Source organism: Myotis myotis, unplaced genomic scaffold (genome assembly GCF_014108235.1).
Source record: "Myotis myotis isolate mMyoMyo1 unplaced genomic scaffold, mMyoMyo1.p scaffold_m19_p_4, whole genome shotgun sequence".
NCBI lineage: Eukaryota > Metazoa > Chordata > Mammalia > Chiroptera > Vespertilionidae > Myotis > Myotis myotis.
Genome location: NW_023416346.1, coordinates 58498302 through 58569712, shown reverse-complemented (window position 1 = coordinate 58569712; position 71411 = coordinate 58498302). Strand labels below are relative to the sequence as shown.

Sequence of the window (71411 nt, the reverse complement as noted above, 5' to 3'; positions counted from 1 at the left end):
CCCCAAATTCCACATAATAAAATTGAACAAAATTAATACTTTTACAGAGTAATGGAAATATGTGTTCATTATCTTTTTTGATCTGTTCCCAAATATTTTCTTTTTTAAAAAGTATACTTGATTTCAGAGAGGAAGGGAGAAGGAGAGAGACATAGAAACATCAGTGATGAGAGAGAATCTTTGATCGGCTGTCTCCTACACACTCCACACTGGGGATCGAGCCCACAACCTGGGCATGTGCCCTGACTGGGAATCAAACCATGACCTTCTGGTTCATAAGTCAACACTCAACCACTGAGCCATGTCAGCTGGGCATATTTTCTTTTGTCAGTGTTTTATCAAAGTTCCATTCTTCCTGAGTACAAGCATGCAAACAATATATAAAAGTATATTTATAAACTGAAATTTTCCTGCATCTCTCACTAGAGCTGCTTTTACCTCCTGACCCAAAGGAGTCTGTGTTGGCATCTGATAGGGAGATTAGGGCATTCAGAGCCCTGGAAGCATAAAGACAAAATGGGAAAACTTTAAGACAATTCCAGAGTGAGCAGCTGATCAGGAGACAAGAAAAGGTGTTTTTCTGAGGTGCACATACTCCTCTATTGTCAGTACCCTGCTATGAGTATTGTTCATAATAATGGGTAATGTAAGTGCTGTTAGAATGAAAGGAGAGGAAATATAAAGTGCATTTTCTTAAAGCAGGTCCGTACATACCACTTCCCTTCCCTCTAGGTCACCTGTCCCAGGGGCAACACCTGAGCTTCTGCTGGAGCCCAGTTCTCCTCTTTAGGGATCACCAGACGGATGTCTCTTGGAACAAGGACAGGATTTCATCTCCTCTGTCATCTTTGTCATCCAGAGGGTTGTGGAGGGCCATCCCCGTGGGACCACAATAGCAGGGAGTGTGATCTGATCGGTTCTCCTGCCCGGGAAGTCCATCTTCCAGAAGGCAGACTGCTCTGTGTCCTCTAGAAAGGGCGGGGGATGGAACCCCATTCCCATCCTGTCACTTATCTAGAGAGTGACATAGGCTCTATCAGCCCAAGCTTGGTCATGTGTGAAGTGGGACTCAGGCTAACTTGGCACAGAGCTGCCCCGAGGGGTAAATGAGCACACCTGTCTGAGTATATGGCATGTGGGAGGATATCAATGGCCTGTAGTGTTGGGGGGACACAGCGCTGGGGGCTGGCTGAGCCTCAGGCCCGTGGTGGACATTGTGAAAAGTTGTTTTTTTGTTGTTTCTCATAATTTCAATTTTTGGAGACACACGATGTTCTCCTTTCTGGAATGTCTCAGAAGCTCCTAAGAGCTGCTCCACATCCTGCCTCTGAGCAGACCCTAATCCAGTTCCCAGCCTTGTCTCTGACTCAGCTGAGGTCACACTGATACTATTATAATAATCTGGTAATTATTTCACAGGAAAGGAAGACTAGATAATATAGGCCTGCCATTTATACAGCTTTGCCAAAAAGCTGCATTTAACACTCTCCAAGACTGGTCCCCACTGATCACTGGGGAAAGGAACTGGACAAAGGCAGTTTGGATGCATGCCCAGTAAGGTCTTGTAACCGGACAACCAATGGGTCCAGGCTGCCTGTCACTACTTGAGCCAATTAAGCAGAGACAGGGTTGAATCATATATGAGCGTTTATTCCAGTACTGCCTGCAGCATGGGAGAGCAGCAGGTCATCCACAAAAATCTGCTCTGGCCCCACCATAAGCCGGCTGCTTATATTGGGTAGAAGGACAAAGATTACATGGGGAAGTAGGCAAAAAGGGCAATGGGCAGTTTACAGGTCTGGAGATTTACAAAGGCCTGCGGGTATGCAAGGGTCTGGGGATCTTCAAAGGTCTAGCGACATGCAAAGGTTGGGGGTCTTCAAAGGGCTAGTGGCTCTGGTTTCTGGCTCTGGTTGTTAATCTTTCCAGGAGAATAGGCAGCTCCTTGATGGGGAGGATGGGCTGCATTTCCAGGTGAGTCCCAGGTCCCACAGGCAACTGCCAGCCAGGTTAGAATGTGCCTTCTTTAATCAGAATAAAACAATCACACTTAAAAGAGCATGGTTACTATTTCTTGCAATTATAGCTGCTTCCCAATATTCTATTTCTGCCTCTATCAGTCTTAGTGACATGGGAAGGTGCTTACCAGTCTTTCAGTCACACCTGGGCATGGCCTGAAGGGTGTGGCCACTGCAAGCTAGGGAAACAGGATTATTTTACCTTCTGAACAAAGACCGTGCTCTCCTGGTTGTTACCCTCTTGTCTCTCCTGTGCCTGCACCCCAGTGACTCCTGTTGCAGGTGATGTTCTCCCTCGAGAGATGGGAAAGTTCAATTCTCTAGTAACAACACCAGGGAGACAAGGGGTGGTGCTGGCCCAACTGTTGCTCTTGACTCCTCAGTCTTAACATAGTTATGGGACATTTTCAGACCTGCCCACAGTCACCAGGGCAGGGGTGCTCAGATTGTAAGAAATAGTGATAGCTTCAGCACAGTCAACTTTTACTAAAAAAGCTAACAACATATTGCCAGTCGGTTACTGAACTTTCCCAGGGCAAACAGAGTGTAGGGAGGAGGGGAAAGGGTATAAAAACAGAACTATATACATGACCAACAACACATTTTCCAGGAAGATCTGCCCACCACAACTAGACAAAGGGGGATGGTGACAACTAAAAAAGGCCTCAACCCATTTTGTTTTCTGGCGCATTCATGATTATTTTTAATGTCAAAACAAAACAAAAAATTACGCACCCAAGATTGTCAATTGTTCTGAGCCTGGTTTTAAATATCCTATCTAATAAAAGAGAAACATGGTAATTAGCTGTACGACCGCTACCCTTCCCATTGGCTAATCAGGCCAATATGCAAATTAACTGCCAGCCAAGATGGCAGTTAACCACCAAAAAAGATGGCAGTTAATTTGCATAGGTAGCTGCAATGCTGGGAGGTGAAAGGGGAAGGACTGAAGAATTGTGATCGGCAACCCAGGCGGCAGGCAAGAGCTGGGGGGTGGGCAAAGGCCGCCTTCAGCCGGTGATCGCCATCGGAAAGCCGGTTGGGGTTGCTGGCTGGCCTGCGTGGAGCGATTGCCATGGTGATTGGAGGGCAGGATCGGAGGGCGGGAGGGCCAGGGTGCAGACCAGGCGGCAGCCCTGGACTCCCGGGGCTGGTGGCTGGCCTGCGGCACCAAGATCGCTATGGTGATTGGAGGGCGGGAGGGCCTGGGAGCAGGCCAGGCAGCAACCCTGGTCCCCCCAGGGGCGGGGTTGCCAGCTGGCCTGCCCCAGAGATCGCCATGGCGATCAGAGGGCGGGTGGGCCTGCCCCTGCTATCAGAGGGCGGGAGGGCCAGCTCCAGGTCAGGCCGCAACCCGGACCCCACGGGGGCCAGGGTTGCCAGCTGGCCTGCGCCCAACCATCGCCATGACGATCGGAGGGCGGGAGGGCCTGTGCCTCGCGATAGGAGGACGGGAGGGCCAGGACACAGGTCAGGCCGCAACCCCGGACCCCAGGGGGGCCAGGGTTGCCGGCTGGCCTGCACCCAGCGATTGCCATGGCGATCGGAGGGCGGGAGGGCCGGGTGCAGGCCAGGCCGCAACACCGGACTCCCGGGGCTGGCCGCTGGCCTGCAGCCCCAAGATTGCCATGGTGATCGGAGGGTGGGAGGGCCTGCGCCCCGCGATTGGAGGGCGGGAGGTCTGGGGCGCAGGCCGGGCGGCAACCCCGACCCCCCAGAAGCCGCCTGCCCGCGCCCCTGTGCGGCAGCAGAAGCCGACAGCCCGAGCCCGTGTGCAGCCTCTGAAGCTGCCTGCCCACAGCATGTGCAGCCACAGAAGCCACCAGCCCGTGCCTGTGTGCAGCCGCAGTAGCTGCCTGCCTGCCGCATCCCACTATGATCCACTGAGTTATGAGGCCAGAGAACAAGGAGAACTTCCACCCCTGAGTCAAAGTGGGGAGCGGAGGACACGGCCTCCCTTCCTAAAGTCGCCAAAGGACAGGACCTAACCTAAGCCACATCCTCTGAGACAGCCGGGCAGGCACCACTGACCCTCTCTGCAGGCCGGGCCCCCCTCCCCCTTCCCCTGTCCCTGCAGGGCTCCCATAGCTCCCCACTGGCTGAGTCAGGCACAACAGGTTTGCAGCCACGGGGGCGATTTAGCAGCTAATGAAAAATGCGAGAACGAACAAATGAAGCAGCTACTGCAGTGGGGAAAAGACGTTCATCAAATTCGTTGTCTCTGAAAAACTGAGGCAGCCAGCACAGGCCCCTGCACAGGATGAGGCTTCTGCTTCTAAAGAAACGTCCTGGGGTTAGAGGTGAGGGGGTGCTGCCTTTCCCATCTCAGAGCTCTAGGAGGAGTCTGTGCTCCCCCTCCTGGTATTCTTAACACCCAGAGACCCCGCCCCAGTCCAGGCAGGAATGTTCCACGCTGACCGCCTCCAGAAAGCAGAGAACAAAGGGGCACTTCTTGACTTCAAGCCTCTAAACCAGTGGTTCTCAATCTTGGCTGCACATTAGAATCACCTGGGAATCTTTTCAAAATCCTGATTTCTGGGCCTCATCCTCTGGAACTTCTGTTTCTTTGTTATGGGGTAGAGCCACAACATTAGTAACAAAGAAACAGAATTTCCGGAGGATGAGGCCCAGAAATCAGGATTTTGAAAAGATTCCCAGGTGATTCTAATGTGCAGCCAAGGTTGAGAACCACTGCTCTAAACAGACTTGACCACTGCGGGCAAAGACCTGCAGCTGAGAGGGGGCAGGTTCTGGGTGTCGAGGTCCAGAGTGTGGAAGACCTCCTGGGGGAGCAGTGGATCTGGAAGCCTGTGTGCTGGGTCAGAGACACGCCCGCCTCCCACCCTCCCCTGCCCTGCACATAGACGTGCCTGGACTGGGGTGAGGAGGAGAAGGAGAACTAGAGGGAAGGAACACTGCGTGTTTGTTGGCGGCCATGTGAAAAGGACTGTGACGCTCCCCTCCCACTGAGTCACTCCCTAAGGCAGCAGGAGACGGAGGGTCTGAGAGCAGCCACACAGCTTTGTGGCCGTGACCAAGGCACCAGGATGGTGTCCATGCAACGGGGCTGAGGAGGTGTCAGAGGACCTCACCCCAGAAAACCCAATAGCTCTTTGTGTGTGAGAGAGAAGGTGGCAGGGAGGGAGGGAGAGAGCAAATTGGACTCAAGAGGCCTCCAGGCCCAGATGAGGAGAATATACCAGGGATCAGCATGGACTTGAGCTCTGAGGTGAGGGTCAGGGGCAGCTGGGTGGGGGCCAGCCCAGACAGAAGACTGAGGTCCAGATGTTCTTGACCCTGCTCCGTTCTTTGGCACCTCTGCCTGAGATATAAACTGTCTGACATGGAAGGACAACTCCAGAGAAGGGGGTGGGGAACCTAAGTTAAATAATATTTTGTTTTTGTTTTTTCACTTGGCAGAATGGGGGCTGAAGTTGAAGTTAGGTTTGGTTACTAAACAATAAAGAAAGCAACATTTCTTGCACACCTGACTGTGAGTTTGCTGCTGCCTATAAACTGAGAAAAAGTTGTAAAATGAGGTACTAATCTCTAGGGTTTAGGTCAGACCGAGGAGTAGTGCCACTCAGCCAGAAGCTGGCTCATGGCTGGCCAGCGCAGTGGTGGTGGCAGGAGCTTCTCCCACCTCCGTGGCAGCACTAAGAATGTCCAACTAACAGTTTAGGCCCGACCCTTGGGGGCCTAAGCCTTTAGTCGGACATCCCCCGAGGGCTCCCTGGCTGCCAGAAGGATGTCTGACTGCAAGCTTAAGCCTGATCCCCCGGGGAGTGGGCCTAAGTCAACAGGTGGATATCCCCCAAGGGGTCCTGGACTGCAAATGGGTGCAGGCTGGGCTGAGGGACGCACCCCCCCCCAGTGCACAAATTTTGTGCACCGGGCCTCTAGTTTGGCAATAAAAAGGAATGAAGGCCCAGCCCGCATAGCTCATCTTGACCTATGTGGTTGAGCGTTGACCTATGAACCAGGAGGTTATGGTTCGATTCCCAGTCAGGGCACATGCCCAGGTTGCAGGCTTGATTCTCAGTGTGGGGCGTGCAGGAGGCAGCCAATCAGTGATTCTCTCTCATCATTGATATTTCTCTCTCTCCTCCCTTCCTCTCTGAAATCAATAAAAATATTTTTTAAGAAAAGGAATGATGTACTACTACATGCTACAACATGGCAGAACCTTGAAAATATACTGGTGAAAGAAGCCAAATGTGCCAAAGACCACATATTGTATCATTTCATATATATGAAATGTCCAGACAGAGGACATCAGTATCGCTGTACTCAAGGAATGACCCCTTTTCACTCAGACTTTCAGAAAACATGGTTGTTGGGTTTGGGCCACAGCCCCTCCCTCTGCTCTAGTGTTCAAGCTGCAGTTCAGGCTTCTGGCACGAGGTGGCACCCATCAATCTCCACTAACAAATTTCTCTACAAAGAAGCTTTTCAAAGAGCAAAAATATATAATACACTTTCTTAAAATCCATCCTATGAACCTATGTACAGAATATTCTAATTATGTCTGAAAAAACAGATAATGTAAAAGATGACTATAAAACATGCTCTGGGGCTGCATATGATGAACCACAGTAGAGTGCCTTGGCAGTGAGCAGCGGGCAGGAGAAACGCAGAGAAGGGCAGGTGGAAGGTAACTGAGAGATGATAGCACATTGGAGGGTTCTAGGCAGCTGTGTCCAGTGTCATGAACAGGGCATGGCAGACAGGTGGTGCGAGAGCACTGGCAACTGGTACAGGGGTTGGGAAATGGAGGGTGAATGCCCTACTCTCTGGTAAGAACCATATTTACAATCCACACTGTACATCCACTTACACTAAGAAGGAAAAAGATACACCAATTTACCTGATGTGGATTGAGATCAAAAGCAGATAGGACTTCTTTAATATACATGTGGAGTTTCCAAACAGAATTGGTGCCATAGTAAAAAAAAAAAAAAATCATGATATTTGTTTACTTTTTTAACAAAATGTACTCCTTTTTAGTAAAAAAAAAGAATGGCCCTAGTCAGTTTGTCTCAGTGGATAGAGTGTTGGCCTGCGGACTGAAGGGTCCCAGGTTTGATTCCGATCAAGGGCACATGCCCGGGTTGTGGGCTCGATTCCCGGTAGGGGGCGTGCAGGAAGCAGCCAATCAATAATTCCTTCTCATCACTGATATTTCTATCTCTCTCTCCCTCTTCCTTCCTCTCTGAAATCAATTAAAATATATATTTACATGGAGATAGATGTAATGCCACCTGGTGGCCAGCTCTTATGATTGCAGCTCTGAGAGTCTCAGACCAGGGAGCTGGGCAAGGAGGAGGGAGGGATGGAGAATGGCAGCTAACTTAATGGGTACAGCCAGCCAACATTTTCTGGATTTTTACTAAACTGGAGCAATCCTTCTGTATCCATCACTTTTCTACGACAGAAAAGCTTATTTTCTGGGATATCTAAACAAGATTGGAAGTCCAGCTTCGTTCTAAACTGAGGATAAAGCTGTAACTATCAGCGTGCATTTAAGGTGGCAGAGCTAGAGGGGACATAGAAACACACATACACAGAGTCAATTCAATATTTTTATCTATAGCTATACACTATATAATGAACTTTCAATCAGTGATGGACTGCATTTACAGTAGTGGTCTCATAAGATTACAATTGAGCTGAAAAATTTGTATCACCTGGTGACTTGTAACGTCACATCTCAGCACATTACTAACATGTTTGTGGTGATACTGGTGTAAACAAACCTACTGCAGTGCCAGTCCTACAAAAGCATGGGACATACAATTACAGTAGTAGGCTATACCACCAAGGCTTGTGTAAGTGCACTCCATGATGTTCACACAATGATGAAATCGCCTAATGACACCTTTCTCAGCACATATGTCTGGCTTTAAGAGGCACATGACTGTATACAAAATTTAAAATGACAAGGGTGATATAGTCTTTAAAATAAAGGAGAGTTTCAAGTCTCTTAAGTGAAAATTTTGCGGAACTGCACTCAAATACATTTGAAAACATAGACAAAATGGATAAAATTTTAGAAAAATACAATTTACCCTGATTAACCTCAATAGAGACCAAAAGTCTAAATATGCCAGTTACACAGAAGAAACAGTGAAATAGGTTACATAAATCTCCGTGAAAAAGCACCAGACTCAAATCTTTCCAGGGTCTCCAGAATTCTAGCAAACCTTTAAAGGTAACGTAATCCCAATGCTATTTACATTACTCCAAAGGCATAGAAAATATGTAAAATGATGAAGCAAGTATACAACTGATTTTATTTTTTTCATGTATGAAAAAATTTATTACTTCCTCCTCTCTATTTCTTCTTTTACAAAATCAATATCCCTAAGAAAGGTCAAAATTATAGAGTCAATAGCAATTATGAGAACTTTTTAAAAAATATATTTTATTGATTTTTTACAGAGAGGAAGTGAGAAGGATAGAGAGTTAGAAACATTGATCAGCTGCCTCCTGCACACCCCCCACTGGGGATGTGCCCGCAACCAAGGTACGTGCCCTTGACCAGAATCAAACCTGGGACCCTTCACTCCATAGGCTGATGCTCTATCCACTGAGCCAAATCAGTTAGGGCTACGATTATGAGAACTTTGATGTAACCTATCATCTTTGTCTATATTCTATAATTTTATTCTGAATATAATGGAAAAGATAGACTCTACAAACTTTCTTAGCAGCTTCCCCCAGTGCTTAATCACTCCTCCAAGATGGTTTTCTGTATGCTTACTCATTGAAAGAGTTGTGTTTCTATGTGTTGGTTGCATTTGATAACAGCTTTGATTAAAAATATTTGAGGCAAATCTGGTTTTAGGAATCAATGACACTTGTCAGACAGTAAAGATTTTAGGCTTTGCAGGCAAAAGGTCTCTGTTGCAACTACTAATATGCCATTATAGCACAAAAGCAGCCATAGACAATGTATAAGTGAATGGGTGTGGCTGTGTTCCAACAAAACTTAATTTACCAAAGAAGATGGTAAGTCTGCAAACCATAATTGGCTGACCTATGGCCTAGAAGCTGATAGAACTTATACTTTTAGGTCTCAGTGACACTAGTAGCACATTGTGGCACTTGATAATACTTTAATAGCACATATGATCATAGATTGTGGTGTTTTCTGGCACATCTGGAACCAGCCCATGGAGAAGGCTTCTTGGGACACAGTGGCACTTATGATTCTACCAGGGGTGGGCAAACTTTTTGACTCGAGGGCCACAATGGGTTCTTAAACTGGACCGGAGGGCCGGAACAAAAGTATGGATGGAGTGTTTGTGTGAACTAATATAAATTCAAAGTAAACATCATTACATAAAAGGGTACGGTCTTTTTTTTTTTTTTAGTTTTATTCATTTCAAACGGGCCAGATTCGGCCCGCGGGCGTAGTTTGCCCACGGCTGTCTAGACCATGACAGCACTTGAGGTTTTATACTTAGTGATCCTTGGCTGTGAGTGCTGGTGGCATTTACATTTCTAGAAGGTGGTTGTTTAATGGCACTAAGGGTCATTTGCTCATCCTAAAATCATGGCCCCAAGCCCACATTAAACACTCAAAGAATGAATGAATAAATGGCCTCTTCTTGGGTCTGCAATGTGTGCTAAATGTTATATCGCTAATATTTACATATTTCTACACTCCATGTTTTGTATTCAACAAAAACTGTCTACTTAATTTGGAAAAAGTGACACTCTTTGGCGAATAGGTGGTTTGGGTTTTCATTAATTCATACTTGCAGTACTGTGTCACAAATTTAATTAAGAATCTACTGTGTATAGAGTACAGAACTTCTAACTAATCACTTCAAATATTGTATCAAGGCATCTGGATTCACTAGCTTTATAACTATCTCTTACTGAAGTTTGGTATATCTTCTAAAATACTATAGAGAAATTTCAAAGAAATGGAATGCTATTATATACATATCCTACTGGTCTTATTTTTAAATAAATATAGGACTGTATTTCTCTTCTGCACTACTGAGAATATGCCAAACTGGGTTTAGAAAACTCTAATTTTACAACTATAAAATAATGAGAACTAAGGTCTGCCTGTTGACTTAAGAACATGATTAGAAATAAATCATTACTTTAAAAACACGGAGGAGAACCAAGATGGCGGAATAGGTTAACGCCGGAGTTTGTTGCTTCGAGCAACCACTTCAAAAGTGAAACTAAAAGACAGAACGGACATCACCCAGAACCACAGGAACACTGGCTGAGTGGAAGTCCTACAACTAGGAGGAAAGAGAAACGCATACCGACACTCAGAGGAGGCGCAGTGCTGAAGTAAAATACTGAGGTGCGGAGTGCATGCAGAGCGGGCTGGTGGCTGAGGGCACGGTTGTTGTTTTCAATCAGGAGGGAGTCGCAGACTCTGAGCTCCAGATCCAGGAGAGTCTTTAGGGACCCTGACTCAAACGGGAGAAGTGGGACTGTCTGGCTTCGGTCGGAGCGAGTGCAGCTTTCTCTCCGAGGTTTGCGGCGGTTGCTGGGACTCAGAGAGGCAGAGCCCCTGGGGACAGGACTGAGAGCAGCCATAACTGCTCTCTCCGGCCCACCCTGTTGATCCCGTGCGACCCACCCGCCCCGCCCAAGCCCTGCACAGAGGCATTTGCCGGATAGCCTCAGGCAAACGCCAGATTAGCACCTCCCTAGAGGACAGAAGTTCTCTCGCTGCAGACACAGCTGATTCTCACAGCCACTTGGCCTGGAGGTCAAATCCCCCCTAGTATTAGCTACAACAATCAAGGCTTAACTACAAGACTGCGCACAAAGACCATTAGGGGGTGCACCAAGAAAGCATAACAAAATGCGGAGACAAAGAAACAGGACAAAATTGTCAATGGAAGATATAGAGTTCAGAACCACACTTTTAAGGTCTCTCAAGAACTGTCTAGAAGCCGCCGATAAACTTAATGAGATCCTCGAGAAATCTAATGAGACCCTCGATGTTGTGATAAAGAACCAACTAGAAATTAAGCATACACTGACTGAAATAAAGAATAATTTACAGACTCCCAACAGCAGACCAGAGGAGCGCAAGAATCAAGTCAAAGATTTGAAATGCGAAGAAGCAAAAAACACCCAACCGGAAAAGCAAAATGAAAAAAGAATCCGAAAATATGAAGATAGTGTAAGGAGCCTCTGGGACAGCTTCAAGCGTACCAACATCAGAATTATAGGGGTGCCAGAAGATGAGAGAGAGCAAGATATTGAAAACCTATTTGAAGAAATAATGACAGAAAACTTACCCCACCTGGTGAAAGAAATAGACTTACAGGTCCAAGAAGCACAGAGAACCCCAAACAAAAGGAATCCAAAGAGGACCACACCAAGACACATCATCATTAAAATGCCAAGAGCAAAAGACAAAGAGAGAATCTTAAAAACAGCAAGAGAAAGACAGTCAGTTACCTACAAGGGAATACCCATACGACTGTCAGCTGATTTCTCAACAGAAACTTTGCAGGCCAGAAGGGAGTGGCAAGAAATATTCAAAGTGATGAATACCAAGAACCTACAACCAAGATTACTTTATCCAGCAAAGCTATCATTCAGAATTGAAGGCCAGATAAAGAGCTTCACAGATAAGGAAAAGCTAAAGGAGTTCATCACCACCAAACCAGGATTATATGAAATGCTGAAAGGTATCCTTTAAGAAGAGGAAGAGGAAGAAAAAGGTAAAGATACAAATTATGAACAACAAATATGCATCAATCAACAAGTGAATCTAAGAATCAAGTGAATAAATAATCTGATGAACAGAATGAACTGGTGATTATAATAGAATCAGGGACATAGAAAGGGAATGGACTGACTATTCTTGGGGGAGAAAGGGGTGTGGGAGATGCGGGAAGAGACTGGACAAAAATCGTGCACCTATGGATGAGGACAGTGGATGGGGAGTGAGGGCGGAGGGTGGGGCGAGAACTGGGAGGAGGGGAGTTATGGGGGGGAAAAAGAGGAACAAATGTAATAATCTGAACAATAAAGATTTAATTAAAAAAATAAAAACACAACAATTTTTTCATTTATGTTCAATAAATTTGTTTGTTTTTTAAAATAAAATAACTTAGCCAAGGTGGCAACATTTCTGTAGAAAGAATTTGCAAGCAGTTCTGAAAAACCTTATTAACTACCAAGCTTTTGGCACCATCATGTAGCCATTTAGATTTATCCACTAAAAACTCAAGTTCTGCATAGTCCCGCAACTCCATAAAAATCACAACCAATATTTGAAAATAAATGGAAAACACTTCAAAACAGTGTTTCAATCAAACCTGTTCTTTGTCTGACAAAGGACAAAAAATTATTATAACCAAATTATTATCTGACTTATAAAATTAGCTTGCCTATTTGAATCCAATTATTGTCAGTCCCTGTAGAACTTACTGTGTCCTTATAATTTTCTGTCTTTCCCCATTGCCAACACCCTCATCCAGGCAGTTATGTTTGATTCTTAGCCAATCTGTCTCAGAGTCTCTTAAATCAAATTTCCTACATATGCTCTCGATTACCCACAATTCATTCTCCTCTCTGCTGCCACAGTAATCTGTGTTAATATAAAACTGATCATGTTATTCCTAAACCCTACCCAAAGCCCTTCAATAACATCCTACTTCTCCTAAGAAAAATGTCCCAATGCTAACATAGTAAGCTACATAGAACTGTTCAGTACAGTAGCCTCAAGTCATAAGTGACTGTTGAGGACTTGAAATGTGGCTTGTGCAAATTAAATGTGCTGTTAGTGTAAAATATGCCCCAGACTTTGAAGACTTAAAACATAAAAAAGAATGTAAATTATCTCATGAATAATTTTTATAGTCATTACATGTTGAAATGATAATACTTTGGGTATAATGAGTTAAACAGAGTATATTATTAAACTTACTTTCATCTGTTTCTTTTTACCTTTATAATGTGAACATATAACCTGGAGACATAATTAATCAAATGGGAAAAGTTCCTTTCCCTATGGAGTTTACACTCTCTTGAAGATAATCCTACATAATAAAAGCCTAATATGTTAAGTGTCCAGTCATCCATTCAACCAATCAAAGTGTAATATGCTAATAATATGCTAAGGCCGCTCAACCGCTCACTAAGACATGCACTGACCACCAAGGGGCAGACAGTTGACCAGTCAACCAGTCATTTTGACGTGCACTGAACACAAGGGGGCAGATGCTCCAACTGATAGGTTAACTTGCTGCTGGGGTCCAGCCAATCGGGACTGAGTGAGATGGGCTGGACATGCCCTGGAGCCCTCCTGTAGTCCCTTCCTGGCTGACCAACCTCCTGCATCCCTCCCTGGCCCTGATAGTGCACCGGTGGGGTCCCTCGACCTGGCCTGCACCCTCTCGCAATCTGGGACCCCTTGGGGGATATTGGAGAGCTGGTTTCAGCCCGATCCTGCAGGCCAGGCTGAGGGACCTCACTGGTGCATGAATCTGTGCACCGGGCCTCTAGTGTATGAGATAAACAACATACATCAAATAGAGTATATAAGATAGTGACATATTCTAAGGAGAAGGGATGGATATGAGGCACCAGGACAGGGGGACTGAATTTTCAAAAAAACTTTATTGTTGAAAGTATTATATATGTCCCCCTTTTCCCCACATTGACCTCTTCTAGCCCACCCCACCTCCCCTCCCCCCATCCCAGGCCTCCACCACCCTATTGTCTGTGTCCATGGGTTATGCTATAGGCATACAAGTTCTTTGGTTGATCTCTTCCCACCCACCCAACCCCATCCCCTCACCCACCCACCCCACCTTCCCTCTGAGATTTGACAGTCTATTCCATGCATCTATGTCTCTGGATCTATTTTTAAAACTTATTTTAAAATGGCAAAAATGCACCAAAAATGAAATTACACATTATATAACATTAGTGGTCTGGTGCACGAAATTCATGCACATTAAAAGGGGATTAATTAGAGGAAATATTTTAATATTGCTATTTGCCCTTTCTCTATAATAGAAGTGTCAGAGATGAAAGAAAATTAGTAAAATGTATATGAAAATCTTCCTCCTGTCAGAGTCTGGGGCACACCACGGGACCCAGAGTCAAGTCCCCGCCCACTCACGTGTGCCTCAAAATCGCACAAGACCCAGACCCAGCCGGCCCCTCCCATTGGGCTAGATCCATACCCAGCTGGTCCCACCCTTGTTAAGCCCCACTGGGCGGGGGGCACAGCCTCATGTCCCCTGGTCCAGCGCTGGGGCAGGGGGTGCGGCCTGAGGTCCCCCAGGCTGGGGTGGGGGGCGTGCCTTGAGGTCCTCTATCAAGCCCTGCCAGGCAGGGGGTGCAGCCTCAGATCCCCTGGTCTGGCACCGTGAGGGGGGTGCAGCCTCAGGTTCCCATCAAGCCTTGTTGGGCGGGGGGCATGGCCTGAGGTCTCCCATACAAGGGCCAGGGGAGCAGCCTGAGGTCCCCGGTTAAGCCCCGCCAGGCAGCGGGTGCAGTCTGAGGTCTCCTGGCCTGGCGTCGGGGCAGGGGGTGCGACCTCAGGTGCCCTGGCCCAGTGTTGGGGCGAGTGGTACAGCCTGAGGTCTCCCGTCAAGCCCTGCCTGGTGGGGGGTGCGGCCTGAGGTCCCCTGTCAACCCCCATGGGGGTGGGGGGGGGGTGCAGCCTCAAGTCCCTGCTGATTGCTCATTAAGGCTCGTTATGGGAACTTGGCCTCCACTGTAGGTACAGCCATCTTTGTGGTGGAGTAAAGGTCAATTTGCATATTCCCTCTTTATTATATAGTATTATATAAGAATATGAAGGAATGTTCTTAAATACAATATTTTCAAACACAATTGAACACAAAGGTGTTTCAATATCAAGAAATCTATTAATATAATCTAGTGTAATAATAGAGCCAGTGCAACAATTATATGATCACCTCAAAACACAGAAAGGTATTTAACAGCACAACACCCATTCATTTAAAAACTTAATAAAATAGGAATTGGAGAATATTTTCTTAACAGGACAATATGCATACACACATCAGACAAAAAACTAGCAACCTACTAAATGGAGAAACACTAGTTATTCCTGCTAAAGACACAGACAAGACAAATGACCACTTATCTCCTCAATATTTGACCTTGTGTGGGAGGTATCTGACAATTAAGTTGACAAGATCAAGCAATTAGAAGCAAAGAAAGTGGTAAAATCTCTTTGTATCTGTTGAAGATATGATTACAAATTGGAAACTACCCCCAACTACTATAAACAAAAGGAAAATTTAGTAAAGTAACAGGTAAAACTATTAACTATTAAAGGTCTTCATATGTACAAAAAAATGAAATAGGAGATATAAAGCAAAAATGAAATGACTGGACAAACTTAAGAAGCAATGTCTAAACTGATATAAAGCCCAAAATTAGATTTGAACAAATAGAAAGACATGTGATGACAGCCTTCAATAAGAAGACTCAAGATACTAAAGATACTAATATGGAGTAAACTAGGCCACAGAGAGGAGATGGCAAAGCAATTTGCAACACTAGCACCTTCCTCATCTGACACCACTGCCAAGGAGCTCTAAGGACAGTATTTGCCCATGAGGGCAAAGCCACCCTTAACACTTCCCTGGAGATGGCTGCTCCAATCTCAGCCTCTAGTCCAGCCTGGAAAGCCAGCTCCAAGGCTTGGGATAAGCAATACCCACTGAAGTGTGTTTTCTGACATGAATGCCACCTTCTGAAGGGCCTCTGCCTGGAGGGAACCATCTTGGAAGTCCCCTCCAATCCTCAGTCACCACTGCAGCGATGGCCCCAGGTACAAAGGAGTCTGACCTGAGTGTGGACTGAATAGGCTCCATGTCCCAATGCGAAGGAGTCAACTTTCATCTGCATTTTATATCCCAGCAGATGACTTGATTTGCCATGAGGGGAAAAAACAGAAATCTGGGGCTTATGGGCCCTGAATGGGGTCAGCAATGGGGAGGATGAGCCACCATGGGATGGGTGACAGAGGGCCACAGAGGCAGGAAGCTGGCATCCTGGAAAACGTTCCCTTCCTTAGTTCTCTGGGGGCCTGTCCATGAGATCATGCAGTCAGTTCTGTGGAGGAAACTAGTGGTGACAGACAGTGACCCGACCCTACAGAACTCCAGGTGGCACACTCAAGGCCTTGGTCAAAGGTGGGGTAGGGTTGGGAGACACCTGGGCAGAAATAGCAGTGCCATCATGGGAACTCAAAGACAGTGCTATAGCCATAGAGAGAGACCAGCAGGGACAAAGGCCGTTAGAGGGATGACCTCACCTCCATCCTTTGCCTGCCCATCGGCTCTGGGACGATGAAGACTGCCCATTCTGAAGCCAACAGCTTTTTACAAATCTCCTTTTTGTGCACTCCTTGAGTGGGAAGGTCCTTGGAGGGCCTCCTCCATGGCTCACCTTGGCCATTCCTGGTGGCCCATAGCCTCTGGGCTCAAGTACAAGGTGGATTTTCTCAGTCCCTGTGTGGATTGAATGCCCTCCAGTCCACCAGGCCCTGCCAGACTTTGAGTCCTATGCCTGGTTGAGCTACACACCCACATTTCTGTCTGGCCTTATCAGTACCTCAGGTGAGACTTCTGCTCTAAAGAACTGGCAGCTCTTCCAGGTCTCCCAAAAAGGCAGAACATGTCAGAGGTTCCTTGTAGGTAATATTACACTTTCATCAGATGCTGTGCTCTCTGGTGATCTTCTGAGGAGGGTCTCACATGCTTCCTGTAGGCCAGGTACCGCCTTGAGACACCTATATCTATACCCACAGACTTTGCCCTCCAGGGTCCTGTATGGGGGACAGGAGTGCCTCTTAGGAAGGGCACTGGGCCATTAAGCGTGAGATATTTACTCAATTATTTGCCTAACAAATTAACTTAGTTCATCATGAAAAATGGAATTAATTTTATTTATTGGGTGCATGAAGGCCAAAGCAAGCCCACTTTAAAAATGCATATAATATGTACAGAGACTATAGCAGAATAAAAACAATTATTTTTTAAAAATAAAATCTAGTACTGACTGGTAAGAACATATCTACAACAACTGTTGGGTAGTTATTTTTATCTACGTTTCAGCAATGAAAAGTCAAAGCTATGCAAATGGCTCTAAGTGCACTTTTATAATAAAATGTTAAGTACTTTCAAGCAAAGAAAAATAAAGATGTCAATTTCCCTCAATTAGGTTATTAATTCAATGTGGTCCCAATAAAAATACTATTTGCTTTTTTATTGAGTTAATCAACTTAACTTACAGATTTATTTGTCAGAACAAACAGCAAGAATAGTCAGATAAACCATGAAAAAGAAGAGTGTTGGTTGATGGAAGGGGCTAACGGCTGATCCTACTAGATATTAAAATGTATAATAAAGTTTGTACAACAAAAGTGTGTGGTATTGGCCCATGAATTGACAGAAAGACTAATGCAACAGACTGGAAAATACTGACATAGATTAAGCTATATTTGGAAATTTAGAATATGATTAAGGCAGCATTTCAAATTATTGGAGATATGATAGATGACTTAAAAGTTGTATTGATAACTAAATAAGCATATGGTTAAAAAGGGAAAAATGATTCCATTCATATGTCTTAAATCAGGATATATCCTAAATGGTTCAGATTTAAATATTAAAAAAATGAAACTGTTTAAGTTTTACAAGAATCTGGAAACTATAAGGGGCAAGGAACAGATTCTCTTCTTTAGCCTCCAAAGAGAGAATGACCCTGCTAATACTTATAGTTTGTGGAGAAAAATTTCTAAACTATGACCAAAATCAGGGACCATACGAAAAAATACTGAAATATTTGACTTCATAAAAATAAAAACAACACTTTTCCATGGCAAAGAAAGCATGGTAGCCAATTAAAAAGACACAAGGAAATATATCTGCAACCAAGACTTCTAAAAAAAGTGATTTCCCATCTATATACAAGCTTATAAATAGAGAGGCATAGCAAAACCAATATGCTATCAAAGATATAAGCAGTTAACAGGAAAATTTATAGGGAACTGATACACTTTAAGAAAAGTAAGATGAACAATCCAATCAAAAAACGGGCAAACGACCTAAATAGACACTTCTCGAAAGCTGACATACAGAAGGCCAAGAGGCATATGAAAACATGCTCAAAGTCACTAATCATCCCAGAGATGCAAATTAAAATGACAATGAGGTACCATCTCGCACTTGTCAGACTGGCTTTCATTAACAAATCAACAAATGACAAGTGCTGGCAAGGATGTGGAGAAAAAGGAACCCTCCTGCACTGCTGGTGGGAATGCAGACTGGTGCAGCCTCTGTTAAAAACAGTGTGGAGTCTCCTCAAAAATTTAAAAATGGAACTCCCATTTGACCCAGTAATCCCCTTTTAGAAATATGTCCCAAAAAATCATAAACACCAATCAGAAAGAATATATGGAGTAGAACAATTTACAATAGCTAAGATTTGGAAACAGTCTCAGTGCCTATCAGCAGATGAATGGATTAAAAAACTGTGGTACATTTACACAATGAAATACTATGCAGTTGTAAAAAGAAAGAACTCTTACCATTTGCAACAGCATGGATGGACCTGGAGAGGATTATGCTATGCGAAATAAGCCAGTCAGAGAAAGATAAATATCACATGATCTCACTCATTTGTGGAATATAATGAACAACATAAACCAGTGATGGCGAACCTTTTGAGCTCAGCGTGTCAGCATTTTGAAAAACCCTAACTTAACTCTGGTGCCGTGTTACATATAGAAATTGTTTGATATTTGCAACCATAGTAAAACAAAGACTTATATTTTTGATATTTGTTTTATATATTTAAATGCCATTTAACAAAGAAAAATCAACCAAAAAAAATGAGTTCGTGTGTCACCTCTGACACGTGTGTCATAGGTTAGCCATCACTGACATAAACTGATGCACGAAAATAGATCCAGAGACACAGAAGCATAGAATAGACCATCAAACCTCAGAGGGAAGGCAGGGGAGGATGGGGAAGGGGGAGGAGTAAGAGATCAATCAAAGAACTTGTATGCATATAAGCATAACCAATTGACATAGATAATGCTGAGGGGAGGGGGCAGGCTGGGAGAGGACAATGGGGGGATAAAGGGGACATATGTAATACTTTCAACAATAAGAATTTTTAAAAAGAAGTACAAATTAGTAGCTACAGAATAATCATGGGGATGTAAAGTACAGCATAGGAAATATAGTCAATCCTATATAATAAAAGGCCAGAGACAATAACAGCGTCACGACCATAACGACTGTTAAACCAAAACAGGATGTTGAAAAAAGAGATAGAGGAAGACATAAACAGATGGAAGAACATACCGTGTTCATGGATTGGTAGAATCAACATCATTAAAATGTCCATACTACCCAAAGTAATCCATAAATTCAACGAACTTCCCATTAAAATACCAATGGCATACTTCACAGATCTAGGACGAACTCTCCAAAAATTCATCTGGAATAAAAAAAGACCTCGAATAGCTGCAGCAATCCTGAGAAAGAACAAAGTAGGTGGGATCTCAATTACAGATATCAAGCTATATTACAAAGCCACTGTTCTCAAAACTGCCTGGTACTGGCACAAGAACAGGCATATAGATCAATGGAATAGAATAGAGAGCCCAGAAATCGGCCCGAACCAATATGCTCAACTAATATTTGACAAAGGAGGCAAGAACATACAATGGAGCCAAGATAGTCTCTTCAATAAATGGTGTTGGGAAAATTGGACAGATATATGCAAGAAAATGAAACTAGACCACCAACTTACACCATACACAAAAATAAACTCAAAATGGATAAAGGACTTAAATGTACAATGGGAAACCATAAAAATCCTAGAAGAATCCAAAGGCAACAAAATCTCAGACATATGCCGAAGCAATTTCTTCACTGACACAGCTCCTAGGGCACTTGAAACTAAAGAGAAAATGAACAAATGGGACTACATCAAAATAAAAAGCTTCTGCACAGCAAAAGAAACCATCAACAAAACAACAAGAAAGCCCACTGCGTGGGAAAACATATTTGCCAATGTCATATCTGATAAGGGCCTAATCTCCAAAATTTATAGGGAACTCATACAACTTAACAAAAGGAAGATAAACAATCCAATCAAAAAATGGGCAAAGGACCTAAATAGACAGCTTTCAGAAAAGGACATTCAGAAAGCCAAGAGACATATGAAAACATGCTCAAAGTCACTAATCATCTGAGAGATGCAAATCAAAACAACAATGAGGAACCATCTCACACCTGTCAGACTGGCTATCATCAACAAATCAACAAACGACAAGTGCTGGAGAGGATGTCGAGAAAAAGGAACACTTGTGCACTGCTGGTGGGAATGCAGACTGGTGCAGCCACTATGGAAGACAGTATGGAGTTTCCTCAAAAAACTAAAAATGGAACTCCCATTTGACCCTGTGATCCCACATCTAGGAATATATCCCAAGAAACCAGAAACGCCAATCAGAAAGGATATATGCACCCCTATGTTCATAGCAGCACAATTCACCATAGCTAAGATCTGGAAACAGCCTAAGTGCCCATCAGTAGATGAATGGATTAGAAAACTGTGGTACATCTACAGGATGGAATACTATGCTGCTGTAAAAAAGAAGGAACTCTTACCATTTGCAATGGCATGGATGGAACTGGAGAGCATTATGCTAAGTGAAATAAGCCAGTCAATGAAGGGAAAATACCACATGATCTCACTCATTCATGGATAATAGAGACCATTATAAACTTTTGAACAATAATAGATACAGAGGCAAAGCTTCCTCAAACAGATTGTCAAACTGCAGCGGGAAGGCCGGGGAGGGTTGGGGGGAAGGAGGGAGGGGGGTAGGAGATCAACCGAAGGACTTATATGCATGCATATAAGCATAACCAATGGACATAAGACACTGGGGGGTAGGGGAGGCCAGGGGATTGTCAAGGGCGGGGGGGGAAAAAGGACACATATGTAATACCCTTTGTAATACTTTAAGCAATAACAAAAAAAAAAACAAGGTCCCTTGCCGGGCTGGCCCTGCCCATCAGCAAGTGGTTATGGGTGATCAAGCAGGCAGGCAAGCGGTTAGGGGTGATCAGGTAGGCAGAGGGTCCCTCGCCGGGCTGGTCCTGCCCCCAAACAAGTGGTTAAGGGCAATCAGGCAGGCAGAGTGGTTAGGGGTGATCAGGCAGGCATACCAGTGGTTAGGGGTAATCAGGTAGGCAGGCCAGAGGTTTGGGGCAATCAGGTAGGCAGACGGCCCCTTGCAGGGCTGGCCCTGCCCCCCAGCAAGCAGTCAGGGGTGATCAGGTAGGCTGGCAAGTGGTTAGGGGTGATCTGGAAGGCAGGCAGAGGTAGTTAGGGGCGATCAGGCAGGCAGGCAGAGTAGTTAGGGGTGATCTGGCAGGCAGGCAGAGGGGTTAGGGGCAATCAGGCAGGCAGGCAGGTGAGCAGTTAGGACCCAACAGTCCCGGATTGCGAGAGGGATGTCCCAGATTGGAGAGGATGCAGGCCAGGGTGAACACCCCCTCTTGTGCATGAATTTCATGCACTGGGCCTCTAGTCCTATCTAATAAAAGAGAAACATGGTAATTAGCATACGACCGCTACCCTTCCCATTGGCTAATCAGGGCGATATGCAAATTAACTGCCAGCCAAGATGGCGGCCGGCAGCCAGGCAGCTTGAAACTAACATGAGGCTTGCTTGCTTCAGTGACGGAGGACTCCAACATTCCCCACCTGCCGCTGCAGGCCTCTGAGCTGCAACTCTAAGCAACTATGTAACAAATATAGAAGCTAAACAAAACCCCAGAAACCTGCTTTAGTCTGCCAGGCTTCAGCCAGCAGGATCGCAACATTGTAAGCAAAGGCCAGAAACCTACTTTCAGCAGTGGAGGCCTAAGAGCTGGAGCCAAGCCTCAAAGCTAAAGCTGGCCCAGAATAAAAAAAAGAAAGAAAAAAAGCGGTTGGGAGCTTCAGTCACCCGCCAGCCTGAAAACAGCCCTCAGCCCCTCACCCAGACTGGCCAGGCACCCCAGTGGGGACCCCCAACCTGAAGGGTGTGTGACCAGCTGCAAACAGCCATCATCCCCTCACCCAGGCTGGCCAGGCACCCCAGTGGGGACCCCCACCCTGAAGGATGTGTGACCAGCTGCAAACATCCATCATCCCCTCACCCAGGCTGGCCAGGCACCCCAGTGGGGACCCCCACCCTGATCCAGGACACCCTTCAGGGCAAACCAGCTGGCCCCCACCTGTGCACCAGGCCTCTACCCTATATAGTAAAAGAGTAATATGCCTCCCAGCACCGGGATCAGCGGAGCCGAGAGGCCTCCTGGCACTGGGATCAGCGTGACAGGGGGCAGTGCCCAAACCCCCTGATCACCCTGCGGCTCTGTGTGTGACAGGGGGCGGGGCCACAACCTCCCTATCCGCCCTGCTCTGTTCGTGACAGGGGAAGGTGCCCCAACCCCCTGATCAGCCCTGCTCTGTGCCTGATAGGGGGGAGCTCCCCAACCCCCTGATCACCCTGCAGCTCTGTGTGTGACAGGGTGCGGTACCCCAACCCCCCCCCTCCACGGGCCCTGCCCTGAGTGTGACAGTGGCGGCGCCCCAACCCCCTGATCGGCCCTGCTCTGTGGGTGATAGAGGGCGGTGCCCCAACCCCCTGATGGGCCCTGCTCTGTGCGTGACAGGGGGCAGTGCCCCAACCTCCTGATTGGCCCTGCTCTGTGCATGACACGGGGTGGCACCGCAACCTCCCCATCGACCCTGCCTTGAGTGTGACTGAGGGTGACATCACAACCTCCCGATCCCCCTCTTCTGTGCATGACAGGGGGCGGTGCCCCAACTCCCCAATCGGCCCTGCTCTGAGCCCGACCAGGGGCTGCACCTAGGGATTGGGCCTGCCCTCTGCCACCAGGGAGCAGGCCTAAGCCAGCAGGTCGTTATCTCCCAAGGGGTCCCAGACTGCGAGAGGGCACAGGCCAGGCTGAGGGACTCCCCTCCCCCCCGGAGTGCACAAATTTTTGTGCACTGGGCCTCTAGTAATATTATAATAGCCATGTATGGTGTTAGATGGTAGTAGATTTATTGGGATAATCACTTTGTAAATTATATAAATGTCCAATCACTAGTTTGAGCACCTAAAATTATACTGTACCTCAATTCTAATTGAAAAATAAAAAAATTATTAAAAAAATAATAAAGTGTGTTCATAAATGTAAAAAAAAAATCAAAGTTGTATGATCATTGTAACAAGCTTAATAACAGTCCCCAAAGATATCAGGTCCTAATCCCTGTAATCTATAAATCTTACCTTATATAGAAAAAGGCTCTTTGCAGATGTGATTAAGTTAAAGATCTTGGAATAGGGATTTTATCATAGACTAGAGGCCTGGTGCATGAATTCATACACAGGTGGGGTCCCTCAGGGTGCCCTGCAGAGATCAGGCCCCAGCTCATGCCCCCACCCTTGCAGCCCCAGCTTGTGCCCCCAACCTTGCAGCCCTGTAGCCCCGCCTGGCACCCCACCTTGGCCTGGTGCTGCCCCCTCACCTGCTCCACCATCCAGCCTGCAGGGTGATCGGTTTGGGCCAGACCCCCAGCCCGGCTCCCTCGGTGCCTGGGAGCTGGGCAGTGGCTGGCCCCACTGCCCGCCGCCACTGCTGGTTGCCGTCTGTGGGGTGATCAGTGGGACAATCCGGCCCCCGCTCACACCCGCCTTGATCTGGCGCCACCTGCTCACCTGCTCTACCATCCTGCCATGGTCTTGCTCTCATCAGGGCCCATTAGGGCCAGCAGCAGTGGTAGGGCCAGCAGCACCTCCACTGCTGCCCGCTGCCAGTGCCGCGTTGGTGATGCCTGCCATGTTCCGTGCCACCACCTGGTGGTCAGCGCACACCATAGTGAGCGGTTGAACTCCCAGTCAAAATCTCAGTTGAATGATCACCTGAGGGGACAATTTGTATATTAGGCTTTTATTATATAGGATTATCTGGGTGAGCCTAATATGCAGTCACAAGTGTCCTTAAGAGGGATACAGAGGGACTGTTGACACATGAGAAGAGAAGACAATATGACTATGCAGACAGAATTGGAATGATGCAGCCACAAACTAAGGAACTCTAGCAGCCCTCAGAAACTGGAAGAAGCAAGGTACAGATTCTCCCTTACAGCCTCCAGATGGAATATGGTCCTGCTGACACCTTTTTTGTGGCTCAGTGAAACTATTTTCAAACTTCTGGCTTCCAGAACTATGACAAAATAAAATTCTCTCCTTTTCAACAACTATGTTTGTGGTAATTTGTTACAGCAGCCATAGGAAACTAATATAACTACTAACTACTATGGAAAGGAATTTACAATATCTAGCGAAATTATATATGTCATTATCCTTTGATTCAATAATGTAATTTTCATAAATAATATATATGTATGTATATATATGTTATATATATATATATCTTGAAGATCTACTTGCTATAACACAAAAGATATAATATACACATCAATATACATATACATACAGATATATATTAATTTATAGTGTTATCTTTATTGTAAAAGAAGAAACCTAAATACAGGGTGGGGCAAAAGTAGGTTTATAGTTGTGAGTATGCAAAACACAGTTTATTTTTATATTATTTATTTGTTATTGTATTGTTTTCCATCCTAACAAATCTAAACCTACTTTTGCCCCACCCTGTATATATCAATAGGAGGAGATGAATGCCTAAACTGTGACAGAACCACACAACACTGTATAATCAGAAGCCTCAGAAGAATGGCCCTGGCTAGGTGGCTCAGTTGGTTGGGACATTGTCTCATACATCAAAAGATTGTGGATCTAATTCATGGTCAGGGCACGTACCTAGGTTGTGGGTTTGATCCCCAGTCAAGGTGTATAGGAGGAAACTGATCAATGTTTCTTTCCTTCCCCTCTCTCTCTAAAATTAATAAACATATCCTTGGGTAAGGATTAAAAAAGAAGAATGAATAACTCCACAAAGGGTTATGGAAGGATCTCCAAACTAACCCATGGACCAGTGACAGACACACAGGGCACCTTCCTTCTTACCAACATTGGTGTCATTTCAGTGTGTAAATGGACTAGTCAGAGTCCCATGGAAGCAAATTTGTCCTTAATCTTGACTGCCTCAGACCCCTGAAGTGTCCAGTCAGTTACCTCTGAGCCTTGTCTGCTCACCCGGGAGCCCCACTATTGACTCAAGTCAAGCTGGACTCCCTGTTCCCTCCCTCCCATCCAGCCTCCATTAGTCCTGCCCGTTGTACCAGGCCCAGCTCCTCTTTGAGGAGTCTCAGACAACTCCACTGAGGCCTACGGAGGTTCTACAGAGGTCACCATAACTTTCACAAGGACCTGGACCATGTGAAACCTTTACTGTGAATTCTGTAGCCCCTGGGTCACTGGAGGTGTGAAGAGTGACAGATGCTCAGTGAACACCTGTGTGAAAATGCAGGTCATGGCAGGGGAAGGAACTCTCCCTGGGATGGCTCAGGCACTGGGACCTGGAAGAGCTCCTGAATGTCACTGCAGTGTCTCTCCTTGCAGACCCCCAGTCACCTCTTCCTAGAACTTTAAGTAGGTTCCAGACTCCAGATACCGAGCATTCCTTAGATGTGGAGAGAGGGCATCAACAGAGGACAGGAAAAGAAAGCACAATTATTCAATCAATATATATAATACTAGAGGCCCGATGCACGAAATTCATGCAAGAGTAGGCCTTTCTTCCCCTGGCTGCAGGCACCGGCTTCCCTCTGGCATCCAGGACCCGGGCTTCCCTCACAGCCCCAGCTTTGTCTGGAAGCTTGTCCAGAAGGATGTCTGGAAAGACGTCAGGTCTAATTAGCATATTATGCTTTTATTATTATAGATATATCAATATTACCAGTAAACTCAAGAATAATAGTGTGTGTGTGTAGTGAAAAGTTGCATAACTATTATATTTTGTTTAGGGAAGCTAAGAGAGTAGATTTTAAAAATTCTCATCACAAGAAAAAATATTATAGCCATATATGATGATGGATGTTAAGTAGACTTGTGATCATTTTGCAATATGAACAAATATTGAATCATTATCTTATATACCTAAAACTAATATAATATGTCAATTATCTTATTTAAAATGACAGACAATTCACATAAAAAATTATATAAATCCCCAACAAATACTTGGAAACACACCAACACAAATAAATAAAATGAAAATAATAATATTTAGTCAATCAGACAAGTAATAAATTATAATGTATAATATGGTCTCATTATACAAAATAATATATATATCAGCATGGGTTTATAGATGTGTGATTGTAAGTTCAGTGTATTACAGAGAAAATAATCTGGAGAATAGGTATCAATAACTTAACAGAAACTATCACTGTATTATGTTGGGGGCAAAGGGAGAGGCAGAATAATTTTAACTTATAATATACATTTTGATATTGTTTGATATGTGTTAAACAAAAAAAGAATTAACTGGTGATGTGATAAATACTGAAAGGGGGGGGTGGTGCGCTGGCCTGAAGGTCATTGGCACACATCCTTGAGCAAAACAAAGGAGTACTCATTGCATCTGAAACAGAGAAAGATATTCCCACAATAGGTAACAAGCTTGACACAGGCTGTGTGTGGGCTCTTTATCTCTAGGTAAGGAAGTATTCCAGGCCTGAGGTCCATTCTTCTGTGGCTAAGTGAGGGTTGAAAGACTATGCCCCTGAGACTTTCTTTCCCAACAGGCAGGAATATAGCAGGATCACCACAGTGTGTAGAAAATTTCAGAAAGCTTTGGCCTGTGCAATGGAATTCATACACCTCCCTCCTACCCTCCTATTACCTCACCCTTTGTCAGGACCCCTAGAAGAGACTTCCACGCCTGCAATTCTGACTCTGATCACCAGGTGGCATCTTTTGCCATTTAATACAGGTTATTTTTATCCCAATGAAAAGTCATAATTTTTATAAACAGAAAATGTTTCCTTCAAAGCAGATTATGAAATAGTAAGTACTGAGTGATCATAACTCTCTTTGAAAAATTCATGTTTATAAAAAGACTAGGGGCCCAGTGCACAAATTTGTGCACCTTGAAAGGAACTGTGGGCGGCAAGGCTGCAGTGGGCACAGGGGCAGGTCTTGGCCTATTCTCCAAGCCCACGCCCAGCCTTTCCCACCATGGCCCCCAGTTCTCTGTCTGCTGGCAGCCCTGCTCCTGCCACTGCTGCTCCCACACACTGATGGTGCCAGCCCCGCTCACACCCACTGGTGGCACAGAGCGATTGGTGCCGGCATCATCAGCGGGTGCAAGTGGGGCCAGCACCGTCAGTGGGTGTGAGCAGCAGCTGCTGCCCCAATTGCCCCTCAGGAACAGGGGGAAGTAGAGAACCCCTCAGGGGCAGTCAGGGCCAGCAGCCGCCGTTCACACCCACTGAGGGCGCTGAGCGATCGGGACCAGCACCGGGCACCAACAGCAGGTGCAAGCGGTGGTTCTGGCGCTGGCTGCTGGTGCGAGCAGAGCTGTCATCGGCAGCGGGTGTGAGAGGTGGCTGCTGGCCCCGATCACCCCTCAAGAGCAGGGGGAGGTGGAGAAGCCCTGAGGGGTGATCGGGGCCGGCAGCTGCCGCTCGCATCCACTGATGGCGCCGAGCAATTGGGGCCCATGCTGGGTGTTGGCAGCGGGTGTGAGCACTGGGCGGGACCATGGCACTCGGGAGCAAAGAATTTTCAGTAACTAGGCTCACCCCGATGACAGCGACAGGCGCCCTGCCTTGGTCTGGCACCCCCGCTCACCTGCTTCACCATCCTGCCATGGCTGATGCCTGCAATGTTCCGCATGTGCTCCCTGGTGGTCAGCGCATGTCATAGTGACCGGTTGTTCAGTTGTTCCGCCATTCGGTCTATTTGCTTATTAGGATTTTATATATGTAGATTGAGATGATAATCTTATTCTGCTTATTCCTGCATCTATGCTTCATTAATTGATTAATGTGTGCTGGGTGTTTACTGGGCCAGGCATTGACATGTCAGTGGAATTCCATAATTGCATCCTGCACCTTGCTTCCTGATCTCTAGACCTGAAATCTGAAATGTTCACAGGGAGCAAGATGGATATTAGTGTCTACCCTATGGTGTCTGACGTACAATGGACTCCATTCCAAGCAAGTTTGGTCCTGAGTCCTGGAAATTCAGCATCTAAGGAGAAAATCATGTGATTGAAAAGGGAGAACTTGAACCTTGGGAAAGTGCTGTACCTGTAACCCACCCCCCCCTCCTCATGCGTAGCACCAATAGGCTCCTACCTTCTCTTCACAGGTCCTCACTCACAGACAGATTACGAAGAGCAAGGTAACCCTTGTCAGGTTTCAATATTGCTTTTTCTCATGGCAGGAACTACCTACAGCTTTTACTTTTTACTTTAGCCCTTTATTAGATCACAGTGGTGGATTTCCAAACCGGTTTTGTACCTGCCTTATCCCTAGAGGGAAGTCACGCCCCCTTGTATTGTGAGGTGACATGGAGTTTCTGCTTCATGTTAAGACCTCCTCTCTCAGTTGGGAGGGCCTGGGCCCAGATCCAAGGAGACAGAAAGGAGTAGAGCCAGAGTTCTCAAAGACAAGCACAGGACTAGGAACCCTGTACAAAGATCTAATTCTCCTGATTTAGTGAAATGGTTTTCACAGATTTCTCATATCATATTCACCTCCCCTCAGGGTTCCTCTTAGATAGTCTGTGAGGAAAGAGGTTATCTCATTCATTGCTGGAGACAATGTAAAATTCCTGAGGAGGGGACTTGATATTATCTAGTAAAATCACATACATATTATTGGAATCAGAAATCACTCTTCTGACAATCTATCCCAAAGAAACAATGCAAAAGGCAAAAGGGCATAAGTGCAAAACTATTCCTTGCAGAACAATTCATAACAATAGGAGACTAGAAACACCACAAATGTCTACCAATAAGGGACTAGTTGAATAATTTAAAATATGTCTACATCCTAGAGTACTATGCAGCTTTAAAATGAGGACTCCCTCTCTAAACTGCTACATAGTAATCTCCAAGATACATTGTTCAGTGAAAAATAAGGTGAAGAAAAGTATGTAGAGCTGCTCCTGTCCAATACAGTAGCCACTCACCTACTTTACATTTAATAAATCAAATTTAAATAAAATTGTAAACTCAGTTTCTCACTAGTGCTCACCAGAATTTATATCAGACAGTGCAGATACAGAACGGTTTCACTTCCACAGAAATTTCTATTGGACTGCATTGGTGTAGAATATGCTACCTTTTACTTCTGAACAGAACTTAAAAAACTAATACACATGCTATGTTTGATTACATTTTCAGAAACTGGAAGGATAAACAAAAACTGATAAAAAGTGATTACCTATAAGGGGACAGAGGAACAGCCCATGATGGAAGCCAATGATGTATGTATTCTCTTAAAAATACAGAATAGAACTTCTGGTTCCAGTCCTGTATGTAAGAAGATAGAAGTTGACAATCCATTCTAACAAGTTAAAAAGGTGAGCAAAATATTGCTTTGTGTTTTGGTCTTTACAAGGATAAATTGTCCAGATTTTTTAAAAAATCTACTGCAGAGACATGGGATAGCTGGCTGTGTGATCTCAGAAGTTTGAAAGAACCCCTCTGTGCTTCAGTTTCCTCTTCTGTAGTATGAGGAAACCAATCATTTCTACCTTATGGGTTGTGGTTTTGAGAATTAATTCAGTTTGTACATGAAAACACTTAGAACTCTTCTAGGCACACAGTAATAGCTCAAAAATTTCTAGCTGTTTTTTAAAAAATAGAATGTGATATTTTTATAATTTTATAGTTTGCATATGTGTTTAAAAGATTAAGTCTTGCAACTGATTGATAGATCTCAGAGGGAAGGTGGTGGGGGTGGGAGGTTGGGAAGAGATTAACCAAAGAATTTATATGCATATATGCATAGCCCATGGACACAGACAATAGTGTGGTGAAGGCCTGGGGTGGGGTGGGAACTGAGTAGAGGGGGCAATAGGGGGAAAATGGGGAACATCTGTATACTCTCAGCAATATAGATGAAAAAGAGTCTTACAACTGAAAATTATGCATCAACTGATGCATGTTTTAAATCACTAGTTTTCAGGATAACCACTCTTAGGTACCCAAGTGATTATCATGAGAACATCTCTAAAGCACTTGGACCAACTGATCTCAGGAAACTCCACCACCATTTCTGCATATGGCTGAACAGAAAGGTGAGGGCTCACCCAGGATCCTGCCTGCTCCTCACATGCCCTCTATGCACAGCCACTGCAGGTGCCCCACCTGCAGCACACCCTGTCCAGGGCCACCCCTGTCCTCTGCACACTGCTGCAGCACTGGGCCAATCCACCTTCGTCCCTCACCTGGAGGCTGCATGGTTCCCCTAATGGTTATCTCCACAGCTATCTTGTCTTGAACAGTCCATTCTCCACACAGCAGCCAGTCACCTTCTGAGAACATGAATCGGAGCATGTCACTCCCACACTCCACCCTCCACCCTCAGAAAAAACTCGTTGCAAGGCCCAAATGATGTGTCTTCTGTCTGCCCTTTGACCTCCTCCATCTGCACTTTGCCAGGCTCCAGCCACCGGAGCTTGGTATCTTCTCCTGGAACACCTGGTGCCATGCACATCGCAGGGCCAGTGACCCAAAGACATGCCAGGCCTGCTTTCCTCTTGTCATGAAGGACTCAGCTCCAATGTCACTTCCTGAGAAAGACCTTCACTGACAGCCCATCTATAGTAATCCCTGTCCCCATCATTCTCTACCCTATTTATGTTTGCTTTCTTCAAAGCACTCATCCCCATATGAAATTGCCATGCTTACTGAGGTGTTTACCTGCTTACTGCCTGCTTTCCCAAACTAGAATGGAACTCCAGGGCTCCTGCCTATGTTGCTCTCTGTGCTGTGTTCCCCGTGCCTCCTTCAGTGCTTCATATATAAATCTGTGACTTAATATTACATAAATAAACAAGTTGCTACCTATTTGTTGACAGGAGCAGACACAGATATTTAAATTTGAGTTGCAGAAGTTGACAAGGAAATTAGACATCAAAGGATTGAAAATTTTAAGAAGTGTTCGTTGCAAATTCAGAGCAGTGCCTTTTAAACCTGGATGAATACCAAAAACAATTGGAGTTATTACTCAAAATGTATACACCTTCTCCCCACCACCCTGGTTCTGATTCAGCAGACCTAGAGTAGACCAAGGAATCTGGAATTTTAACACGCACTCACTGATGATTTTAATGAAGTGGTCTGAGGACCACACTTGGAAAAATCCTGACCTGACATTTGTGTAGCATTAATTTAATGTCTACCATGCAGAGTTCTATAGTATCTGAAGTATCTCTGTTAATATAATTACTCAAAGGTGCACTAGTCCTTCCCTCTCTCCAACAACCACAGCTTGCTTTCCTACCTGGATTAGACCTAACTCCACAATGTTCCTAGGTGGTTGGCAGCATTGAGTATTGTTTTCCTGTTGAATAGAAGACACTGGAGGAAAGGGTAGTGACTTACCTGAAGGGTCCCAATGATGGGAATCCTCACTCTCACTCCAGGAGTCTGTCTAGCACATTTGGCATCACATTTGGTCCTTCTCCATCAGAGTCCACACCTTTCTCTGACTTTCTACTAGAAGGGAGAGTCAGGGGATAAGACAGAACATGGAACAGAGAGGAATGTGAGAGGACAGGAAAGTGCATGAAATGCAGGGAAAGGGGTGAAGATGTACTTGCCTGTTCCCACTCAGTTCACTGGAGGCTGTGCAATGACGTCTTGCCTCTTCCCCAGCTGATCACAGCCCTCACAGCAGTGACACTGAAGTTCACACATTGTGGAAATGTGGGCTCATCCCTGCTTGCTGTCACAAGTCCCAGTGTTCTCTCTGGTAGTCATGCTATGATGCTAATGCCAGAGGCATCACACTGACAGGGGAAAAAGTTAAAGTGGGAATGGAGAAATAAAATTTAGCAAGGGCATATTATGTGCCACAAATTATAGGTTGTTATTTTCAGACTTTTTCTCTTCAAGTTCTCAAAGTGATGTTCTGAGGTGGGCATATTTACCTCCTTTCTATAGAATTGGAGATAACCTCAGAGAGCAAAGTACATGTTCAAAGGAGGTGTCAAATGGACACAGCAGCCAACTTGAAGGCACTTTCATTGGCCAAATCTGAGACAATTTTTATAATAATTATTTTTTATTATTTTTTTAAATCCTCACTCTCTACCTGAGGACATGCTGAGAGAAAGAAAGACAGAGAGAGAGAGAGAGAGAGAGAGAGAGAGAGAGAGAGAGAGAGAGAGAGAGAGAATCAGTTGCCTGTTGTATGTTCCTGACTGGGGATCAAACCTACAACCCAGGTATCTGCCCTGACTGGGAACTGAACCAGCAACCTTTCAGTGTACAGAATAATGCTCAACCAACTGAGCCACTGCAGCCTGGCAACAATTTGAGCATCAAAATAAATAATTATAGTGTCAGATGGTAACCCTTAGATCTAAATTGGAATCTATGAATTATAATGATATCCTATATAATAAAGAGTTAATATGCAAATTGACTGTCATATCCTCACACAAGATGGCCATCCCCAGGTCAAAGATGGCCGCCACAAGATGGCTGGCAGGGGAGGGCAGTTGGGGGTGATCAGGCCTGCAGGGGAGGGCAGTTAGGGGCGACCAGGCTGGCAAGGGGGGGTAGCTAGGAGTGACCAGGCCAGCAGGGAAGGGCAGTTAGGGGTGACCAGGCCAGCAGAGGAGGGCAGTTGGGGGTAACCAGGCCAGCAGAGGAGGGCAGTTGGGAGTGATCAGGCTGGCAGGCAGAAACGGTTAGGGGCAATTAGGCAGGCAGGCAGGTGAGCGGTTGGGAGCCAGCAGTCCTGGATTGTGAGAGGGATCAGGCCTAAAACGGCAGTTGGACATCTCCCAAGGGGTCCCAGCCTGAGAGGGTGCAGGCTGGACTGAGGGACACCCTCTCCCCACTGTACAAATTTCATGCACCAGGCCTCTAGTATAAAAATAAATAAATAAATAAATAAATAAATAAATAAATAAATAAATAAGAAAAGAAAGCTCTACCTCCAGTCAAATTTCAATTAATAAACCTGGAAAGAATGAGAGAATTATAAGAGTAATATTTGACAACAGAGTAACAGGTGATTCAGGTTAGAATTATAAAATGATGTTCAATCTGTGCCATCCCACACTGCAGTCAAGAGCCACCATGGTAACCATGCTGGCCAAGTGAAGCTGTAGAAAAAAACCACTACTATTATTTAGTTCCTATTATGTGTTATGAAGTGAATAGGACTGACATGATCACAGTAATTCAACTCAAGTATTCCTCACAATAATGACTCCTAGCAGCTTCAGCAATCTACACACATACAAACATACTTACTCATACATGCTGTCTCTTTTCATCTGTCTCACCATCCAAAAATCTAGGAATTCATTGAGGTGGATTTGCTGGGAGACAAAAAAGAAAAACCCCACAATTCAACTGGTTCAATTCTAACCATACATATAAAGTTGAAAGTTACCATAAGTATTTTCTTTTAGTGATTGATTTTTCTAGCGATGACCTGTAGAATTTTCTTGGTGACATTTTTCTCTCTAGTATCAGTACATTGCCAATAATGCCTAGAAGCTGATATAGAAACACAGTCAAATTTATATTGTGCATGAAGTAGCTTTTCCATCCTAGAATAGCCTGTGCTTTTGACCAAAAAGTTCATGCTATTATTAAACATTTGGCTGCTGACAGGTCAGTAAAAATATAATAATTGGGAATTCTCTTTACAAATAATGCCTTTTACAATAGTATCAAAAAGTATGAAATGCTTATGGATAATCTGTCTACAGATATGCAAAGCCTATTAATTAAACACTACATGACATTGCTCAGAAAAATTGAAGAAAATCTAGGTAAATGGAGAGAAAACTATCTTTGTGGTTCGGAAGACTCTATATTATAAAGGTATCACTTTACCCCAAATTGATCTATATATAGTTTATGCAATCCCAATAAAAATCTAGCAAATATATTTTTTAAAGAATCAACAGGCTAATTCTAAAGTTCATGTAGAAATTCAGAGGCCTTAAAAGAGCAAATAATTTTTTTTAAAAAAAGAATGCAGAAGACCTAGACTATGAAAAATAACTTAGAAAAATAAAGTTAGAGGATGAATATTCCCAGATTTGAAGACTCATAATAAACCTACCATAATCAAGGTAGTGTGGTATTATAAATTAAAATAAAAATTTTGCCCTGACCGGTGTGGCTCAGTGGATGGAGCATAGGCCTACGGACTGGGGGGTCCTGGGTTCGATTCCGGTCAAGGGCATGTGCGTTGGTTGTGGGCACATCCCCAGTGGGGGGTGTGCAGGAGGCAGCTGATGGATGTTTCTCTCTCATTGATGTTTCTAGCTCTCTATCCCTCTCCCTTCCTCTCTGTGAAAAATCAATAAAATATATTTTTAAAAAATAAAATTAAATTAAAATTTGATACCATTACAACTTCACAAGAATTGCTAAGATTAAAAAGACTGTCCATACCAAGCACTGTCAAGGTCACGGAGATGAAACTCATATACACTGCTGTTGGCAATGAAAAATGGTACAACCAGTTTGGCAGTTTCTTAACAATGGTAGTCTCACATCTACCATCTGATTCAATCATTGCACTCCTAAGAATTTACCCTCGAGAAACAGAGCATGCAAAAACTTATACACCAATGTTCATTGGAGCTTTCTTTAAAAAAACAAATTTAGAAAAAATTATATCCATATATTCATCATAGTATAAAAAGAATGAACTATTAATACATGCAAAAAATGGATACTCTAAATAGGCTGAATGAAAGTAGCCAGGCCAAACCTAACAAAACAAAAAAGTTTAATGCTACCTAAATAAAACTATAGGACACAAAAACTAATCTATGGTGAGAGAAGATCAATGGTTGCCTAGGTACACAGCAGAGTGAGGGGGAGGGAGGCCAGGTCATAAAGAACTGAAACTGGTATGTACTGGAAAAGTAAACATAACTATATTTAAGAGTATCTGGTTATTTTAAAAGATAATGGCTAGGTATCAGTATAATAAGACATGCTAAAGTAATTATTACTTAAAATAAAAATTTCTTATAACTGACATTTTAAAATAACATTTAGAAAAATTCCTGACTTGCTAAATGTTTTAATTATAGAATAGATAAAAATGTGTGGGCCAGGGAAGAAACTATATAACAATCTCAAATTTCTAGGAAGACTTTCTAACCAAATGTATATTTCAACACCCATCTAAAAGAAACATGGAAATTACTGAATCATATTACTAGTGAGAACCATTTGGTCTGTTTATTACAAATGCATGTGAAAGATCACATTTCTTCCTCAGGATGGACAATTTATTACTTTCAGACAAAAGTGGACATGTTTAAGGTGGGCCTCCGGGCTACTACAAACCTTGTAGCTACTGATGGAATGACATTCCACCAGCTAAACCGCTTTTCTGCCCCACCCCCATAAGATCAAAGCAGCTTCTCTACTTTGGGGCTGGTGTGTGACCCCCACAGGAGCGATCCCACTACCTGCTTTTATCAGGTCCATGAACTCACCGGAGCCAGGTGTCCTGTCCCACTGCGGATGTGAAGTGTCGGGGTCTCCTGAGGACCGCTGTCCTGGAACCTGGAGCAGAAGCCTCAGCAGCCACCTGGACACAGATCTTCAGAACCTGCCTGCGTCAGACACCTGACAGGAGCTGGGCCGCCGGCATGAGGGGCTGCGTGGGGAGAGACAGATCCAGCATCACTATGCTTTCGTGGTGTGACTAAGTGCCCCCACCAGGCGAGGCACTGGGCTAGTGACACTGACACTAACACGAGTGGGTAGTGGTCCTAACAACCAGATGTGATGACGGGCTGCTCACAGAGCCCTTTCTCCTTCCCTAACAACAAAGTTGGAAAGGAGTAAGGAGTGGCCTGGATTCATACAGGCATCCTGATCCCGCAATAACCACAGGGCCGAGGGCTTACTCATGTGTCATCACTGCACGTTCACAGCCACCCTGTGGGTTAAACATTATTATCCCGGGTTCACAAAGGGGGCGCTGGGGCTCAGAGAGAGTCCTTACCAGTCTTACCTCAGGAGCCCCTGCCTTTGGAAAGTAGCTGCAGGACACCACACTCACTGGAGCCTGGTGGGACCACGCTGGCTTTACCTATGAGACCACCGAGGGACCGAACCTTAAAGCGGGAAAGAGGAAACTTAGGTCTGGATCTCCTTTGTCTTCCGACATCCCAGGACGATTCAACCCCCACGGCCAACACCCACAACCTCTGAGTCTCCAATGTCTGAAGGCGGGGCCTGCTTTTAGGCCAGGCCAGGTCTCTTATAAAAAGTCGTCACAGTCGCCATGTCGACGTCAGGTTTCTATGGCAACCAGGATGCGAAGCCTCATTCTTCATATCAGAAATGCCTTCGCACATCCTTCCACCCCCTGGCCCTTAGCTGGAAGCAAAACACCTTTCCTCTTCAGGCCGCTATGGGAGAAAGCACACTAATTAGAGGCACTAGACTGGGAGCCAGACAATTGGCGGAACTCTGCCCGATTTGTTGAAACATGAGCCTGTTGTCAGGAATTGTTTTTTATTTACAGTGAGACTGTGGCCCTGGCCGCTGTGGCTCAGTTGGTTGAGCATCTTCCCATGCACTAAGTTGCAGGTTGATTCCTGGTCAGGGCACCTGTCCCGATTGCGGGCTCATCCCCGGTAGGGGGCATGCGAGGGGCAGCAAATCAATGCTTCCCTATCATCCATGTTTCTCTCTCTCTCTCTCTCTCTCTCTCTCTCTCTCTCTCTCTCTCTCTCTCTCTCTCTCTCTCCCTCCCTCCCTTCCTTTCCTTTCCTTGTCAAAAATCAATTATGTGCCAGAACCGGTTTGGCTCAGTGGATAGAGCGTCAGCCTGCGGACTCAGGGGTCCCGGGTTCGATTCCGGTCAGGGGCATGTACCTTGGTTGCGGCACATCCCCAGTGGGGGGCGTGCAGGAGGCAGCTGATCGATGTTTCTCTCTCATCGATGTTTCTGGCTCTCTATCCCTCTCCCTTCCTCTCTGTAAAAAATCAATAAAATATAGAAAAAAATCAATTATGTGTGTGTGTGTGTGTGTGTGTGTGTGTGTGTGTGTGTATATATATATATATATATATATATATATATATATATATATATATATATTAAGTGATACAGTAGGGGAGTATTATTAGTAAACAGAGACCCAGGGAGGAGCCTGTGGTTCTTAGAGATAAGCTAGCCTCAGAGAGTGAACGTGCAAATCAAGGTCTAACTGTGCAGCTTTGATTGGACAGGGAAGGTTTCAGCCCACTGGTCAAAATACAATTCCAGGAACTCCTTTATAAGGGCTGGCTCAGCAGGCAGGAACCCAGTGCAGGAGGCTTGGCAGCCTAGCCTGAGGCTTTTCCCTGATATGCAATGTGCTTCAGAGGCCTCTGTAAACAATTGCTGCTAGACTCTATGAATTTGTGCCCTGTTAACCACAAGGAGTCCTTTTAGTAGGTATATTTTTCTTGGGGTTCAACAAAAATCATAAGCCATCATAAGCAGCCATCTGTGGCAGAGAACTAATAACTGTGTATAATCATGTGACTTAATGGTATAGAAACATACACATATAATTTCATTTAAGCAATTTGGGAATTATTTCAAGGAAACAGGACTAGAATATTCTAGTTACTTAGTAGGCAGAAACTTAGTCACTTGAACATTTGGTTTGTCATGGGAAATTTCGATCATCCCTGATAATTTTTTTTATGCGGAGGGGCATCCATACCCCAAACACTTCTATTTTCTCTATGCACTCAATTCTTTATCACGGGAATAACCTGATTAGTGAGACTGGAAAGAGAAAAACATTACACAGCCCAAACCCTCTCCCTTTAAAACGCTTGGTGGTAAGTTGCCCTTATGAAGCAAATCTTCTGCTCTGCCCTCAGGAGTGGATCTTACAATTGACTCTGAGTTCTTCTTTCCTTTCTGTACCTTGCTGGCTCCTACCTATTCCTCTGGCCTTGCTCCAAAATGCTTATGCTTTAAAGCTCCCCCGTCCCATACATTCCTGCTGTATGTCTGAGCTCTAAACCAACTAAGAAATATGAAAAAAGAATAAGGAGAATAACGTATCTACTTTATTCCTTATAAAAATGATATTAGAGAAAGTGGTTTAGATCTGCAAGCAAGTCATTTCCTATTAATAAACCCTAGAATTGGACAGACTTATCCACCTAGCAGTGCTGCATTGGGACAGTTACAAAGGCCAAGGGCTGAAATACATATCCATCTGCTGTTTGGTAAAGGAACCCTGTCTATGAGTCCCCAGTGAAAGAAATTCCTTGTAAAGCTGTCCCTGTGGCAAGATAAAGTAGGACCACCTCTTAAAAGGATACTTCCCAAAGTGAATAAATACCCCTTGTTCTGTTTAAATCAGCGTCATGACCCCTTTGGCGGTCGAACGACCCTTTCACAGGGGTTGCCTAAGACCATCCTGCATATCAGATATTTACATTATGATTCATACCAGTAGCAACATTACAGTTATGAAGTAGCAACGAAAATAATTTTATGGTTGGGGGTCACCACAACATGAGGAACTGTATTTAAAGGGCCAGAAGGTTGAGAACCACTGATGTAGACTAGAGCGTCACACAGGGCAAAGGGATAGGAAATGGGGCAAAGAGAGAGGCTCCTCGAAATGTGCTATTTTCTTCAGTGAAGTTTTGTTTAACTGAATTGAATTGAATGTAGTCACTGAATATAGAATTCAGGTGAGCCTGCAGCATGACTGTTAAAGTAATTTCTTGGACTTGCATGGAAAAGCATTTTCTTTCTGGAAACTTGGTGTTTTTCTGGATGGAAATTACTTTATTCTCTGGCCCCATCCTAGCTGGCTGGGACAAAAGGCTGGTGTGTGCCTCTTGGACAGTTGAGGCCACTGGGTGAGGTGGTAATTCCAAGGTCTTCCCAGAGTTAGGAGGTGAGGCCTGCCACCAAGACCCAGGAAGATGCCCTGGCTTGTACTGCAAGGTCCTTTCCAAAATACACAGAAATAGCTTTGACCTGATATAGCCCCTCACCTTTCAAGGTATCAAGGGAAAACTGTTTCTCTGAAGTTACCTGCAAGGAGAAGTAAGGGAACATGACAGCGCATGGCACAAGAGGAATCAGGATGGTGATTTTCTTCCTTCCCTCCAAATCTTCCAGGGAGGAGAGAAGAAAATAGCACATTTCGAGGAGCCTCTCTCTTTGCCCCCTTTCCTATCCCTCTGCCTTGCCCTTTGTGACAGTAGAGAAATGTAGACAGAAGTCAGGAATCTGGGATGCCCCGAGAGAGGGACAGAAAAATGGAAAGTGCCTGACAACCAGAATGGTGCATCAGGAAACACAGGTACAGGAGTCGATCCCTGGGGTGTAGATTCATCCACCAAGCTCTCAGTCTCCGTCTGCTTCTGCTGAGGTTCCGTCACTACCACATAGCAATGAAGCTTGCACATAACACAATGCATATTGTTGAAGAGGGGCTAAGAGGAGCGAAGTGACTTACCTGTGAGATGTGAATGTCAGTTACTGTTCAGGGCCTGGCAGTGGCACCCAGGGAAATCTCCTGTCTCTGTTGCTCCAATTTCCTATCTAGTAGACATGTATTAGGATTTGATCTCACTCTTCAGGAGCACAAGGGAAACACTCTTCTCTAAATAAAACAAGGGGATAAGAAGAGGGGACAGGGAGAGAAACCAAGATGGCAGCATAGGTAAACACCGGAGTTTGCTGCCTCGAACAACCACTTCAAAAATACAACTAAAAGACGGAACGGACATCATCCAGAACCACAGGAAGGCTGGCTGAGTGGAAGTTCTACAACTAGGAGGAAAGAGAAAAGCATACTGAGACTCAGAGGAGGCACAGTGCTGAAGTAAAATACTAAGGTGCGGAGTGCATGCGGAGCGGGCTGGTGGCTGAGGGTGTGGTTGTTGTTTTCAATCGGAAGGGAGTCTCAGGCTCTGAGCTCCAGTTCCAGGCGAGTCTCTAGGGACCCAGACTCAAAGGGGAGAAGCGGGACTGTCTGGCATTGCTCAGAACCCTAGGGCAGCTTGCTCTCTGTGGGGCTTGCAGCGATTACTGGGACACTGAGAAGCAGAGCCTCTGAGGGCAAGACTGAGAGCAGCCATAATTGCTAAGCCCGCCCTGTTGATCCCATGGGACCCGCCCCGCCCAAGCCCTGCAGGGAGACTTTTGCTGGATAGCCTCAGGCAAAGGCTAGATTAGCACCTCCCTAGAGATCCAGGAGCCAGGAAGCCCAGAGGTCAGAGTGGGACCATCCAGTTTGCAGCTCCATGGAACCATAAAAGACACACTCAGGGAGCAGACTCAGTGAACACCAAAGCCCCATCGAAGCAAGTCTAGCCCCAGAGTGGTGTCTCCAGCACAGAAGTTCTCCCACTGCAGACACAGCTGATTCTCACAGCCAATTGTCCTGGAGGTCAATTCCTCACAGTGATAACTACAACAATCAAGGCTTAATTACAACAAGACTGTGCACAAAGCCCACAAGGGGGTGCACCAAGAGTGTCTACCTCAGGTAATTGGGACACTTAGCACAGAAAGGCACTCTATTGACACAGCGAAGCATAAAAAATGCCAAGACAAAGAAACAGGACACAAACGACAGAATTGGAGGAAAGCAAACTGCTGGATATAGAGTTCAAAACCACACTTTTAAGGTCTTTAAAGAACTGTCTAGAAGCCGCCGATAAACTTAATAAGGCCCTCGAAAAGACTGGTGAGACTGCCGATAAATGTAGTGAGATCTTCAAGAAGACTGGTGAGACTGTGGATAAATGTAGTGAGATCCTCAAGAAATCTAATGAGACCCTCGATATTGTGATAAAGGACCAACTAGAAATTAAGCATACACTGACTGAAATAAAGAACATTATACAGATTCCCAACAGCAGACCAGAGGATCGCAAGAATCAAGTCAAAGATTTGAAATACGAAGAAGCAAAAAACACCCAACTGGAAAAGCAAAATGAAAAAAGAATCCAAAAATATGAAGATAGTGTAAGGAGCCTCTGGGACATCTTCAAACGTACCAACATCAGAATTATAGGGGTGCCAGAAGAAGAGAGAGAGCAAGATATCGAAAACCTATTTGAAGAAATAATGACAGAAAACTTACCCCACCTGGTGAAAGAAATAGACTTACAAGTCCAGGAAGTGCAGAGAACCCCAAACAAAAGGAATCCAAAGAGGACCACACCAAGACATTTCATAATTAAAATGCCAAGAGCAAAAGACAAAGAGAGAATCCTAAAAGCAGCAAGAGAAAGAAACTCAGTTACCTACAAGGGAGTACCCATACGACTGTCAGCTGATTTCTCAACAGAAACTTTGCAGGCCAGAAGGGAGTGGCAAGAAATATTCAAAGTGATGAATACCAAGAACCTACAACCAAGATTACTTTATCCAGCAAAGCTATCATTCAGAAGTGAAGGCCAGATAAAGAGCTTCACAGATAAGGAAAACCTAAAGGAGTTCATCACCACCAAACCAGTATTATATGAAATGCTGAAAGGTATCCTTTAAGAAGAGGAAGAAGAAGAAAAAGGTAAAGATACAAATTATGAACAACAAATACACATCTATCAACAAGTGAATCTAAAAATCAAGTGAATAAATAATCTGATGAACAGTATGAACTGGTGATTGTAATAGAATCAGGGACATAGAAAGGGAATGGACTGACTATTCTTGGGGGGGGGGGTAAGGGGTGTGGGGTAAGGGAAGAGATTGGACAATAATCGTGCACCTATGGATGAGGACAGTGGGCAGGGAGTGAGGGCGGAGGGTGGGGTGGGAACTGGGTGGAGGGGAGTTATGGTGGGAAAAAAGAGTAACTAATGTAATAATCTGAACAATAAAGATTTAATTTAAAAAAGGGGGGGGGGACAGGAAAGCATAGGGAAGGGGATGGGTGGTGACTTGATTCTCTTACCCCAAACTCCATTCATGGGGTACGTGACTCAATTGAATGGAACTGGTGTCATCGTGTTCTTCCCTTCCACAGCCCAAGCAGAGCCCTCATTCCACCACATAGAAGTGGCATTCATTCACAGTCAACATAGAAAGGTACGTGTTTTCATCCCTCTCTCCACGTGCTTCCAGATCATGCTGTACCTCAAATGTATTCACATCTGTAGTTCACACGAGTAATAGGGGAAAGTCTTCCATATTCCTGACTCTTAGCAGGTCATCCTCAGAAAGTGTGAGTTCCTCTTTCCTTTCCCTTTAAATGTGCTGCTCAGCCTCTGTGTTCACAGCCCACTGAGGCTAAAAGGAATGGGGCTAAGGCCCCAAGTCAGACACTGACTGTACCGACCCTGCAATCCCAGGGCACTGGATGCCTCCTGATGAGCATCTTTGTGCGCCCGGGGGCTCAGTCCAGGAGAGCAGGTTTGGTGGCAGGGACCTCCTTTGGGAGAGGGCTGTTTCTAGGCAAGAGTTGGAACTCAGGTTCTGTTCAGTCCAGCAGTTTTACACATGGAGAGATTTAAATATAGAGTAAGGTAATTCATGGAGTAAATTCTTTTAAAGGAATAAATGTGGTCCTCCTGGAAAAATGAGGGAAGATGCCTCCAAGGAGGGCCAGGCAAAGGGCTTCTGAGAAATGACCCCCAATCTCTGAGACTCACTTGGGGGAGGATGGAAAGAGGGGCTTTGGATGAGGCCTTTCCTCAAGGGCCCTGGGGGAATAGGAATCTCATGCCCAGCATAATCCACCCAAAGCACAGGTAAGAATGTGTGGTGAAGCCCAGAAGGAGATATAGTAAAACCTTGATATAACGGAATAATTCGGGTGAGGGGGTGTCCAGTAAGCAGAAAGTCTGTTATTTAATAAAGTAGGTTTTCTGACTGCCTATGTTAAAAATTGACAAATTAGTTAGTTTATCTGTTTTTACTATGTAGATGTATATGTGTAATTAAAACTATGAAAAGTTTAATTTCACAAAAAAAGGTTTTCTATATGTATTACAGTAATTTTAAATTTATACCGAATAGGTCTAGTAAATGTGTGCATTCACCAGTCACCTAGAGTAAACAAATGCACACAGCTGGAGGTGGCTTAGTGCCTGTCAGAGCCTTGGCAGGCAGGCCTTAAAGCTGCTACTGAAAGTCATGCTGTGAGACAACAGAATCAATTATTGCGCGGGATGCGGTGTGATCACGTGCTAATCATTCACTGAAGCAGTGCCTCTTGGATTTGAATATGTAGACTATAGTTGTAGATATGTGATATTTATTCATGTTGGTGAAATTACTACATAACAGTGAATTAATAACAAAAATAACCATTAAGTTGAGGTCCTCAAAATCGAGTGTTTACTGTAATCCTATGTGGTAAAGTAGTGGGTGGATGCTTCTGATGAAAGGTGCAGCATTTCACTTCCCTCCTGATGTGCTGGCAGGAGAGAACCACAAGTCGTTTTTCAGTACAAAGTGGGGAACACCAAACAAATCAGTCAGTGAATAAAGTTCCTAGGAAAACTAGCAGTAGTTCCCCTACACAAGGCTGAACTGAAGGACAAGAGTCTGAGGAGTAGCTCTGAGAGGGTAATAATGGAGGTGTCAGTGATGACGCTGTAGGTATGTAACAATGAAGCCATCTTGTTGCCAAGTCAACAGACATTGAACTCCTCTGCTCAGGCTGCCTTGAAGCCTCTGGCCCGAATCACCCATCACTGGGAACTGAGTGGAACAGGAGACAGCAACCTGGGTGGTTTGTGGCTGTGGGAAGGCTCTTCGTTCAGTACTTCGAGCTTATGAACTCCCTGCTGTTGGCAGAGCGAAGAGAGGACCTTCTTTGAGTGAAAAATCTGATGATCACAATGGCTGGTTGGTCAGATATGATTCCTTATTACTGTTTCATGTTGCAGCTAATTCTCTGTCTTTTGCTCCTCGTCACATTAGTGATACGCATGGCCTTTCAAATTTGAAAATAACTTTGGACAACTTCAGTCCAGAAGATGTAGCCTCTCTGAGAAGAGCCTCAAGCTCAGTTCACTGCTGCAGCTCTCAGAAAGAAAAGAAAGAAGATGAGGCTAAAAGAGAAGAAGACCATGTCGTCCATTACCATCGCCTTTTGTATTGAATCGCTGGCTCTGGATTTGCTCACAGAACCACGGATCTCCATGGCATTTGGCATAAGAGCCGAAAACATAAAGATACAATAATGTCCTTGTCTCTGCCTCCACGCATTCTTATTATTATCTACAAGTTCCGCATTTCATATAGGTTTTGTAAGTAACTTACCTTCACTCTCAATATCTTTTATTATGTGACAAGGATTGTGTAAGGTGCTCTACTTATATCATCTAATCCTTACTACAAGCCTATGGGGTAGGTGCCAGTAGACATCTGTTTTACCAAAGAGGAAATGGAGGCTGAAGGGGTTTGCCTGTAGTACTGGCTAAATATAGGGTGTCCCCAAAATGTATACACACACTTTGAATAATTGTAAAGGCAGCATTTATTAAAATACATTTCATATTAAACATTGAGCTATCAGCTGTTAAAGTGTGCATACATTTTTAGGGGCACACCCTGTATAAGTGTCAAGGCTGGGACTCTTATGACCATATACACTCCTAACCTCTAGGACAGCGGTTCTCAACCTGTGGGTCGCCAACCTGTGGGTGGCGACCCCTTTGGGGGTCGAACGACCCTTTCACAGGGGTTGCCTAAGACCATTGGAAAACACATATATAATTACATATTGTTTTTGTGATTAATCACTATGCTTTCATTATGTTCAATTTGTAACAATGAAAATACATCCTGCATGTCAGATATTTACATTACGATTCATAACAGTAGCAAAATTACAGTTATGAAGTAGCAACGAAAATAATTTTATGGTTGGGGGTCATCACAACATGAGGAACTGTATTAAAGGGTCACGGCATTAGGAAGGTTGAGAATCACTGCTCTAGGACATTCCTTGGTGGGCAGAGAGTGTGACAGTCTTCTGTAACCTGGGTGTACAACTTGAGGAAATGGGATGATTTCTCCTGATCACCTCAATTTTCCCTTAGTTTTAACATGAACTCAGACTATAGCCTGGTGCACAGTAAAGACAACCAAGTCTCTTAACTTTTCATAAGTAGCTTGATGATACCCTTGTTTAGTAGAGGAATTCTTTACACATCAGCAGATAATGTCTTGTTTTATTTTATAAGATACTAGTGGCCCGGTGCACGAAATTCGTGCGGGGGGGGGGGTGTCCCTCAGCCCAGCCTGCACCCTCTCTAATCGGGGAACCCTTGGGGGATGTCTGACTGCTGGTTTAGGCCCGATCCCTAGGATCCCCCTAACTGGCAGCCGGACATCCCTCTTGCAATCTGGGACCACTGGCTCCTAACTGCTCACCTGCCTGCTGACTTGATCTCCCTAACTGCTTTCCCTGCTGGCCTAACCCCCCTAACTGCTCTCCCCTGCCAGCCTGATTGTCCTAACTGCTCTCCCCTGCCGGCTTGATCCCCCTAACTGCTCTCCCCTGCTGGCCTGATCGCCCCTAACCACCTCTGCCTCGGCCCTGCCACCATGGCTTTGTCCAAAAGGACATCCAGAAAATTGTCTGGAAGTTGTTTGTTCTAATTAGCACATTACCCTTTTATTAGTATAGATTGATTTCAGAGAGGGAGGGAGATAGAAACATCAATAATGAGAATCATTGACTGACTGCCTCCTGCACGCCCCACACTGGGGATCAAACCCATAACCCAGGCATGTGCCCTGACCAGGAATTGAACTCTGGGCCCTTCAGTCCTCAGGCAGAGGCTCTATCCACTGAGCAACACTGGCCATGGATACACTTTCCCTTTCCACTGGGACGTGTTCTGTTTGCTGGAGCTGAAACACTGAAGCTGTCTCACTGGGGCAGAGTGGGGTGCAGTGGGTTGGAGTAGGTGAAGCCCCCTGAAAGGTGGAGTGGGGCCTTGTTTAACAGCCGAACTGTTTCATGGCTGTGCTGCCTCGCACTTGAATGGCCACACTGTTGGGCTGTGCTACTATCAGTGGGAGTTTACGCAACAGAACTGTCTGCACGGATAGCTTCCTCCTCACCACACCCCCAAGCTGGGGGTTCCTCTTAGGGTTGAAGTGACACCGACCACCCTTGGTTGGTAGCCCAATTGGCCACTTTGGAAAGAGAAGTGGGGAATCCTGATTTTACGTGAATGCTCCAATTTCTTAAGTTGTCAACTAATGCGAACTTCAGATGTTTGGGCCAAACCAGAGAGGTGGTCAGATCTGGTGTCCAGGCCACTGGGCGGCACTGGGCTCAGCCCAGCTGTAAAGGGACCCTAGGAATCTGGGCAGGTGAAGGGGTTGGGGGTACGCTTGGGTAATTCCGATGTCACCCCACTTGGTTTTTTGGGTTTTTTTCCCCACTAATCACAATTTATTATAATCTGTTGGCAGCATAGATAGATATTAGTTACCAGAACTATGTCTTATAGAAGTGGACAGTATGTAGCCATTCTTTGGGGAACTGTGTGCACTTAAGCACCAGCATGATCTTTCAGTTTCTTTTTTTGTTGTTGTTAATGAAAATAAGCTTTATTACATCAAGTAATAAATACATACAAAGATGCAAACACTATTAGTCACTGTCTTCCAGATGTTTGGATCCACTGATGGGAAAGGCAGAACTGAAATGTGCATACATCCTTAGGGGAAATTTCAGGGGTCCTTGTCAGGCGAGGTTCAATAAATTGCTCTTTCTTCTGTATTTATAACTTGTGCATTTTAAAGATTGACTTCAAAGTACTAATAGTCATGCAAATGCTTAAGCAAAAAAAAAAAAAGTTACATTGAAAAGAATTTATACTGTGTGGTGAATGGGCACTGGCTACTAAAGCGCTGCCTCAGGACTCACTGAAACAAACCCTCAGAGTTGGATCAGCTCAGAAGAGAAACATAAAGAACCATGTGAGTAACAGAAATGTATCCAGAAGAGAAACACGTATCTGGGAGGCCAACTATAGTTTGCTGTGATAGGTAACTGACATGCATCATGTAAATCAATGCTTTAAAAAAACCACAAAAAATGCCCTGGGTAGTTTCTAACTAATATGTAAATCTAGTAACTGCAAAAATCTCTTCTTCTCAGCGATGGGAGGTTCAGAGCCTGATGAACCATAGGAGGGGCAGGGGGAGGAGAAACCAAGCTGTTACCATTTTGAAACCAAGTTTCATCTGAAGGGGGTGCAAGCATGAGCTGTCACTTCTTGGAAGAAGAGGGAAAGCCTTTTCACGCTGACTTAAGGGCTAGGTAGGACCTGGTATTCCGCTCCATCTCGTCCAAGCACTCCCAAACCCGCGCTGTCGTGTGGATGATGCCTCGTTTCAGTCTCTCCATCTCGCTCTTGCTGCCCGCTTATGTGAGTCAGATCTCCTTCCCTAGTTCTTCAATGATGACCAGCAGCTCAGCGTATTTGCTCTGGGGCACCTGGCTGTTCTCTGTTCCCTGCGTGTTAGAGATGGTGGTCCTAGTCACTCAGCAGCTGGCGGTACTGGGAAGACATTGCCATGCTGGTGGAAGGCGGGTGAACGCTCCCAGAGGCCTTGATGGAGGTGGCGGGCATGTGCATGGTCAAGTTCGGTTTGTAAGACATCCCCCCCCCCCCGCCCCCTGCCTCCCGCTGCGGGGCGCAGGCCCCATGAGATGGCATTGGCAGTGGTGGTGGTGAGGCCAGGGGGTGGCGAGGTGGGCCTGGGGTCTGTGTGCCTGTCTGTGCGCCTGCCCAGCTCCCGCACACTTTTTGTTGTTGACAGCTCCGGCGCACTGACAAATATGGCTGTCCCCTCATCCTGACACTGCCACAGTATCATGATCTTTCAGTTTCTTAATGTTCTGCTTGTGCTGCTCAATTTCTTTCTGCAGACGCTCAATCTCCTTTTTATGATGAGTGATCTCTTCTTCATGTTGTTTCTTCAAGGCTGCCAGCTGTTCTTTAATCCGCTCTGGGAAGTATCCTTCCTCTTCAGCCTTCTCCTTTTTTGTGAAGGTCCCCATGGCTTCCCTGATTGCGCCTGCCTTGGAGCTGAAATTATCTGACCATTGCAGCCAAAGCCTCTGGCTTGCATGGCCCTCACCACCCACACTTCAAGCCGCAGATGTGCCACTGACGCAGAGACTGCCCTGGTTGTCAGTGCCGCGCAGTTCCGGACCACCCCACTTAGTTTTAAATGCAAACCTGCCTTGGACAGGCCTTGAAGGTCTTCTTTCCACAGGGATCACAGGGTAGCAGGCCAGCCGGCACCCACGCTCCAGGAGTGCTGGCTGGCCTGCGCAGCGGCTCTCTCTGCCCCCAATCGCCATGACGATCACTGGGTAGCAGGCCGGGGCTCTCTCTGCCCCCATGCCATGGCGATCACGGGGAAGTAGCTCTCTCTGCCTCCAATCCACAATGCAATCACTGATCACCGGCCGTCTTTGCCGCCCCCCACCTCTTGCCTGCGGGCTGGGTTTCCCATCCCTTTCGCCTCCCAGCATTGCGGCTGTGTATGCAAATTAACCACCATCTTTGTTGGCTGCAGTTAATTTGCATATCGCCCTGATTAGCCAATGGGAAGGGTAGCGGTGTACCCAATTACCATGTTTCTCTTTTATTAGATTAGACTAGGGGCCCGGTGCATGAAATTCGTGCACTGGGTGTGTGTGGGGGGGAGTGTCCCTCAGGCGAGCCTGCCCCCTCTCACATTCTGGGAGCCCTCAGGCATTGACCCCCATCACCCTCCAATCGCAGGATCGGCCCCTTGCCCAGGCCTGACGCTTCTGACAGAGGTGTCAGGCCTGGGCAGGGGACGCTCATTTCCCCCCATCACTGGTTCTGCCCCCAGCCCAGGCCTGATGCCTCTGGCCCAGGCATCGGGCCTGGGCAGGGGACCCCCAGACCCCTCCAATTGCTGGCTCTGCCCCTTGCCCAGGCCTGACGCCTCCGCCAGAGGTGTCAGGCTTGGACAGGGGACCCCCATCTCCCCCCGATCACTGGCTCTGACCCCCGCCCAGGCCTGAGGCCTCTGGCCCAGGAATCATGCCTGGGCAGGGGACCCCCATCTCCCTCTGATCGCTTGCTCCACCCCCCGCCCATGCCTGACGCCTCTGACCCAGGCTTCAGGCCTGGGCAAGGGGACCATCATATCCCCCCAATCCCCGGCTCCGCCCCCCGCCCAGGCCTGATGCCTCGGCCAGAGGAGTTGACCCTCATCACCCTCCAATCACCAATCACCGGATCGGCCCCTTGACCAGGCCTGAGGCCTCCGGCAGAGGTGTCAGGCCTGGGCAGGGGACCCCCATCTCCCTCTGATCGCTTGCTCCACCCCCCGCCCATGCCTGACGCCTCTGACCCAGGCTTCAGGCCTGGGCAAGGGGACCATCATATCCCCCCAATCCCCGGCTCCACCCCCCGCCCAGGCTTGATGCCTCGGCCAGAGGAGTTGACCCTCATCACCCTCCAATCACCGGATCGGCCCCTTGACCAGGCCTGAGGCCTCCGGCAGAGGTGTCAGGCCTGGGCAGGGGACCCCCAGCTCCCCACGGTTGCAGGCTCCGCCCCTGCCCAGGCCTAATGCCTCTGGCCTAGGCGTCCGGCCCACAGTGGCAGCGGGGAGCGCCGCGATCGCACGGGCTCTGCCCCTGCCCCTGCAGGATGCCTCTGGCCTAGGCGTCCGGCCCGGGCAGCGGGGACCCGCAGCTGCAGCGGCCCCGCGATTGTGGGCTCCGCTTTAGGCCCAGGCAAGGGACCCCTAGCTCCCGGGACTGCCAGCTTCGACCGTGCCCAGCTCCCATCGCTGGCTCCACCCCTAATTCCTGCTATCACTGGCCAGGGCGGCAAAGGCGCCTGATTCTCCATTCATGGCTGGGGGGCAGGGCAAAGGCGGCCCCAGGGTTTCCAATCACTGTCAGTGGCAGGGGGCTTCTTCCTGCTTTCCCTTTTGCCTCCCTGCATTGTGCCTACATATGCAAATTAGCCGCCATCTTTGTTGGCAGTTAACTGCCATCTCAGTTGGCAGTTAATTTGCATATAGCCCTGATTAGCCAATGAAAAGGGTAGCGCCGTACGCCAATTACCATTTTTCTCTTTTATCAGTGTAGATTCTTTGCAAGTTCACATGAGAATTATTTAAAAGATAACAATATGTAGGTTCCTTGGGATTTTCTACATAAATAATTATGTTATTTGCAAATAGGGATAGTTTTATTTCTTTTTCAATTTGTATGCCTTTAGGTGCATATAAATAAAGGGTTATTATACCATTCTGGTATATTGATCTTTTTTCTTTATTAAATGCCCCCTTTATATAAGTTCCCATTGCCTTGAATTCTACCTTGTCTGATACTTGAAAAGCAATACTAGCTTTCTTATAGATGCCATTTGTATAATATGCCTTTCAACATTCTCTTAGGTTCACCCTTTCTCTGTTCTTATATTCAATGTGAATCTTCTATCACTATTCTATAGTATTATTTTACTTGGAATAGTGACAGAGTAGAGATTTAGCGCCAACTAGAGCTGACAGGTTCCAACCCTTGGACTCTTACAGCTTGAGCTACATTGCTTCCCTAAATTGCATGTCCTCTCAGTTTCCATGTTCTCCTTGGCTGATCACATACACTTCTGCAGTTGTCACTAGTCATAGTGATGAAGATACCCAATTCCACATCTCTAGCCCAGACTGTTGTCTTCTCTGGCTCTACAGATTTTTATGCACTTCTCTAGTGGAACTCTTCTGAATGTCCCAAGTATATTTCAATCTAAACAGGTCCAAAATTTGTTCCACCACCCATCAAGATGAACAGTTTCCTGCTACAAGCTTCCTGCTCACTGATCATGTCATTCATGTAATCCAGTCTTTTTTCTGTGCATGGCAGTTTTCAGTTTCAAAAATAAATAGTATTGTCCTGTTCTATAAGTAAATTTATTCACTTAATGTTCCCAAATTTGCCAATTGAAGGTGGATCTGCTGAAATGAAAACAACTGTTTTCAGTTTTGAAAAACAGGAGCTAATTGAAAGTTGGTCAAATGTGATCCAATTAGCTTTGATGAGCGCAGAAGATAGACTATAAAATAACCATAAGCTAAATGTATCATTGGCAGGGGCTTTGTAAGACACAGTATTCTAAAGTTTCTGAGTCTGGCTTAACTTGACTAAATGTAGGATGATTAAAAGTTCACAAGTATCTGCCGAAACCGGTTTGGCTCAGCAGATAGAGCGTCGGCCTGTGGACTCAAGGGTCCCAGGTTCGATTCCAGTCAAGGGCATGTACCTGGGTTGCGGGCACATCCCCAGTGGGAGATGTGCAGGAGGCAGCTGATCGATGCTTCTCTCTCATTGATGTTTCTAACTCTCTATCTCTCTTCCTTCCTCTCTGTAAAAAATCAATAAAATATATATATAAAAAAAGAGTTCACAAGTATTTTCTTTGGATGATTGGATTATGGCATTGTTTATATTCTCTGAAAATCCAAATATGTAATAATGACCTCGTATTACATAATTATAAAAAGTGTTACATTTTAAAATGTTCCTCACAGAAACTTTTAAAACGGGAGTGTAAAAATTAACCACCCTCAAATACTCAATACTTAAAAATTTTAATATGAATAATTAAATGCATTTTATGTTAGTAAATATCTACTATATCAGGTACTGTGCTAGAAACTGAGCTCCAGGATGACTAAGACAAAAATTATTATAAAAGGGCAGAACCTTGCATAAAAATGATAATGCCTAACATTTAATAATGTTATAATTATCATAGGTTTATTACTAGATTCGTGATTAATAATATCATTAATAATAACTGCATGCATTGATAGGATATTTGGAAAGATAAAAACAGTACTGGTTTAGCCCTAACCGGTTTGGCTCAGTGGATAGAGTGTCGGCCTGTGGACTCAAGGGTCGCAGGTTCGATTCCGGTCAAGAGCATGTACCTTGGTTGCGGTCAAGGGCATGTACCTTGGTTGCGGGCACATACCCAGTAGGGAGTGTGCAGGAGGCAGCAGGTCGATGTTTCTCTTTCATCGATGTTTCTCTCTATCCCTCTCCCTTCTTCTCTGTAAAAAAAAAGTCAATAAAATATATTTTAAAAAAACCAAAAAAACAAAACAGCACTGGTTTAAATATATACACTGTTTAATGCAATCCAATCTTAGAAATGTTTTATTTTGGAAAAGCATATTCTTTGTGGAATCCAATAAGGTAATTTAGTCACAATATTTGTAAAGTGGTTTAATCACTGTCAGTGTTTCTCTATGCTTATGTTGTCAAAACTCAGATGCATCAAAATCACCTGAGGAATTGTCAAAATAGTAATTCCTGTCGGGTGATTGGGGGTGACATGGGGGGTTGAGAATAGGAAGTGTCAGCATTTTTCACATTTTCCCTAGGTGATTACCAAGCAAGTAAATGGTTTGTGTTAATGTAAACACTGACACATACAAGTTTTTAAAAAAATTACGGATTTGGGGTTAGAGAATTTTTTTACCAAGTTCCTTTGAAAATGAAAAGTAATACTTTCCAGGTAAGTAGTTACTTGCCTTAGGCCACTTAATTATAAAGGACAGTTAGGAACAGTACTGAGCTGGGTCCTGAACTCCATTATAGTTGTCAGTCAAAATAATTAATAATTAAATATCTTCTATGTCAGGCACTAGTAACTGACTCCAGGATGATTAAGACTTAATCACTATCTTGAGAAGGGCACACACTCAAGCAAAAATAATAATGCTTAAAAACTTAGTATTGTTTTTAAGAACTTACAAAGCAGTTTGTTTCAGGTGTGGTAGGGATAAAAATGGGAAAGGAGTGTTTCAGCTTTAAAATGTGTTTCCCTAATATAATTTCCATTTATCTTCAGGTAAGTCTGTTAAACTGGTTGGGCAGGCCTGTCCAGATGCTCTTTTGAGAAAATCCCCAAAAAGGATAGAAACATGGGCAAAACAAAGCTTTTAACCTGCTTGTTTTGCTTTTGTTTGTTTTTAAATATATTTTTTATCGATTACAGAGAGGAAAGGAGAGGGAGATATAGAAACATCAGTGATACAAGAGAATCGTTGATCAGCTGCCTCTTGCACATCCCCCACTGGGGATTGAGCCCACAACCTGGGCATGTGCCACCTTACTGGGAATGGAACCGTGACCTAATGGTTCATAGGTCAACGCTCAACCACTGAGCAACACTGGCTGGGCTAGCCGGCTTGTTTTGGTGTCCTGAAGTAGTGCATCTTGGACACACCATGGTGACATCTAGATGTGTCTCCTGAGCTAGGCCCCAGCGCCTTCATGTCTGAGTTCTTTGAAGAGGAGGGGCATAAAAATAAACCGTAGCCCTAGCCCGTTTGGCTCAGTGGATAGAGCATCGGCCTGCAGACTGAAAGGTCCCAGGTTCGATTTCGGTCAAGAGCATGTGCCTTGGTTGCGCGCACATCCCCAGTAGGTGTGCAGGAGGCAGCTGATTGATGTTTCTCTCTCATCATTGTTTCTAACTATTCCTCTTCCCTTTCTCTGTGTAAAAAAATCAATAAAATATATTTTAAAAAAAATAAATAAAAATAAACCCTAAAGTTATTTGGTTAAGAGCCAACATTAAGACCAAGAACCATGGGAATGGTGTTTGCTTGATAAGCAATTATAAAGGGAAGATAAAGGCATTTTTTAAACTTCTATAGAGATCAAAGGGGGATTTAGCTCACCAGGACTCCAGAAAAATCAGTGAGGTTTTGTTACCTTGACTCGACTCTTGCACATCAGCAACAGGAGCCAACAGAAGGGCAAGTATGCTCAACTGATAAGGCAATGCACAAGGAAGCAAGAGTATTGCAAATATCAGAGAACTGGCAAGGTGGAACCCACATACTTTGGCCCTCTGTACTTATGAGCATGGGTGAAAGCTCCCTTTAGTCATTCCCACACCTGATGGGGGCAGGATTCTGTTAAATGCTGAGGAGTTGCTTAGGAAGTAGCTCAACACAGTTATACACCTCATTTATTCCACTCTGCAGCCTGTCAGGCAAGCATTAGTCCTCCTTTTACATAAAACTGACTCTAAAAAAATGTATCTGTAATAAAAAAGTTTATCTTTCAACTAAGACTGGGAGATATTTAAAGTTCATTCTTTATGTTTGTTGAAGCAGTATTATGTTCCTGTACTACATTCACAGACTCACTGAAAAAAATTGTTTTCATTACTCCTGAAACTCCAGATAATTAAAGGGAAAAAATCATAGACCCAACCACAGAGAAATGTTCCCTGATTAACACCCTGAGGGATTTGATTTCAGATTTTGGGGGGAGAACTCCTATATAAAAGGTGGGGCAAAAGTAGGTTTATAGTTGTTCATATGTAAAGTAACACAAGAACTAATAACACAAGTATAAACTGTGTTTGGTGTACTCACAACTGTAAACCTACTTTTGCCTTCCCGTGTGCGTGTGTGCGTGTGTGTGTGTGTGTGTGTGTGTTTAATGAGACAATACATGTATAGGTTGATTTTTATTTGCTTTATTAACTTTACATTTTTCCATGCAAATGGGTGAAACTACTGTTGGCAGAAACTTAAGACTGTGTGCCAAGGCAATCTCCAAATAGAAGCTGGTAACACAGAACCCACTTGACACATGGAAATTACATGAGGTTCATAGCAAACAGATCAGTAAAAGCCCATCAGAAAACGCAAGGAAAAAGAAAATAACAGTGGGAATCACAGTATTAATCTCATAGAAAATGGCAGGAATCAAGGCATAAGGCAAAATTCATCATGATGGTCATGGTGATTAGAGAGCTCCCCCATAAGGATACGCAGGCAATTCCTTAATTGCAGCTCCCTAAGTTTTCTCCTGATTTCTCTCATCTCCTCCATGAACATTTCCATATCATCTCCATCTCCGCCCATCCCATCATTGACCTGCCTATTGGGTATGGCCCATCGGAAGTTAGGGGCCAGTCGGCGGGCCTGTCCCCGTCGATTATTTCCCGCTGGCTGGTGGCCTTCACCTCCTCCCAAAGGGCGGTCTTCCTCTCCATTCTGCATGGGCTGCTCCATTTCCTCGTTTTCGTGGTGGATATCTGCCATGATGAGATTTTTTTCCAGGTTGTTTTTCTTTGAACACAAGTAAGACAAAGGCAAGGAGTGACTGAATGCTTGGTGCACTGACCAGTAGGATTCAGAGCCTGGTATCAAAGGTTTTTAAAGTGTCATTTTTCCCCACCTTAGGAGTTTCGTGCGCCCTCTAGGGGGCCTCCATTCCAGCCCCACCCTCCAGCTCGCTCCTTTTCCCTCCCTCCCACAAAGCCCACCATTTTTCCCTTCCCAGAGCTCAGCATACAGCAAAATGGAGGACTGGGGACTGGGAACAAGAACCTGGGGGAGGTCTCTGACTGGGCACTGCACCCGCCCCCCGACCACCGTACCCCGCACCCACCTGGGCCTATCCTTGCAGGCGGCTCCTCCTCCTGATTCTCGCCTGGAGCGCGCGGCCGCGACTCTGGGACCCGAAGACCTGCAGGGGCCGGCGAGGGGGAGCGGGTGGCGCCGCATCCGAGCGCTGGCCCAGCGGGTGCGCCCACCCGCCCCGTCCGCCCCCTTCCTGGAGCCCCCCCTTTCCCGGGCCGCGTCTCCCCCCCACCCCCACCCCCCACCCCCGTCTCCCCGTAGCGGCTTCACCATTTTCCTACAGGAACTCGGCGGTGACTTCCATCGCTGAGTTGCTCTGCTGCCCTCCCTGGATCCCCGCCGCCCCAGCACCCCCACCCCACGGGGTCGCCGTGGAAGTTCCCGGGAAAGCCGGGGCGCAGAAAGCCGGCGGGGACCGGGCGCTGATGCCCTGCGCCGGCCTCCGGGGTTGGCGGGCGGCCGCCGCCCTGGGCCCCGCGCGTCCCGGGCCCTTACCTGCTCCGCTTGCCCTGGGCCGGTGCCAGCCCGCCGCGCGCAGGACAGCGGGGCGCTGGTACCCAGAAGGGAGTGACGACTGCACCGAAGGCTGCGTCCCTCTGCAGCTCCCGGTCACGTGAGGGCCTCGCGTCACCAAGGAGCTCGCCCCACAACTCCCGAGGCCAGTGCAGCAGGAGCGCGCGTCCCCTCCCCCGGCTCATGCACTCGCACATACAGCCCCCTCCTCCGGTTTGTGCTCGGGGGCCCAGCAGGCACCACCCTCACACTCATCTCTGTCCTATCCAATCTGAGGGCCCACAAGTGGCATCACGTTCCTGGGGTTGGAATTTGCCCTTCTCTGTTTACGTAGGCGGTTCTGCAACACCCTCCACCCCCTCCCACTCCCGCCCCAGGCCTTGGTTTTGGCGTTTTCTGCTTTCTGTCCTCTTCTCGCTGGCCACTACCTCACACACACATACGCACACCCTGCACAAGCACAGCCACCATTTTCCACCTTCTCCCCTGCATTTATACCCTTCTAGGAAATTTAGAATGAGGACTAGGGTAGGAAGGGGGCAAGGGACTTGTCAGAAACCTAGGCAAAGAGTTAGAGTGGGTTGTATATAGCCTTCCCAATAATCTCTTAGTTTCCTTTTTTTAAAAAATAAAGTGAACATGCCTCAAAACAAAAATTATGAGGTTTCATTTTTAAAGAAATGCTTCATTCCACAGAACGAAAAAGCCTCATTGTTTGATTATGTTCACCTGTACCACACAGAAAATATTTTCTCTGGCTCCATACAACATCAAATCACTTTTGAAACATACTAGCTTGTTTCAAAGTTTCGTTTTGCAAGAGGGCCGCACCTTTCTGAACACAGTTGGTGTTTTCAAAATTATCTGTGAAGTAAATCTTCAGGGAGAAGTCCAGTTGTCAGACCTTGGCCATTTAATGTAAATTTGTGTGATGTTTTTTACAGAGTTCTTTCCAACCTTCCAAACCACCCCTACAGATATCTCCTTAGAATGATCTCAGAGGTTAAGTACCTAATATACAGAAGTAAGTTTCAAAGCCTTTTGATGTGAATGTTTCAAAAATTAAAAATAAGCAGGAGGTAAGTGAAGTAACTAAACGTGAGACAAACTCACCTTGAATGTAAATGTTCCTTTCTCCAACTTGAAATAACTAAAAAAAAAATTATCACAGTTAGAAAATAGAGATGTCTTTAGAAAAGTGGTACTATTATAAAAAAATAATTAGGAGGTATTGCTTGTGATAAAGCAACCAAAAGAGTTGTATGCACTGAGGCAAGACAGGCCAGAAAAAGGCTAGCTTTGGCTCCAAATTCCTACGTAATCTCCTATCCTGCTAAACTAGCGGGGATATTGAATAAAGGAAGAGTATGTGTCTAGTGCATATATAGTTTGGAGATATATAAAGTTTTACACACACACACACACACACACACACACACACACACACACACATGCTTTTAGGGACATATGGTGTCGATAGAAGGTCGCTGCCACCAATCCAATGCCAACATGAATCCCCAATCTGGGCTGTGCTAAATGGATAGACTTCATTCAGGTGAACAGTTTGCAAAAATGGCTAATGCAGCCTTAGGTGGAAACCAAAAGTATGCTCCCCCAAGAAAAAGAGGAGGTCTACTTATGTGTAAATAGTGAATGCCCTGATCCCTGATTGTTCCATTTTTATGGAAATGAGGGATTCAAATTTGCACAATTTGATTGGTCCAAATAGCATTGTTCTGATTGGTCAGAATTGTGCTTTCTGGTTTGTCATTATGAAGGTGTTCTGATTGGTTGGTAAATATGTAAATGAAGATATGACTGCATAACTCTGATTGGGCAGGCCAAGTCTCAGTCCATTGGTCAAAATATGATTGCAGGAGCTCCTTTATAGGGTTGTCTTAGCCAGGAGGAACATGATACAAGAGGCTTGGCAACTCAGTCTGCAGCTTTCCCTGATATGTATTTTGTTTGAGAGACTCTCTGTAAACAATGACTGCTAGACTCTGATTACGAGTTTAGGTCCAGTTTACCACAAGGAGTCCTTCTTGGCAGATATATTCCTCCTTGATGTTTCCAATAGATATATTAGCACGTAGTCCCGAAAGCTCAACTTACAAAACCACATCTAATAATTATCTTTTAAAGGGATGCTAGTGATTTCTGGGTTCTGTCTCACAGAGTACTCTTCATACAAATAGCTCTATTAGTGATATTGGCTGAAAGGATGCTGATTAGAAACATGAGCTGTCTGAATAAAAGTCCTGGCTGCTACTAACTTGATGTGTACCTTTGGGTCAATTACTTATCAAGGTGTGTGCTTCCTTTGTAAAACACATTGTTAGAAGAAGTAAATCACATATATCAAGTACTTACCACAGAGCCTAATAAATTGCCAATAAAAGTTTACACATTTTTTACCATTATTGGATGATTTCTAACAAAATTTGAAGAGTAGGTATAGTTGAATTCTTTCCTTAGCTAGATCAACTTGTCTTTAAAATCCATGAGGACCCAACACATCTGTTTTTTTCTACTTTTCATAACCAGTGACTAGGTTCCTTGTACCAAGTGGATGATTAGTGAATATTTGTTGACTGAATGCATTCACAACAGAATTGTTCTTCATTCAAGAAACTGTGTTTAGAGCAAGACAGAAAAGCTTTTATGAAAATTAGGAATTACCTAGAAAGAAACCTCTTCAAGTAGAGAAACCACTGTGACATAACCATTGACTTTCAAAGTTCCCAATTGGAAGTCTAGCAGTTGGAGTTTTATTTCTTTCAGTGGCTAAATGTTTTGCTATCGTCTTTTTGACCCATATGGAAAAAGTCTTGTTTGAAACCACCACATTTTCTTGGATGAAAATATACATTTGTATATTGTTCCACATTAGATATTATGCTATATAGGAAGTTGGTTGTAATGAAGTGATGTTTTAAAGATAAGTAAAAATCGTCCTGGAAATGCTATCTTTACTAAAATGTTATGAGGTGTTGATTGAGATATTTTCTTGTCCCTTAAAGTTTTCTGGGGAGTTGGAGATAGATAACAACATGTTAAGAACAAAATTTGAAAAATTTCCAAGACTAAGTTAGGATACAAGAGTTTCAGTTTGGGACTCATGTGCCCTAAGGACAAAAAGAGGGTAAACTGGTTTGATCGCTCTTACCTTGAAATAATAGAAGGGCGATGTAGTATTGGGAAGGGAGAGAGTGGGCTTATATTTGAGGAAGTACAGTGTTTGTAAGAAGAATTTATCCCCTCTCCTTATCTCTTATAAATATGGCAGATAGTTACGCTTGATTCCCAAAGCCAATGGAGTGGGATCCTAAAAGAATTATACATAAAGTTTAGGGATATCTACAAGATGGCACAATTCACTTTTTATTCCTCTGCTAGATAGCTGCTTCATCACTGGGGTTTTGAGCTACCTAGATGCTATAGGAGCTTAGAAAGAACATTTTTGCAGAGATTATGTAGTAGTGTGGCCTGGCGGAGAAAGGGCTAGAATGAACTCCTTACCAAAGTTCCCAATTCTGGAGGTGTGAAAAATAAATCCTACCATATCTACAGGCTCTGGAGTTGTTGCTGGGGAGAAGGGAGTTGTTGAGCTATAGGCTTACCAGAAACAGTTACATAGTAAGGCAAAGAAATCTATGACATCACAGGAATGTTGTGTGAGAATCAACTAGGAGCCACATGCAAGATACGGCGCAATCTTCCAACATGCCACAAAAATCTAAGGGAGCTGCTTAAGTGTGATTCCTTATCAGCAAGCTCTATAGAAATCAAACTTGAGCCACAGTGATGATTAATCACATGGGGATAGCAATCTTACCCTATGTAGTCAGGTTAAAGAGAGTCTTTTTATCCCCCTTTTCCAAAATCTCAAACCATCTGAGTAAATATAGGAAAGGAGGATGTGATGATTAATTTTATGTGCCCAGTAGGCCATGGGATGCCCATATATCTGGTTAAGCATTTCTGAGTGTGTCTGTGAGGGTGTTTCTGGAAGAACCTAGCATTTGAATTGGTGAACTGAGTAAAGCAGATGGCACTCCCCAGTGTGGCTGGGCATCATCCAATGCATTGAGGGCTTGAATAGAACAGAAAGGCAGAGGAAGATTGAATTTGTTCTCTGTGAGACTGTTTGAGCTGGGACATTGATCTCCTGCCCTTGGCATTCCTGGTTTTCAGGACTTCTAGTTCAAACTGGCATCTACACATCAGCTCTCAGCTCTCAGGTCTTTGAACGATGCCACTGACTTTCCTGGCTCTCCAGCTTGCAGACAGCACATTGTAAAAGTTCCTAGCATCCATAATTGTGTGAACCAAGACCATATCTATCTATCTATCTATCTATCTATCTATCTATCTATCTATCTATACTTACCTTGTAAGTTTACACACATTATATGTCAAATCAAAGTAAGTACACTAACATTTTATTTATAATTACTTTTGGCTCTTGTAGAGATGGTGATAGGCCAAAATCATAAATCTTCTGATTTATACTATTTTACATTTTTTCAAATATTCTGCAAAAATTAAAGTATGTATGAGAATAAGCAATAAATTATTTTGAAAGACTAGTAAAACTGATCATTTCTATGTGTTGGCAGTACAGATGAGTAAATTCTCTCTCTCACACACATACACACACATCCTCTTCTCTTCCTCCTCCCCCCATTACACTCCTACCCCATCTCCTCAATCAGGGGCTATATTTCCCACCACAAATCTGAGACTCAGGCAACTGTAGTATGACAGTATCTTGTGCCACATTTTACACTTAGAAACCTATACCTGGTGACTTGGTGCCCCCGTTCCTCCCTCATCCACTCCCATTTACTTATCTTCATCTTTGAGATTAAAGATGCATTTCTGATGCTGTTCCTCAGATGGTGATTACTTCTATCTTCTAAATTGTCCAAGGAAAATGTATTCCTTTTGCAAGAAGGAAAATAAATCATTATTTTTTTGTAAATTATGAAACAGCATGTATAGACTTATTTTAGTTCCTTAAACATACATAGTGTTGAAAATAAAACAGCATTTATTTAAATACTGATATGTGACAGGCATCATTGGAATATATATATATATATTCATTATTGCATTTTATCATACCCCAAATACTCTGAGTTAGATGCTAAGATTATCCCTCATTTTATACATAAGAGAAATTCAGGACAGTGAGGCTAAGCAACAAATAGGAAGTGGTAGAGTAGGAATTCAAACCCATTTAGTCTATTTCCTAAGTCTATGCTCTTAACCTCTACTCAGTTTCATTTATTAATAAGTCCCCAAATCTACATTTCACTCATTTTTTTGTCCTTTTATTGTTTGAGCCATTTTTCTGTGCTAAGCCTTGCCTTCCCTTTCCACATCTCAATCTCAGTACCATATTTAGGAGTTCTGATTCCCAAGACATAGCTTTTTCCACTTAAAAATATAAGAAATATATTTTCAGTTCACCATACTTTATTGAACATTTGCTGTGTGCTAGGCAAGGCTCTGGAGGTATAAAAGAGAACAAGGCAGATACAGCCTTCATACTCCTATGGCACTCATGGTTTAATGGAAGGAAACCAGAAGGTGAGTGTGGTAAGTACTGAAGTGGGATTTGGAGCACTGAGTAAGAGGGCTTAATTCAGGTGTCAGTGATGTATTCCAGGAAAAAGTAATGTCTAGGACGTCATGATAGAGTGAGGAGCTTTGTGGACCTGATCTCCAGTGAAACTAGTGAAAATTATATATATACTAGAGGCCTGGTGCACAGATTCATGCACATTAAAAGGAAATTAATTAGAAGGTGGCTGGCGGGGCGGGACTGGGCAAGATGGGCTGGACACAGCCTGGAGCTAACCTCCCGCAGTCCCTCCCCAACTGGCTGCACCTGGGGTGGCACCTGGGCTTGAACGGTATCTGCGGAGTGAGTGGGGTCCCTCTGGCAGTGGGGTCACTTTGCCTGGCCTGCAGGGATCGGGCCAAAACTGGCAGTCCAACATCCCCCTATGGGTTCTAGAGTGTGAAAAGGCACTCTCGAAGTTGCTGTCCTTGGCAGCTCCTGTGTTGAGTGTCTGCCCTCTGGTGGTCAGTGTGCGTCATAGTGACTGGTCAACTGGTCATTCGGTCCCTTAGGGAATGGTCTTAAGGGCATATATCAGGTGGAAAACTATCTATTCCTCAATAAAATGCACAAAAATTTGATAAGAAAGGCAAGAGTCTGCCATATTTGAACCTAGACTGCTCCCTACCTCCTGACTCCCAGGTCAGGGAGTCATAAATTACACTTCCAGCCAAGAATAAGGGTGTCTTCTTTCTGCTCAGGGAACTCTGCCAGGCCAGAGAAGACACAGCTGATGAGTCCCTCTAAGTGAGCACAAGACCAAGCCCTCGGGTCCAGGTTTCTTAGCATGAATGGTCTTCATTGAGAAGCTCTGTGGGGATCACTTGGCAAACCCAGAGCTGGTGGCAGGGCACACACATGCCCATGGCCCAAAGCTTTGAGAGTCAAGCTTGTTTTCTTTTTCTTTTTCTTTTTTTTTTAAATATATTTTATTGATTTTTTACAGAGAGGAAGGGAGAGAGATAGTTAGAAACATCGATGGGAGAGAAACATCGACCAGCCGCCTCCTGCACATCTCCCACTGGGGATGTGCCCGCAGCCCAGGTACATGCCCTTGACCGGAATCGAACCTGGGACCCCTCAGTCCGCAGGCCGACGCTCTATCCACTGAGCCAAACCGGTTTCGGCCAAGCTTGTTTTCTGAAGTTCACCAGGTTCCTGTCTCTATTTACACATTCGTGGTCTCTCCCAGATACTGTGATTATGGTTCACCGAACATGGATTTTTGGTTGGTTGTTTGTTCTGTTTAGTTTCTGCAACAGCCTCACCATTGTTAAATTGCTTTTGCTTTAAAATATATCTCAATATCTTATCATGTGTTTTCCACTACCATTTTGCTCATTTTCAAAATGTAAAATTTAACTGTATTTAAAATTTTCTACTTAAATATTAGAAAAAATGTCACACTTTCCTAAAGTTCTGACTGGTGTTTGTTAAAAGTAAATTTGGAATATTGATTAAAATCATTATATTCCTATACATTTGCAATGAACAATCTGAAAAGGATTAACAAAACAATTCTATTTATAATAGTATCAAAAAGAATGAAATACTTATAAATGAATTTAATAAAGGAAGTACAAAATGTATACTCTGAAAGCTACAAAACATTCTTGAAAGAAATTATAGGAAAATGGAATTATGGCAATTGAATGAAAAAATTCCATGTTCATTAATTGAAAATCTTAATACGGTTAATGGTAATGCTCCTCTAATTGACCTAAAGATTCAGCGCAATCCCTTTCAGAATCTCTTCACAACCAATTTAATATCAACTATACTTAAATAAAAAATAAAAGGTTAAAAGCAAAAATAAAATAAAATTTAAATTAAAAAAGTCCTTCACTTCTGCTAAAATGGTTAGAATCAGAAAGTCAGACAAAAAAAGTGTTGTCAAGGATATGGGGAAACTGGGACTCTTACACACTGCTAGTAGGAATGTAAACTGTCAGCCAGTTTGAAAAATAGTATGGCAAGTCCTGAAATGATTAATCATAGAGTTACTGTATGACCCAGTTCAATTCCTAGATATCTACCCAAGAGAAATAAGAACATATGTCCTCCCCTAGCCCCCAAAAAGTAAAAAAAAAGGAAAAAAGAAACAAAGAACATTTGTCCTCATAAAAGTTGAACATGAATGTTCCTAGCACCACTATTCATAATAAGCAAAAGATGAGGAAAGCTCAAATATCCATAAATGGATTAATAGATAAACAAAATGTGGCATAAACATGCAATAGAATATTGTACAGCCATAAAAAGAAGTACATGCTACATAATGAATTAATCTTGAAAACATGCTAAGTGAAAGAAGCCAATCACAAAAGAACACATTTTATATGAACACATTTTTAGGAAATATCCATGATTGGGAAATTTATAGACAAAGTAGATTAGTGTTTGCTTAGGGCTGAAGCAATAGAGACATGGGGGAAGAGTCATAGCTAAAGGTATGGTGTTTCTTTTTGACTCAAAAATGTTTTATAATTGACTGTAGTGATAAATCGCACATAACTGTGAATATACTAAAAACCATTGTATACTTTCAGTGGGTGAATTATATGGTATGTTAATTAAATCTTAAGAAAGCTGTTTTTAAAAAAAGCCGTCACACCTGTCAGAATGGCTATCATCAATAATTTAACAAGTGTTGACAAGGGTGTGGAGAAAAGGGAACCCTTGTGCACTGTTGGTGGGAATGCAGATAGGTGAAGTCGCTGTGGAAAATTATGGAGGTTCCTCAAAAAATTAAGAATGGAACTGCCTTATGACCCAGTGATTCCACTTCTGGAAGAAACCTGAAATACTAATTGAAAGCATATATGCAGCCCTATGTTCATTGTAGCGTTATCCTATATAATAAAGAGGTAATATGCAAATTGACTGCCACACCCTCATAAGATGGCTGCCTATGACCAGGCCTGCAGGGGGGTTAGTGAGGGATGACCATACGACTGAACAAGCAGGCTGCGTGGGGCAACCAGGCTGGCAGGGGGGCTGAGAGGGGCGACCAGACAGGCAGGGGGGACAGTTGGGGGCAACCAGGCCAGCAGGGGGGACAGTTGGGGGCAATTAGGCTGGCAGGGGGGCAGTGAGGAGCAACTGGGCTGGCAGGGGGGGCAGTTGGGTGTGACCAGGCCAGCACACAGAGGCAGTGAGGGGCAATCAGGCCAATGGGGGGGGGGCAGTTAGGGGTGACCAGGCACGCAGGCAGGTGAGCGATTAAGAGCCAGCAGTCCAGGATTGTGAGAGGGAAGACTGACAGTCGGACATCCCCCAAGGGGTCCTGGATTGAAGAGGGTACAGGCTGAGGGGGCCCCCCACCCCTGTGCACGAATTTTATGCACTGGGCCTCTATTTACTTTTAGTTTCTTACTTGATATTTTCATCCTCATTCAGTTATTTAGGATTCATTCAAAAGCCTATGTATTTAATTAAAACCTAGGAAGAGTTACAAATGCCCTATTTGCACTCTACAGTATAATGAATTACTTGCTTTATTTAACTTGGAAGTAGAAATCAAAACTTGTGATGTTAGGAAAGGCTTGCCATTCACATTAAGATTTATGCCGAAACCGGTTTGGCTCAGTGGATAGAGCATCGGCCTGCGGACTGAAAGGTCCCAGGTTCGATTCCGGTCAAGGGCATGTACCTTGGTTGCAGGCACATCCCTAGTAGGAGATGTGCAGGAGGCAGCTGATCGATGTTTCTCTCTCATCGATGTTTCTAACTCTCTATCTCTCTCCCTTCCTCTCTGTAAAAAATCAATAAAATATATTAAAAAATAATTTATTGCACAGAGAAAACCATTATTGGGAGAGGCAATCCACCTTGGGTCCTGAGCATCCCTGCACATTCTAATTGGGTGTACCAAGAGGTAAGGCCTGATCACTCTTCACAGGCAAGCCATTTCTCAGAGTTGTGTTTGCAACAAGCAATGTCTTTCACTGGACAGGAAGCAGGCTTGCTTCTGCATACTAAGAAAGCTGTGACTTCTCCAAATTCAGGGTTTCTTCCCTGCAATACAATGCACTGCATGTAGAGGCATCCATCATGAGTCCTGTGCCATCCCATGGGACTTGTGGATCATGGATAACTGATACAAACCAGTAGGAAACTCTGGCTACTACTTTTGCTGTAATAATGTGCGTTGTCTCTGACCCAGGATTCTAGTGTCTTCTGACAGTATCCATTAACCACTAGCAGGTTAACCTATTAACTTTTAAGTAGGGTGAAATCTTAAATTGCACAGTTCTTGACAGGTATTTCCAGATATTTTCCCTAAGTCAATTATGCTAAGGCAATGTTTCCCACCAGGATGATTTTTACCATATCATTATTTACCATATGCTATTAATATTGTGTTCTACTTCATTATTGTCTTCAAATTGACTCATTTAATTTGAATACTTTTTTGAAAAGGAAAAATTTACAATACCAGACTATATCTTTAACTACTATCATCATTTGCCTTAGACAGTGTTTATTAATACACATTCAAATAATACAAGGATATTACAATTTAAAATCCTATCTAATAAAAGAGAAACATGGTAATTAACCGTAACTTCGCTACCCTTCCCATTGGCTAATCAGCGAGATATGCAAATTAACTGCCAACCAAGATGGCGGCCGGCAGCCAGACAGTTGAAACGAACAGGAGGCTTGCTTGCTCCAGTGATGGAGGAAGCCAAGGTTCCCCACCTGCCGCTGCCAGCCTCTGAGCTTGCATTCTAAGAAACAATGTTGCAATTATAGAACCGAAACAAACCCCAGAAACCTGCTTTCTAACAGCCAGCTTCAGAGCTGGAGTTGAAACAGTGTTTCAATTATAGAATCCAAACAAACCCAGATCAGCAGCCGAGGTCTCAGAGCTGGACCCAAGCCTCAGAGCTAAAGCCGGCTCTCAGTTCCAGTGACAGCCATAGAAGGTAAATAAATCCCAGAATAAAAAAAAGAAGAAAAAAAGGAGCGGCTGGGAGCTTCGGTCGCCTGCCAGACTGAAAACGGCCCTCAGCCCCTCACCCAGACTGGCCAGGCACCCCAGTGGGGACCCCCACCCTGAAGGGGGTGTGACCAGCTGCAAACAGCCATCATCCCCTCATCCAGGCTGGCCAGGCACCCAAGCGGGACCCCCCACCCTGATCCGGGACACCCTTCAGGGCAAACCAGCAGGCCCCCACCCATGCACCAGGCCTCTATCCTATATAGTAAAAGGCTAATATGCCTCCCAGCACTGGGATCAGCGGAGCCGCGAGGCCTCCCAGCACTGGGATCAGCGGAGCCCCAAGGCCTCCTTGCCCCTGGAGCAGCGTGACAGGGGGCAGCGCCCAAACCCCCTGATCGCCCTGCGGCTCTGTGTGTGACAGGGGGCGGGGCCACAACCTCCCTATCCACCCTGCTCTGTTCGTGACAGGGGAAGGCCCCCTAACCCCCTGATCAGCCCAGCTCTGTGTGTGACAGGGTGCGGTGCCCCAAACCCCCCATGGGCCCTGCTCTGTGTGTGACGGGGTAGAGCCACAACCTCCCCATCGGCCCTGCCTTGAGTGTGACAGGGGGAGTGCCCAAACCCCCTGATCGGCCCTGCTCTGTGCGTGACAGGGGGGAACTCCCCAGCCCCCTGATGGGCCCTGCTCTGTGCGTGACAGGGGGCAGTCCCCCAACCTCCCCATCGACCCTGCCTTGAGTGTGACAGGGGGCGGTGCCCCAACCCCTCAACCAGCTCTACCGTGACTGGGGGTGGCATCGCAACCTCCCAATCTGCCCTGCTCTGTGCATGACAGGGGGTGGTGCCACAACTCCCCAATCGGCCCTGCTCTGAGCCCGACCAGGGGCTGCACCTAGGGATTGGGCCTGCCCTCTGCCACCAGGAGCAGGCCTAAGCCAGCAGGTCGTTATCTCCCGAGGGGTCCCAGACTGTGAGAGGGCACAAGTGGGGCTGAGGGACACACCCCCCCGCCAGTGCACAAATTTTTGTGCACCGGGCCTCTAGTATTTGTATATTATCTAAAATCATCTCCACCTACCACCAGGTCCTCTACTTTAACCCCAAGTTAGCTGATTATATCAGAATTGGACAGACTATCACAACCAAAGTTTTTAGTTAATAACTATTGAGGTCTTATCTCCTTCCCTATAAAAAGTTCTCACAAGCTCCCCGTGAAGAAAAAAAAAGGGGGGGAGGAAGTCTAGTGCTCTGACCTACAATGGGGACAGTCGTCATGCTCCAACTAAGTATGTCCAGGACTGTCTGGCCATCAGCCTAGAAGGGTCTGGTGCCTGCTGCAGGCTGGAGCAGAGAAGCCAAAGTCAGACAGCCTGGAGATGAGTGTGGTTGGGGTGAGTCCTTCTACATCCTCAGAGCACCAGGGGGATGGATTCATCCTGTCTGTAAAACTGCCACAGTGAGCCCCTGGACCCTCATATGGAATCCAGCCCGACCAGCATCCATCAGGCTGTTGCAAGCTTATGGAACAGTCTGGAGACATGAATGCCTCCCTCCCCCAAAAAAAGCATCACAGAGGAAAGATAAAATAAAACTGGCACAACTGTGAGCCGTAGACACATATGCAGACTTAGCTGCATAGATACACCTCTTATATAGCACTTTCATGTTTCCAGGTAAGGATGGGAATGTCCCCAAATCTGACTTGAACATCTCTTTACACTTTACACATGCAAAAGAGTATCTGTTGAACTGGTGAAGCGGGCTTGCCACCGATCTTCTGGAAGAGCTCACTCACATTAAGGAAATAAGAGTCCAGAAGACAAAACCAGATTGTTAGGCTCAGAGAAGCTCTGACTAACGTGCAACATCTGTTATTCAGACTTATCTTCTGGTCCAACCCTCAAACAGACCCATCATGTCAGAGTCTTATGGGGAAGAGGGGGCCTATGATTAAAACCCCATTTGCCAGGATATCTATATCATGGCCCAAATGGCCCTGCATGTCTAAATTGAGAAGGGCATCCTCCCCATTTCTGTAGAGGTCAGTCTGGGAATTCAGCCTACTGGGGGTTCTGAAGAAATGTGTTGGGCTTCACTATTTGAGAATTCCAAAATATCAGCAGCAGTAGGGGCCTGAAAGGTACAGAACCTGGATGAAGGGGCAGGAATATCCAATGTATATGGTAGTATCAAGGTGGCGGGTGGGCATTTGTGCAGGTATAGCAGGAGAGGAAGATAAAGTGGTGTCCACCTAACAGTTGGCCTGGATTTGTTCTTAAGCGCAGGTGAAAACTACTTTCTCTACCCTCCCAAACCGCTAAAACAAATCTCTTGGGAGTTGGGATCCTGCATGGACAGATGGGGAAAAAATAATTGTCAGATATATCTCAGTCATTACCTTATCTGGTCTTCACAAGATCCCTTAGAGGTCATTATTATCTCTATTTTATAGATAAGAAAAGATATAAAACTCTGGTGGTAATTTGGAGTTCATTTACATTTGCTTCTAAAATTCTGTCAACAAATATCAAGTGTCCCAATGCCTTTAGAAATAAACTGGTAAGTGCTGTTGGTTACCTCTTTTTTTTGTTATAAAATTTTTATTGTTTTTTTAAACTTTTATTATTTTAACAATACATGGATATTCTAGGAATAAGGGAAAATACAAATAAGCAGAATTTTAAAAATCACTCATAATCCTACCACTTAGTGATCTTTTTGTCTTTCATCCCTCACATGTTTTTTCTGTGTATATATGTATATACAAATGTATTCTTCCCTTTTAAAAATATGATATTCACATATTCCTTACTAACATTTTTTCATTTTGTATCCTGTCAGAAACCCCCTTTTGTATAAACGAGTCAAGCTCTCTCTCCTATTAAAATGCAGAAACTTGGAGATTGGTTCAAAATATGATAAACAATGAGATGCAGAAACAAGAGATTCATCTAAAACTACTAATAGCAACAACTTAAAAGTAGAAAAATGGACAAAGGTTTATCAGGAAAATGTAAATCACAAGAAAGCTATATGGCAATGTTAATATCAGAAAAAATAAAAATCAAGGTAAGCTACATTAAATAAGGGTAAGGATGGTTTCGATTAACCTTCCAACGCATCACTATAAGTTTGTTTCTTACTCTCCTTATCTCATCTAATTCATTCACTTCTCTAAACATATCATCCTTGCTTAAATGCCTGTTGTGTATATCTTCTTTAAATTCCTGGAGAGACTGAATCAGCCTTTCTCTAAAAGTTCCTTCTGTTTTTTCCTCCTCCTCTGGCTCTTGCTCCTCCTCTGGCTTTTCCTCAGACTTTGGCTCTTCCTCAAGCTTTGGTTCACTCTCATTTTCTGGTTTTCCTTCCATTTTTTGACAGGGTTTCATCTTGTTTCTGTCCTCTTCCTTCCTTTCCTTTTTCTCTTCCTTTGTTTTTTTCTGCTTATTCCTCTTTGAATAAAATTACTTCTAGGAAGCAAGAAGGAGATGGTAAGTCAAAGGCTCTGGACCTGTGCTCTGGACAGAGATCTCAGCATTTGCTTTCTGTTTGTTTCTGAGCCATCATCAAATATCTTCCACCCAGAGACTCATTCAGCAATGACGGCTACCCTAAGAAGGCCCCTCTCACCTCCTCTTTCCATTGCTTCTCCTCCCTTTCGTCCCTCCTTCCAGCCATTTTCAAGGCCCTCCTCAACCATCCCCCCGCCCTCTCCCCGCGCAAGGCATAACACAAGACACTCCCAGAACAGAGGAGTCTGAGAGAAGCGGGGGGGGGGGGGGGGGGGGAGGGGGGAGTTAGGAACAGCGGAGCCCACAACTCAGTCCCGCCCTCGCCCACCTCCACCCCAGGCGTCTTTCTATTCCCCTCACTTACCAGTACTGATTCGGTCAGCTTCTTCTTAGTATATTCTAGTTGGGTAGCGCAGTGAACAACAGGCTTGCAGATCTGCGGACAAACGGGAAACGCGAGGGGGAGGGGGTGGGATGGGAGAGGGAGGAGGGAGGAGGAGGCGGGAGTGGAGGAGTGGAGGTGGAGCGAGCGCTTGGTGACCAGCTCCACGCACCTTTTTCCTCATCGAGGTTCTCAGTAATGGAAACTTTCTCGCCTCTGTTTCCCCCAGTTATCCCCTTCTTCACATACAAGTTAGCTCGAATTTCCCATCACACAGGGAGATTATTTCTGAATATCTTTAAGACTGAGGTGGGAGTTGGGGGAAGGGTAGATGTTGGGAAAGTGGTCTGAGATGGCAGAGGTTTATTATTTTTAAACTATCACAAGTTTCCCTGTCCTTCTCTCGAGACCCTCAGTCAGTCCCTTTCCCAAGAGTTATAATTTCCTGCAGGCGCAGAGGTGGGAGTGAAGAGGTGGACTTAATCAGGTCTCTGCCCTAGGCCACCCCATCCTAGAAATCCCCAAGCAGTATCTATTTTGACACCAACCTGCAAAATTCCTGCCAAGTGACTCTCCTTGCCCGGTCTCAGGACCCGCTGTCGCGCTGCAGAAGGAAGCTGGTACCCAGACGGGAACAAGGACCAGACTAGCAGGACTTCTGCACACGTCGACTCCTGGTCACGTGATATCTACGTCACCAGTGAGCTCGAGTCCCTAATTTCCACTCCCACCAAAAGCGCGGCATAAGTAAGCCCTCCCTCTGCTC

General features: G+C 44.9%; 2 protein-coding genes, 2 long non-coding RNA genes and 1 pseudogene across 10 annotated transcripts; all 5 read right to left on the bottom strand.

Moving 5' to 3' along the window:
* Positions 1-27718: 27718 nt before the first annotated feature.
* LOC118653722 lies at positions 27719-31748 on the bottom strand. Its single transcript, XR_004966875.1, has 3 exons — positions 31637-31748; positions 29469-29557; positions 27719-28269 (listed from the first exon to the last, which is right to left on the bottom strand). It is a non-coding gene; the product is annotated as an uncharacterized LOC118653722 (long non-coding RNA).
* Positions 31749-31800: 52 nt separating this feature from the next.
* On the bottom strand, positions 31801-36501 carry LOC118653721. Its single transcript, XR_004966874.1, has 4 exons — positions 36264-36501; positions 35740-35903; positions 33521-33588; positions 31801-32043 (listed from the first exon to the last, which is right to left on the bottom strand). It is a non-coding gene; the product is annotated as an uncharacterized LOC118653721 (long non-coding RNA).
* Positions 36502-47505: 11004 nt separating this feature from the next.
* On the bottom strand, positions 47506-47869 carry LOC118653415 (annotated as a pseudogene).
* A 6881-nt stretch (positions 47870-54750) lies between these two features.
* BEX3 (brain expressed X-linked 3) lies at positions 54751-56466 on the bottom strand. Of its 6 annotated transcripts, none has more exons than XM_036305871.1 (3): positions 56163-56466; positions 56100-56125; positions 54751-55351 (listed from the first exon to the last, which is right to left on the bottom strand). In XM_036305871.1, exons 1-3 carry the CDS (start codon positions 56366-56368, stop codon positions 54999-55001), a joined length of 585 nt encoding a protein of 194 aa, XP_036161764.1. In that variant the 5' UTR covers positions 56369-56466; the 3' UTR covers positions 54751-54998. The 6 variants fall into 6 exon arrangements, with proteins under 6 accessions (XP_036161764.1, XP_036161762.1, XP_036161759.1 ...); XM_036305869.1 differs by lacking the exon at positions 56100-56125 and adding an exon at positions 55687-55764 and having other exon boundaries at positions 54751-55330; positions 56154-56449; XM_036305866.1 differs by lacking the exon at positions 56100-56125 and adding an exon at positions 55687-55764 and having other exon boundaries at positions 54751-55364; positions 56154-56447.
* A 12860-nt stretch (positions 56467-69326) lies between these two features.
* TCEAL9 (transcription elongation factor A like 9) lies at positions 69327-71333 on the bottom strand. 2 transcript variants are annotated; one of them, XM_036306077.1, is made up of 3 exons: positions 71194-71333; positions 70628-70699; positions 69327-70221 (listed from the first exon to the last, which is right to left on the bottom strand). In XM_036306077.1, exon 3 carries the CDS (start codon positions 70138-70140, stop codon positions 69826-69828), a length of 315 nt encoding a protein of 104 aa, XP_036161970.1. In that variant the 5' UTR covers positions 70141-70221; positions 70628-70699; positions 71194-71333; the 3' UTR covers positions 69327-69825. The 2 variants fall into 2 exon arrangements, with proteins under 2 accessions (XP_036161970.1, XP_036161971.1); XM_036306078.1 differs by having other exon boundaries at positions 69327-70218.
* Between the last annotated feature and the right edge of the window lie 78 nt (positions 71334-71411).

Bases quoted from the DNA above. Each gene is read 5' to 3' on its own strand.
- BEX3 (XM_036305871.1), bottom strand. From the start codon at position 56,368: ATGTGCGAGTGCATGAGCCGGGGGAGGGGACGCGCGCTCCTGCTGCAC. The intron at 56,126-56,162 runs GCGGAGCAGGTA...CGCGGGGCCCAG, and splicing joins CTGGCACCGGCCCAGGGCAA to GGCGGCGGCCGCCCGCCAAC. The intron at 55,352-56,099 runs GGCCGGCGCAGG...AAAACAACCTGG, and splicing joins GGCCGCCCGCCAACCCCGGA to AAAAAAATCTCATCATGGCA.
- TCEAL9 (XM_036306077.1), bottom strand. From the start codon at position 70,140: ATGAAACCCTGTCAAAAAATGGAAGGAAAACCAGAAAATGAGAGTGAA.